The sequence below is a fragment of the Solanum stenotomum genome, chromosome 7 (genome assembly GCF_019186545.1).
Source record: "Solanum stenotomum isolate F172 chromosome 7, ASM1918654v1, whole genome shotgun sequence".
Lineage (NCBI taxonomy): Eukaryota > Viridiplantae > Streptophyta > Magnoliopsida > Solanales > Solanaceae > Solanum > Solanum stenotomum.
This window is the reverse complement of record NC_064288.1, coordinates 30,751,429-30,823,517: the sequence shown is the minus strand read 5'-3', so window position 1 is coordinate 30,823,517 and position 72,089 is coordinate 30,751,429. Positions and strand designations below refer to the sequence as shown.

The following is a 72,089-nucleotide window of genomic DNA, read 5'->3' as shown; positions in this document are numbered from 1 at the left end:
TTGTGACTCTCTTGTTTTGTGTATATATTTGGGTTTTGAGCTATAATTGTGTGTTACACTGTTTTTGTGGATGATTGAGCTTGTGGCTCCTTGTTTTTAATTGCAAATGATTTTTGGACCCTTCTGAAAAAATTGTGCCACCTTTTATTTGTGTTGAATGTGGTTGTTCTCTTGCAAATTTGAGTGTCGGTTTTGATCAATATCGATGACTTGAATAGTGCTCATAATCGAACAAAAGTGAATGTGCGGCTACGATAAGGCCAAATGAAGTTGCATAGATAATAAGTGAACTCTTTGCATCTCGTTGTGACTAGCCAAGTATCGAATTGAGTCTCTTGCGATGAACATTGCACACTAGAAAAACTATGGAGTCTTGTTTGAAATTGGTATATATGCCTTGTGTGATGAGCTTACCGTGAACCATGTGTAATGACACCTAGAATTTGCCCCTTGGTCTGATTGACTAACTAATGCACTCTTTTGATATGATCTTAGGTAACTTTAAAGAGTGTGAAACAATTTGATATTATACCTCTTTTGTGGCCTACCATGTGAGTGTGTGAACCCCGTTTGAGCACCCCTTGAGCCTTAACCTTTTCTTGGAAGAAACTTGATGAAATTGTGACCTTTCTTGATCCATTACCCATAATCCTCATGATTTGTGATTTGTTTGAATAGCCAACTTAGTCCAAAAGTATAAGTTGGGGGTGTCGTGAAAAGAGAAGGTAATTCAAGAAGTGCAAGACAGTCCCTTTGACCCATGGTTTTGAGAAAAATGGAACCTCTCCATATAAAAAAAAGAATGAAAAAGTTGTGGAATAAAGTTGTGAAAGTGCAAAGAAAATGGAGTTTCCAACTGTCCATGAAAAGTGAATGATGAGATGACTTGTGAGCACGAATGAAAATGATAAGAAAAAGGAAAGAAAGTGTTGTTGACACCACATTTCATGAGGATTACAGCCATTGAGCCTAAATGACCATACATTTGCACTCAACCCCATTACAAGCCTTGAAAAGACCTTTTTTTATCTTGAATGAGCTGAAACAAGGGTTGATTGGAAAATACGGGAAAACCTATGGGTGAAGTCATGCATTATGTTCATCTTTGTGAGTGTGAGCATTGCATTTGATTTCGGAGCTTTAAATTGTGAACCACTGTGTGTGAATATGGAATCATTCTTTGTGTGAGGGAATTTGAGTACCTTTGTTGAGCTTGAACTTGCATTTGGAGCAAGTATTGTGAGCTTGAGATTCTTTGAAAATGGTGAGTCATTCATGATTGAGTCTTGTGTAGCACTGTCTGAGACATACTTTTTGAACTGTTGAACTTGAGTTTTACTTAAGGACAAGTAAAAGTTTAAGTTAGGGGTGTTGATGGGTCCACAATTTGGACTCATTTAAGGCTTTATTTTAATAAATTTAGTGTCCTCAAATGCATATTTTGTGCCAATAACTGATGTAAATCCTTAAATTTCAGGTATTTGGATTGAGGAACAAAGCATGGACACTATTGAGTAAAAAGGAACAAGGCAGCTTAAAGAAGAAAGAAAAGAAAGCCTGAGGATCGCCTAACCCATTGGGGAAGTCGCCGAACAGCCATGGTATTGCCTAATGTTCCAGTGTGCCAAGTCCTGAAGGAGAAAATCAAGTCGACCATAGAAAGAAGCAGTCGGCGAGTCGCCGAACGGTTCCGCGATGAAGTGCCATATCGCCCAAAGTACAAAACCTGAAGATGCTGAAGGCCAAAGCAAAAAGGCAATGGATTTGACCAAAGGGCGGATTGCCGAGTGGATCTACGATCCTGACTTATTGCGCCTAATGGTCCTTCGCAGCACATTTTTGGGCAACTATAAATACATTATTAAATTCTTAGTTTAGTATGCAGTTTAGAATCTAGTTCATTATTATTGTTCAGTTTTCAAGTTTGAGAGCTAAGAACTGAGTTTAGGGACATTTTTCCTTAACTTTGAAGATTTCCATTTCTGAGAAATTGGAAGTGAGTGTTGAAGATTCTTTATCTTAGACCTTTGATAAGACTATATCAATCTTACCCGGTTGATGGAAACACAATTTGGTAACGATTTTTACCTTTTTATGATGTCTGCCTAAAACCCCAATTCTTGGGGTGTGATTATGTGGTTATGGGTTGATTTAGCTGCTGGGTATTGTTAATTGATAGTGTAAATGTTGTTTAAAAGTAATTTTGTTCAGTAATTGTGGTTGAAATTAATAGGTTGATTTAGCTACTAGGTATTGTTAATTGATAGTGTAAATATTGTTTAAAAGTGATTTCATTCAGTAATTGTGGTTGAAATTAATGGGTTGTAGTTGCAAATACAATCCTAACTTCATGTTTTTGGCTTGCTCGAGAGAGAGGTTTTAAAACCAAGATTTATGAATCGATGGTCTGTGGGTATTGGGTTGTCATGGGTTCAGCTCGAGAGAGTGAACCCTAAACACTTTTCCACACATTCAGCTCGAGAGAGTGAATGGACTAAAGCGAAGGTTGTTCTTAATTGCTGCTTATTGGTGTTCAAGAGAAACCAATTTGATTCGGGGTAAATTGTTCGAGAGAAAGTTTATCCCTACTAAAGTCTAGCTTATTCACTGATTTACAGATATTCACTATTAATTGCAATTACCCAATTGTCTACCTTAGCGCATAATCCAATCACATCCCAAAAACCCGTCTCTATATTTGTTATTTTTGTATTATTTGTTGTTTTAGTTGTTAATTGAAATCAAATCCCCCTGATAATTGACACTTGTGTCACTCCTAATTTGAACAATGCTTTTATTCGTAAATGTTTTTAGCTATGATTGACTTGAGCATATTCTTATTTGCCTATTGATTCCCATCTACGTACCACTCCCTTGGGACTCGACCCCAACTCACTTAGTTGGGTTATATTACTACATAACGATCATTGACACTTAGTATTGGATGAAGTGTCTTTGATAGCGTTATTCGATCAAAAACCTCGAAAGGCTGATCTAGGATTGGGAAGGAGAAGAAGATTTCTAGCGTAAGGATGTCGATAGCTTGTGGGTTATCGGTCAGAATCCATCGTCTGATCATTCGAAAGCTTGGATTGGAGTTATAATCTCTCTACAACTGCTTGGCGGCTAGGTAGGCTAAGTTTATTTAATTGAGTAGTTGTAAGTCCGTAATTCACTGCGTAGTATAGTGGTATTGATGGTAGAATTCATGTGTAGGCTTCGTGCACCGAAAAGGAGATGATTGTACATGTATTCCTAGGTGTTACATCAATCATATATCGTAGGAGAGAGATGTATCTCATGAACTAGGGTTTGGGGATGGTCTAATTTTCTACTTTGTGTGATGTATGTCGATTGGTTCCTATATGGTATGCATGCATATAAGCAAAGTATAAAAGGTGGTAACGAACCTAATGAATTGATTAGGAACAACACATGCCAGGAACTTGAGTACTTGACTATATGATGTGAGTACTGTACGTTATGGATGTAATTGTGCTTGTGGTTGTGATGTTTGGATCGAGTCTCACATACCAACACACTAACTTGCATTGGATTGGGAGCCACGTTTCGGCACACTAACATGCATTGGAACGGGTGCCCCGTTCCAGCACACTAACATACATTGGCTTGGGTGTCACGTACCGACACGTATACATACATTGGATCGGGTGCCACGTTTCGGCACACTAACAGTTTGGGTATGGTTCCATGAGAGGATCATTGACTTGTCATATATGCGTTTTATTGAGAATGTGGAATTGTACATTACTACTGGAACGACAACTGGATTGTGCATTATGTTTATATATGTGAGTCCGCGGTGTCGTAAGGTAATTGAATGTATTTCGTAATAAGCGGGGTGAAATGGTTAGGCCCCACTCGGAATGTGATTGGGTAGGGGGAAACCAAGGATCCTGGTGTTATCTTATGTTACTTAGAAAGGTGGTGACGGGCATTGTCGTTAATTATTAATAGTTGGGTAATACCTTGGAAGGGGATTAGTATGAAAACGGTTAACAAGCCGTTATAGACCGTACTACGGGATCAAGGGTTGAGTGGAGATGTGTAGTAAGGGTAGGTTGTGAGTGTTTGGTCGGGTTGGTAATGGTTACATCCGGAAAGCAATGATCAAGACTGGAATGATTAAGGGATTGAAAATCAAGTGTACTAGTGTATTGTTATATACCTGAAAATGGTAAGGCCAGGTAAATATAAAGGTGGAGGAATGAATAGTCTCATTGCATGTTTTGGTGGTCGATTTCTCATATAATGTGGTGGGTATCGAGTTGACCAATGATGTCTACCAGTACGTGTGTTTTGTATACTGATACTACTCTTACTATGCCTTTTTGGGCATAGTCTGGATGCAGGGTCGGTGATGTCTCATAGGTGAAGACGAAGATAATCTCCAACAGCTTTTATTGTTCCTTCCATATGGTGGGAGTTGCGTCATTTATAATTTTGGTATACTTTGTACTCTTAGTAGCTCTTACATGTTTAGACTAGATCTCTAGGGGTGTTACTTACTTTACAAGTCTTAACTTGAATTGTTTTAAACGCTTATTTTATGAAAATCTCCATGAATTTGTTTTATTTTAGTTTTCTTAATCTTCCGCATGTTTTAACTGTTTGGGGAATTGAGGGTTCTCCTACTTAGGTGTTAGAGTAGGTGCCAACACGGCCCGGTGGGTTGGGTCATGAAACATAACCACTTGGGTGTATATCTTCCAAACTAAAAACACATACTTATAAACTAAAGCAACAATCCTTGTAAAGGAAAATTGATACTCTAGCAATTCAGCATTCTAAATTCATTCACATACGTCATTACTAGAAAGCTATTGTTACATGTGTAAAATATCTTTTGTATACAACATTGTGCTTAATAAGATGCTAATCTCTACTACGTGTAAAATATACAATTAGTACATTATCAAAAATACTATTAGACATGTCAAATATGTATATCTTCAAATGTGTCTTGATTCATCGTTCAATGAGCTGGAGCTACATTCCAAGGCTTGGTAGCCATCCTTGGCTATTCTAGAAACCACATACCAAGGAGGTATTTTGAGGTACCTTCAAAAACTAGTAAAAAATTGAACTTAAAAGGATTGCAAAAATTAAATTAGAGAGCTATAAAACAAAATATACATGTGTCAGAAGTTCTTATACCATATTGTCAAAAGATTTTTATAAGTAATAAAATGAACAACTAAAACCAGTGCCTTTGGACTGCTACAATCTACTATCGATATCACTCAAAATTCAGAAATCAAAGTAACTATTGTTTTGAAAATTAAATAAGGAATAAGCTCATTAAAAAATAATTATAGAAAAATAGCTTGTAACTTACAGCCTTAGTGCCTTGTTTAAACGAAAACTTCTCTTTTATCTCTTAATTAATTTCCATCAACAATGCAACAATTAACCACTTTAGAAAATCTAAAGTAAGAACGTTTGACCCACAAATTCCTAGAAAAATGAAACTATGTAGCTAGCTTTTAACACCAAAATCTGAACACTAATATGAGAAATATATATAAATAGATAAGAAGATTAAAATAAAGTCAATCTGATAAATCATTCTTATACCATAATTTCTTCTTCATTGGGACCAACTCTTTTTCTTTATTGACATAATTTAACTATCAAGTAAAAGTTTGTTCAATAATTAACTCCTCATTCAGTAGACTAATACTCTAGTCATATTAAAATCTACAATTACACAAAATCGCACAAGTACTTCAAAAAACTATACAATGAATAAGATGTCTACCCTATTTCATTTCTCATGAATTCTTTAAGATATCATTGACCTTTAATCTCACTGTCCACTCGTCGTATCACTAAAGAGACAATGAAAATATTCTCATCTGATATGACCACATCAAATACTTAAACACACACAACTCATTTTAGAACTTTTAATTATCATTTAACAGTAATAAAAATTAAATATACATTTGTAATTTTATTAATGTCAAGTGATAGAGGCAAAAAAAATTCTACCCCACTCATTTAAATTAACACTAAATTTCATATGTGATACTAAAAGGTGGTAGGAGGGGGGGTGTTGGGTTATGAAGGTGATTAGGGCGTCATGCGGAAACTTACAATTGCAAACCAGATGACAAAAACCTATACTAAAAATCAAAAGATTATTATATTGAATTTGGCCAATTGACCCACATATTAAAAACTAATAAAAATATTAAAAGTATTGAGGGAAAATCTCCCCATAAACAAAATTCTCTAAGTGACTACATTGTGGATGTTCTTGTTTTTTTTATATGAGAAGAGGGGTCTTCAATTTATAGAGTTCCAAGTTTCTCCTCTAAGGAAGGAATAAACCAAATATGGAAGAAAAATATATTTTCCTTTCATGAAAAGTAAATATATTTATGGTAATGGTTTGTCTTTCCTTTTAGAAAAAATTAACTTCAAATAAGGTAAGAAAATCAGGACAAAACCCTCACAAATCTCCCATTTTGGCTTGAATTTTCTTGATCATCTTTCTTCATACAATCTTCATGTATCATTGCTGCTTACCATGGTTAAAAGTTCATATGGGTTAAAAATTAGAGCCCTACATTAAAAGTTATGAGCAGGGTTGAAAGTGGAGTTCATGCGTTAAAAATAATATACATGAGTTGAAAGTGGAGTCCATGCGTTAAAAGTAAGATGCATGAGTTAAAAGTGGAGCTCGTGTGTTAAAAGTAAGATGCATGAGTTAAAAGTGGATCTCGAGCATTAAAAGTTTGCTTGGGTTGAAAGCTGATTTTATTTTTAAGGATAGAGCAGCAGGATGGTTGAAAGTATATTTGAAAATTTTCTCCACATGTTGTAGCACAAAAATCTTCATTATCATCAAATTTATTGCAAATTGATTTGAAATCACTTGATCCTTTCTTCAAATCTTGTTGAACCATTGGATCATTGAACCATGTGCTCTGATACCACTTGTTGGGTTATGAAGGTGATTAGGGCGTCATGCAGAAGATTACAATTGTAAATCAGATGGTTGATAAATCAGATGAAAAAAACTTATACTAAAAATCAGAATATTATTATATGGAATTTGGTCAATTGGACTACATATTAAAAAGGCAGAACGCATAAGGGGCCCCTTGAACTTGTAAGGATTTTCTGTATAGACACTTTAACAAGGATGTATTCCTATTGAACCACTTAAAAAGTTTGCCTATCAGACACACCTGGCTGACTTGGCACTTATCATTTGAGGCATTTGTTTTAAGGTGGAACGCGTGACATTACACGTCTTCTACGTGGAGAATCTAATACTACGTGGTAATATACATCAAAAAACACACAACCCCACACCCAACCCCTCAGTCATTTCTCAAAATCCCCAAAACGTGTTCCAAAAAACCCTAGATATTTCTTTCACGATTCCCGCTCAATATGTGTTCGATTCAAGAAAGTTGATCAATAACTTCATTTTTTCTTCCTACGGCGTGGTCGATTCAAGAAAATAACTCTTGTTGCAGTGTTTTAGGGCTGATTCGAGAAAGCTAGGATATTTTGTGCTCAATCTTGTGAAGTAAGTTCATTTTTGAAACTCTATGACTATTGCTGTCAATTTTCCCTTTAAATATAGCGTTTATTTTGTATATTACTAAAATGATGATGTTTTGTACATATGTGATTAAAGTTTGATTTTTTTAGGGTTTCCTTGTCAATAATTTATCGGATTTATTTGAATTTTTTTCAGGGAATCTTATGGATATTATTATAGTAACTCGCTTTCACCATGGTGGTAAATTTGTGGAAGGCACATCTGGTGGAGGTCTCACTTACATAGAGGAAAGTGAAGTGGAATTTGTAGGTATCGATAAAGACCACTTTTCTTTAATGGAATTATTTTTTTATACTAGAGATCTAGGGTATGTTATTGTGGGAGGTTTTTATTTTAAAGACCCTACAACCAATAACTTTATCTTAGTGGATAATGATTTCAGCTTACTAAACCTTATAAAAGACCTAGGTGATGGCGACTTTTTGGACTTGTATGTTCAATATGTTGTGGATGAGGTAGAGGTTGTTAAAGATGGGGTCCCAACAAGTTATCTTTGTGGGCCAACAGTTGGTGAAAGTGTTAATGAGGATGGGGTAGAAAACTCACATAATATTAATGTGGATGAAGGGTTACAACAAAGAGCTGCCCAATCTGAGAATATTAATGTTGAAGTTGGTGTGGAAGAAGGGTTACAACAAGGAGCTACCCAATATGAGAATATTAATGTTGAAGTTGTTGTAGATGATGCATCAGATCTAGAAGGTGTTGAAACAAATTGGGATATTAGTGATGATTCACAAGAGTTTTCTATTCCAGATGATGATGACTCAGAGATTAATGAAGAGTTAAGAACTCTTAGAAATGAAAGGAGAACCAAATTGCAGAGGAAAAAACATGTTCCTAAAGAGGAAATAACTCTTGGAGTAGTTGGTGTTGATAGAGGATTTGAAGACATTGGAAAGAACAAGGCTGCTGGGTATGCAGGAAGATTGAGGGGAGATGAACAATATATTGATAGTTCAGAATGGGATAGTGATGATAGTTGGGGTGAATTAGATCGTGAAGCTGTGGAAGGTGTTGATTTACCAGCTAGAAGAAAAAGTAAAAAGGTAGACTTGATCCTAATTGTGTAGTTGTTATATTTGAGCTTGGTATGGTATTTGAAAATGCCATAAAATTTAGTAAGGATGTGGCAGAGTATGTTGTGGAATATAGAGTCAAATTAAAATTGAGGCCTAATGAAAAACATAGAGTCAGAGTTAAATGTCAGCATAAGAAATGCAAATGGTTGTTATATGCTAGTCTAGACAAAGACTCTGGTGATTTTATTGTTAAGAATTACTACCATGTTCATCAGTGGACTACCATAACCAAGAACAAGTTGTGTACATTTAACTTTATTGCAAATAAGTTTAGGGACAGAATAATTTCTCAACCTTATATAAGTTGTGGGTCAAGAGTTGGTGAGGAAGAAGACAGGATTGTATGTTGGAAGAACTCTTTGTTATAGGGCAAAATTGATGATTCTCAAGGAGTTTATGGGTGATTGAAAGATGGAGTTTGCAAGGTTGTGTAATTATGCAAACATGATAAAACAGACTAATCCTCGTAGTTTATGTTGGGTGAGGACAGACAGGGAATCTACTCCAGGTTAGAATATGTTTGTTTACTGTTATGTTTGTTTTGATGCATTAAAGAGAGGTTGGTTGGAAGGATGTAGAAAAATCATTGGTTTTGATGGATGCTTTCTGAAGGGTGCTTGCAAGGATGAATTATTAGTTGCAATTGGTAGGAATGGAAATCAACAAATGTTTCCAATTGCTTGGGTAGTTGTTGATCAAGAAACAAAGCACAGTTGGAGTTTCTTCATCAACTTCTTGATACATGATCTAAACTTAGGCACTGACATGGATTGACTGCGATGTCTGATATGTAAAAAGTTAGTTTAATGATAATTATTTAATTTTAATCTCATTGCCAACTTATTTAATTATTACTAGTCATAAATTTCAATTATTATGATATGTAGGGTCTTATAGCAACCATAATGGAGTTGCTGCCAGATTGTGAGCAAAGGATGTGTGCTAGACACATTTGGTCCAATTGACAGAAGACCTGGAGACGAGAAGAAAGAAGAAAACAATTCTGGAGATGTGCAAAATCAAGCTTTGATGTAAAATTTCAAGATGAAATGGATAAACTTAGGGCCTGTTTGGAAGGACACTTTGGTAATTGGATTTGGTGTAATTGGGTGCAATTACATTGTCTGTCCTGTTTGGTTGGACAGGTAATTACTTGGTCAGCACGTAATTGGTGTAATTGACTGAGGGTAATTACACTCTCCAATTCACAGCGATAAGTTGTGAATTGTTGGTAATTACATGGTGTAATTACCAGCTGATTACTTTTTAATTTTATTTTTTTACTTCTATTATTTTAAGTTGTTTTTTTATTTTTATTATTCTAAAAATTTCTATAAGTTTATTTTTTATTTTATATTATAATATTTTATTTTCTTCTCGTTATCAACCTTACTTTATGTGATTCTATGCAATTTCTTTATGCCATGCTTATTTTCTCATTAACATAATTCTATTAGTATTCTAATTTTTAAATTAAAATAAAATTTATTGTTAAGTAAGGTTATAGACTTACTTTTTTTTTCTTTTTTTTCAAAAAAAATAATAAATCATATTTATGTACGCTATGTTGAAATTTGCGATAAGAGTATTATGTTAAATTTTTTGTTTTGAATTTATAACTTATGTTATATTTTCAGTTTCATTTGTTTTAGTAATATTGAATTCACATTGCAAGTCATTTTTTAATTAGACATGATAGATTATCTTTTTTGTCAAACATTTTAATAATTTATGACATTTTATTTATATATTATTATCAAACATGCATTTCACAATGTTAGTAGAAACTTCATACTTTTAGTTTTTATGATCAATTCAATTGAAATATATTAATTTGAAAAAGTATAAATCAATTATTTTTTCATAATATTAGTTAAGAACATATGTTTATTTATTAATATACTTCCAAAAAGTAATATATATCTTAAATATTTTATTTAATATCATTTATATAGTTTCTTGTTTTTTTAGTATAAATTTTAAATAATTAATTTTTATTTCTAAAATTTAATATAATATTATGATTGTTATTGTGCATTCAAACAGAACATGTGTAATTACATTGTGGCATCCAAACAGGAGTAATTACATTATGGAAACCAAACAGGTCAGTGTAATTACTAGATTGTGTAATTACTAGGCTGGTAATTACTACCCTAGTAATTACACCAATTCCAATTACTACCCTAGTAATTATACCAATTCCAATTACCAGGTGGCTTTTCAAACAGACCCTTAATAAACTTAGTAATGGACTTGTTACATTATGAAAAAAAGACATAGTGTAAAGCATATTTTAAGGAGCATGCTAAGTGTGATATTGATGAGAATAATATGTGTGAGACATTTAATTATTGGATATTAGCTGCTAGACATAAATCAATTATCACCATGTTAGAGGAGATTAGACATAAGATAATGGATAGAAATGTTGAGATGAGAAAATTTGTTGACACTTGGATATCAGACATTTCTCCTATGGCAAGTTTAGTACTTGAAGAAAACAAAGATTCTGCTAGAGATTGTCAAGTTAGGTTCAATGGCCAATTTGGATATGAAATTTTAGATGGTCATTATAGGCATAATATTGATATCAGAACGAAGACGTGTACTTGTAGAACCTGGCAGTTGAGAGGCATACCAAGTCAACATGTTGTTTTGGCATATCAACATGCAGGCCAAGACCCTGAAGATCATGTTGTACATTGGTATAGAAAAGATACTTTCATAAAGGCTTATAATTACTTTATCCCGCCAATACCTAACATGAAAATGTGGCCTCACACTAGTGATATAGTGATTGAGCCTCCTGAACCAAAACAAATGTTTGGCAGACCACCAAAATACAGAAGATAGTCAAAGGATGAGCCAAGAAAGAAGTATGGAAAGTTGTCCATGAAAGGTGTAAAAATGACTTGCTCCAAGTGTCATCAACAAGGCCACAATAATAAAGCCTTCAAATATGTGGTAATACTCAAGCCAACCTTTGATTACTTCAATTAAATAGATAAAAGGCAATACAATTTTTCTTATTTACACTATTAAATCTTCTGAAATGGGTCAGCCTAGAAGCTCAACCCAACCTAGACCTGGAAGGTTAACCCAACCTGCAAGCTCAAGCCAACCTGCTAGCTCAAGCTAGCCTTAAAGCTCAAGGCAACCCATAGGTTCTAGCGAGCCACCAAGCTCAAGCGAACCAGTAGGTTCTAACTAGCCACCAAGCTTAAGCCATCCACCAAGATCAAGCCAGCCACCAACTCAAGGCAACCAACAAGCTTTAGCCAACCACCAAGCTCAGGCCAACCTGTGGGTTCTAGCCAGCCACCAACTTGGAGACTATCACAACATGTCAACTCAGACCAACAATCAACTTATATCTGTGATGATACTTCAATTGTTAGAAGAGTTCAACAAGATGGAAGAGGCATGGGAAGAGGCAGGGGAAGAGGCAGAGGAAAAGGCAGGGGGAGAGAAGGTGATGATACTTCAACTGTTACAAGAGGTCAACAAGCAGGAAGAGAAGTGACATTTACACTGATGATATAAGTGGCAAACAAACATTTAATGTAAGCGTCTAACCAACTTCAATTATTTATGATCTACTTTGATAATACTTATTTTAGTTCCTTGTATATAGCCTGGTACAGCAGGTGAAAGAGTTGTTACTCCAGATGTTTTCAAGTGTGCAACTCCAATAAACATTGATATCGGTCGGGTGTTTTTGATGTACACTTAGGGGTTCTTTTATTTTGAATATGTAATGCAAGCAGAAAATAATATTGAGACTGCTTTAATATGTTTTGTGGTGTTTTTGATGTACACTATAACAAGTGGTTTAAATGTTGATTTTCTTACAAGGAAATGTCAAAAAAAAATTGTCGATGATTCATGCTTGTTTAGAGCTTAATGTTGTTGTGTTGTTGACTTAGTATTATAATATTGGTAAACGGTTATTGGTGTTTGGAGGTGAATAATAGGAATAGAAATAAGGCAATACAATAAAGGTGAATAAACAAGAAAAATATGATAGATTCATGAACAACTTATCTTCATTACTTCATCCAAAATCAGTGCAACAGAAACACAAGACTACTAATACAATCACTCCTAAGACTACTAACATAAATATTTCCATATAGCCAAAGTCACGGGTGCAATAACGCATATGATCCTGATTTTTCTTGCCTGCTTCCTCTCTTGCTCATAGAATTTGATTCTTTTCAATAGACCCCATATGATCTTTTTTGCTTGAGGCGGTATTTCATCATCGTACCGTCGAAAATAATCACATCCACCTCTTCTCTACACAAATTATCAAAATAATTAAAATATAATTAGCGATTTGTTTAACCAGATTAGAATAATGATAAAAATCATACCTTTATGTTTTTGTAGCAAAAAAATTGATGTCCTGTATTAAGTTGTGTCCATGAGGTTTTCAATCCAACATTGACCCCACATCGACAGAACACATTTGCATCTGAAGAAGTTGAAATCGTCAAATTGGACATTTCCTTCGTTGTGAAGAAGACGAATGAAGAAATTTTTTTGATCTCACTGTGAAGAAGACGAATGGTGAGATATGGAGAAGAAAGAGAGGGAGATGAGAGAAAAAAGGGGAAGAATCTAGGGTAAAATAAATAAAAGGGGAAGAATATTACCATTAAGTGTGTTAAATTGTGTCAATCAAACACGTTAGCTTTTATTTCTCATTTCACGTGCTCAAAAGGAGTGCTTCACACGATAAGTGCAAAGTCAGCCAGGTGTGTCTGATAAGCACACTTTTTAAGTGGTTTAAGTGTTCAATAGGAAGGCATCCTTGATAAGGTGTCTATACGGAAAATCCTTACAAGTTCAAGGGGCCGCTTACGTGTTCTGCCTATTAAAAATTAATAAAAATATTAAAATAGTAGAGACAAAATCTCCCCGTAAATAAAAGTCTCTAAGCGACTACATAGTGGATGTTCTTGTTTTTTTTATATGAGAAGAGGGGTCTTCAATTTATAGAGTTCCAAGTTTCTCCTTTAAGGAAGGAATAAACTAAATATGGAAGAAACATATATTTTCATTTCATGAAAAGTAAAAACATTTATGGTAATGTTTTGTCTTTTCTTTTAGGAAAAATAAACTTCAAATAAGGTAAGAAAATCAGGGCAAAACCCTAATAGCAGGGAGGAAATCCCATCAGCCAAAGTTGATGGAAAGAATGTAGGCCTATATAACCACCAACAAACAAATCACTTTAGGCGAACAGTTAATATATTTAAAAAGATAGCCTAAATTCCTCTTAGTAAACACAGGATTGCCACAATCTTCTCTATCATACAAGGTTATATAAGTGAAGTTCTCCAAAAAAATAGAGATGAAATAACAAACTCAGAGGCTGCTACATATTCGGCTTCCATGGTAGAATCAGCAATACAGGTTTGCTTGATACTTCTCCAAACAATGGCTCCACCTCCCAAAGTAAACACATTTCCTGAGGTCGACTTTCTAGAGTCCATATTAGACTGGAAATCTGAGTCAGTGTACCATGTACCCACTAACTCATCTAACTGATGGACTAGCACGTAATCCCTAGTCCTTTTCAGGTGCTTAACTGTTGTCCAGTGTTCTTGACCAAGATTAGACTGATATCTGCTAACCATGTCTACGGCAAAATAAATATCAGGTTTAGTGCACAACATCACATACATGAGGCTTCCTACAGCTGACGCATAAGGAGCTATCTCCATGTTTTCTATTTCCTCACCTATCTTAGGACATTTATCCTTAGATAGAGAAACTCCATGTCTAAGAGGAAGAAACCCTTTCTTGGAATCATGCATGCTAAACCTAGTAAGAATTGTATCAACATAAAGAGCTTGAGATAAACTTAGCATCCTTTTCTTGCGATCACGTAGAAACTTGATCCCAAGGATGTGAGCAGCTTCTCCCAAATCCTTCATATCAAAATTAGTGGACAACCATTCTTTAATTGAATTCATCAAGCTCACATTATTTCCTATGAGCAAGATATCATCTACATATAATATCAAAAACACCACTTTATCCCCTATTCCGCTTTTTGTACACACAGGACTCATCAAGACATTGCTTAAAACCAAAAGTCTTGACTGCATTGTCAAATCAAGTATTCCATGCCCTAAAAGCTTGCTTTAATCCGTAAATATATCTTTTAAGCTTGCACAACATGTTTTCTTTGCCTTTTTCTATGGAACCATCTGGTTATCGCATAAATATGCTTTCATCAAGACTTCCGTTAAGGAAAGTTGTCTTGATGTCCATTTATAAATTTCATAATCATAATGAGTATCAATGGATAAGATAATTCTAATAGACTTAAGAATGACTACTGGCGAAAAAGTTTCCTCATAATCGATCCCATCTTTCTAAGTAATCCCTTTTGCAACAAGTCTAGCTTTGTAAGTTTGCACTTTTTTATCTACTCCTCTCTTTTTCTTATAGATCCACTTGCATCCAATGAGTCTGACTCCTTCTACATGTGTTTCTACAAGATCCCAGACGTTATTGGAGTACATGGGCTCCATTTCTGATTTCATAGCAACTATCCATTTTTCTGCATCTTTATCTTGTAGTGCTACGTCGTAATTCACAAGTTCGATATTCGACTCTTCAGGGACTCTATCAAAAGACTCTCCCAAGATTCCATACCGAAGTGATTTTCTCATCATTCTCCCACTACAACGAGAAACTATAAATGTTGGGGCAGGTTCAAAGAGATTTGCATTATTATGATCTTGTGGTGGAACCACATCATTTGTAGGATCATGAGTGTCCATGTTATCTTCAGCACCTTGCGGTGCAGAGATATCAACAACTTCTTCCTTTAATACAATCTACTCACTATTACTCCCACTACCTTGATGCAATGAATTTTCAAGAACTTGTACTTGTGGAATTATATGGTTATTAACATCTCTCCCACTAAGATAATGCAATGGTATGTTAACTCTAACATATGGGGTTTGAATTTGGTTTCCATTATTTTCAGTAGACTGATTTGTTATCACTTTGCTTAATTCCTACAAAAACTAGTTTACTTCTACGAATATGATTTGTTAAAATATCTTTTTTCAGAAACTCGGCATTGATAGTCACAATGACCTTCTTTTCTTTAGGATTATAAAGCATATCACCTTTCGTTTCTTTAGAGTATCCAATAAAAACACATACTTCTATTTTAGGTTCCAATTTTTCTGCCTTCCCTTTAAGCACATGTACTGAATATCCCCAAACTCGAACATGTTTCAAACTAGGTTTATGCCCAGTCCACAGTTCAATGGGTGTCAAAGGAACTAAGTTTAGAATGTAATTTGTAGCTTTTAATGCATATCCCTAAAATGAATAAGGCAAATCAGAGTAACTCATCATTGATCTAACCATTTCTAAAAGAGTTTTGTTTCTTCTTTCTGCTACACCATTTTGTTGTGGTGTTCTAGGTGCAGACATTTGAGATGTAATTCCGTATTCTGATAAGTAACTAATGAACTCATTAGATAGGTATTCGCCACCACGATCAGATCGTAATGACTTGATATATTTTCCATGTTATTTCTCCGTTTCAACCTTAAGCTCTTTGAATTTCTCAAAGCATTCAGACTTACGGTGCAACAAATAAATATATCCATATTTTAAGTAGTCATCAATGAAAGTCACGAAGTACTCATACCCAAATCTCGCTTGAATGTTCATCGGGCCACACAAATCAAAATGAATTAGCTCTAGTTTATCATTGACTCTGTTTCCTTTTGAGGGGAAATGTCTCTTAGTCATTTTTTCTTCTAAACAAGATTCACATGATGGTAGTGCCTCCACTTTTAATGAACCTAAAGGTCCATCTCGAACCAACCTTGAAATCCTATCTAGATTTATATGACATAGATGCAAGTGCCATAGATAAGTCTCATTAAAATCAGAAGAACGTTTTCTTTTACTTGAAAGGTTAACATTATTCAGTTCTACGGTTTGTTGTAGTTCTAAAGAGACATTAATAATAAAAAGATCATCAATCAACGTACCAGCAGAGACAAAATGTTTATTATAGCTAATAACACAACCGTTATCAAAAAAATTAACATCATAACCATCTCTCAAAACTTTAGAAACTGAAATTAAATTTCGTCTAACAACGGTGCATATAGAACGTCTTTTAAAATTAAAACTCTACCACTATCAAACTAAAAAGTAATATTTCCTAATGCTAAAACCGGAGTTGTTAAACTAGCTTGAAAAATGCTAACTTCACCTTTAATCAGCTTGCGCATTTTTTGAAACCCCTGCAAAGTAGTGCAGATATGATCAGTGGCTCCTGAGTCTACACACCATGAAGTGGTAGAAACAACCGCTAAAAATGTTTCAACGACAACTTAAAGTGAGTTTCCTTGGTTATTTTTCTTCTTGGCTAAGAAAACTGGAAAATGTGTCTTCCAATGGCCTGACATCTTGCAATGGAAACACTTGCCCTTAGGCTTTTTCACGCCCCCAGTTGGAGGTGCAATTGCATTTGCTTTGTGAGACTTTTTCTTCTTCTTTTGTCCACCTTGCGGTTTAGAAATAGAACCTTTCTCAATATTTAGTGCCATGGATGGTGTCTGTGTTTTTGAAAAGTGTCTCTGCCGCCTGCAGCTCATTCAACAATTGTGCCAAAGATAGACTCATCTTATTCATATTATAATTTAGAAAAAACTGTTGAAAACTGTTAGGCAGAAACTGCAATATCATCTCAATTTGGGAGTCATTGTCAATTTCAGCCCCCAAGACCTCTAGTTCATTCAGAAGACCTATCATCTTCAAAACATGGTCTATAACAAGAGTGCCTTCAACCATCTTAGTGTTCATGAGAGATATTATGGTAGTCTGCTTAGCTGATCGACCCTAGTCTCCAAACATTTGTTTCAGATTCTCCAGAATTTCAAAAGCAGATGACATAGCTTGATGATGATGTTGCAGTACATTTGACATTGAAGCCATAATGTAACACTGCGCTATCTCATCAACTTTGCGCCATTTTGATAAGCTACCTTATCCTCATCACTAGACTGTGCATCTGGTTTCAATGGGCATTCCTCATAGAGTACAAATTTATACTCTTCAGTAGTTAACACGATGTCAAGATTTCACCTACAATCAATATAGTTAGAACCCGCAAGTTTATTTTGACCCAAAATAGTATTAATGGGATTAAAAAGATGCATATTGAATCTGAGATTAAAGGAATAGTTACAATAAATCAATCAAACAGTCATATAAACATTGAATAGTTACATTCAAACTCACCACATACATATACATTCATGCATCTTAAATAGCTAATCAATAGGATTGGAGAACTACTCATACAATATACATATATCATGACTGATTATTTATTCCATAAACTTATACAGACCTAACTCATATGGAGAGTCTACTATTAATATAAGTCAAGTGAAAATCAAACCCTAGTTACATTGATCCAATCATTTATTACTTAGTTTAGGAGAGTTAATACATATTATCAAACTAGTGATTAAATACGTAGTGACTTGTATTAAATTCATCTGGTGTGGAGGAAGGTCTAAGCCAACACATAAACTTAATACTTAATTACTATTTAATCTTGCTTATCATGGAATACCAAAATATTTTTAGTGATAAAACAAAGACTTATAGTTTACTAAAGAACACTATCTCACATAAACAATTACATGCATATGTTCATAACTATAGTTCACTATAGCAAGGAGCAAAAATTTCAAATAATAAACATGCACCTTTGGTTCATTACTCTTAAACCAAAAAATTGTTTTAATAATAAAACGATTTTGAAACAAGTGCAAAAGTTGCTCACAACTATCATTAACCAAATAAACCACTCAACTTTAATATATTTTGCACAAAAAACAAAAGGAAAAATTCTTGTTTTGTAGCTTAGCCGCCACTCTTTTCCCCTAATTTTTTTTCTTTATCAATCAATAATACAAAATAACGAAGTAACAACTGTCAACAATATACATGTGCATGCAAAAAGAATTAAGAGCACTTCTGCACATTAGTTGCCGCGTCTGAATCTTTTATCTTTTCTTTTGTTTCATTAAACAAAATAATGAATTGTTTATAATGATTTCCATTCGGCTCAATGAATTCAAAAAAACATACACACAACTTTACATAAGCATATTTTAGATAATCTATAAAGATGCAAGTATGGCTCTGATACCAATTATTAGAAAATAGCATACACAACGGAAGCATTCCAAAATCATACATCTTACATGAATATAGACAACAATCACAAATACATATCACATACAAAGTATGCTGAAAATTAACTCAGGATTACCTCTTGAAGCGTGTGCAGATATCTTGACGTAAATCCGACTCCAGCTCTACGGTCTTCTACAGCAGTGATTCCAAATTAATAACTGAACTCTCTCAATACTTGGGTGGGCAAGTATCGCATAAAAAAGTGAATTGTCTTTCTAGATTAGAAAAATCCCTACTTATAGAGATTTCTTCTCAGTCCAAAAAAGGAGTCATTTTTCATCAAGAAAAAGAAACACACGTTTTCTTTTCCCTAGAAAATAGGATTCTGAGTTCTAGTTAAATTGGGCACTAGAGGAATCACAGAATTAATTATTGAGGCTTCCTATTATGGAAATAATTCTAAATAATTAATTTGAATTATTCTTACCATAATAAATTACAAATGATTCCACTAGAAATTCATAATTGCACTCATCTATTTATATTTCGAAATTCACCATTAAACACTTATATAATTCCCCATGTTAAGATTACAGGTTCTAATCAATAAATTAAATTACTGACAAATTTAATTCAATAATTAATTTCCTTTAGAGAAATACTTAACTTATTTCATGTGTCAGATTCATAAATCTACTAGCTGGGTTTACACATGAAAACTTATAAGTTTCTCATAAAAAAGGTGTATCATCAATATGGATTTCATCAACTAACTAATTATTTCACCAATATATATTATTATCATTCAATCTACCATGCATATTGACCCATCTCAGAATCACACCTTTTAATAAATCAAAATGATAATTAATATATACAGATCATAATCATTATATCAAGATTAAGAATATAAGTACATTTAACAATTTAGAGAATATGTTTTTATCAGTCGGTCTAAAACATTTATCTCTACTCGGTCCCGTTCAATACATACAAAATGCACTAGCACAAGAAGTTAGAACTATACCATTCTCATAATCAAGATAAATTACATTTAATCTCGTGCTACAATCTTTCTGATGGTTTGTCCAAATTTTCATCTACGATTGTGAACTATAATTTTTAACTTATAAGAATCGATAATTTAATCTTATGTGTATAAGTTTAAACTCTATACACCAAACCATCTACTATATAAGTTAAGGACACATATATGGCAAATTGATATATTAAATGTAACACTTTATTGAATTGAATAAATAAATAAACAATTGTTCAATAATAATAATATATCAAAACGCATGGTTAATAGTATATCCTTACAGCAACCGGTTCTCTAATATTCTTGATTGGCTTTGGAAATCCTTCTCAGCTGATTGGGTCTAGTTGTACTTATACACGTCCAGCATCTACTGAGTTCTCTAAGAAAAATGGCTTATATAGTATGTGTGCTTCAAAGCATATAGAGTTATCGTTAAGTTTACCCCTTCCCTAGAACTTGGATGATGTGGCACATATCTTAAGATCAAAGTGACCATTTATCTATTTTCTCATTCCAACTTTAAAATTCAGTTTTGTTTTAAAAAAAAACAAAAAAAAATTAGAGAACCTATAACTACACCTTAAATTCCTTTTATAATTCATGCATTGCCTCCTTAGACAAAAGGCTACTCTTTAATTCCTGAACAACTACCCCATAGATCCCTTTTACAACTATTTTCATCATCTGATCTTTGTGCCAACAATAGACAGTGGAATCATGCTTTTATTTATATGATTAATTAATTAATTGTGTTGCTACTATTTGACACCTGCAGTAATTTCGTCACAACCATAAGAGTTAAGTCACTTCGTCACAACCATAAATTGCTCTTCAAAATGACTATAAGGAAAAGACGACATATCTATGATCAGTAATGAATTTACTGCTCCACTCCACTTTACGCAATTGTAGTTTATTAGTGCTTTAATTTACTGTAAATTTGTAATGCCATTACCTCAAAACCTAAAGCTTATAAGAGCTATTCACCATTGGATAAACTATTCTTGAATTTGGTATAAGCACCAAAAGACAAACTCTATATCCACAAAAATTTCTGTAATTCTTCACATATGTAGCTAAAACTGTTATAATTAAACTAGACAAAATATCGAAAAACTGAAGACAACAAAGACTCATTGGTGTTCAAGATCAAAAAGGAAAATGAATATTACTGAATGATCTCCGTATGCTTAATATGGTACTTCACCCCGCGCGGGTAGTAACTAATAACACTATGAGACCCCAATGTTTCTAGCTCACATCGTAAAAGCACTGCAAAAAGATACACCTCACTTGCATTAAATAACAAAAAATACCTGCAACCATCTCTCCTCTCCCCGTCTACAATTGACAAACATTTATCAGTAGCTATGACAGAATTAAAATACAAACTCCTCTTCCCCTGCCCCATTTGGTAGTTCTCTATCCTTCACAGCTCTCAATGTCTCTGCTGTTGAATCACTTATACCTAACAGATACTGTAACCTGGACAACTTTTCTGGTGGGGGATCACTCTTCAAATATACGATGAACAGATCAGACAGTTCTTCTGGTACCTCCCAAGATAATGGGGTTGCAGGAACGGCCTTGTCACAAGCTAACAAATCATTGAGAGAATAAACCTACAAAACACAGACAGAAGTAGTAGCATTAAAACTTCAACATATATGTCATGATTCAAGCAAAACCAACAGCCGTCTTAAGATAAAATTCATACCAATGCTTTATGATTTCTCTGCCTTAAAAGTGACACGGCCTGAATAAGTGAGTTTGATAATCTGCTACGAGCTAGTTCATGAACAACTTTTTTGGCCTTCTCAACATTTATATTAAGATCTTTTGGGATATTTTCATATACCTCTTCTTCGTCAAACTCTCCAGTACCAGATGAGAAGATATCAGCCAGAGTCTTTTTGAAAAGATTCTCACGTAAACTTTCGGATATCATGGTATTTATGTCTACTGAAGACTCTTTCAATTCTCTAATCTCCTTAATGCTCAGCCTTCCCTGACCAACAGCAGTCTCGAGGGCTGCCGCCAGTTTTGTTGTTGTGATGCTCTTTATTATATTCTGAGCATACTGTGGTGGCAAGCCAACATTCTTCTGCAACTCATTCAGCTGTACCATTTTGGCCTTCGTTATCTGTCCATCAGCTAAGATCACCTCTGCTTGTTGCCTAAAAGCCTGCTCAGCTAAACCTTGGTGCACTCCAACAATCTCACTATCAGTCAACCCAAGGATGCTACCAAGTTGACTTAGAAAAACATATTCAGAGTCATCCTTCTTTGTGGTGATCTGGACCCCAAAAGGAATTTTAGTAACTTGCCCAGTTAGACAGAAGAGCAAGTATGTCTTGTAAAGTTCTGTTCTCTCTCTTTCCGGAAGATCGTCCTTGAGAGTAATCTCGGTCTGGATTTCCTTTCTCAAATTGTTCCTGCTGGGTTTTACTTTTCTTAGTGATTGCAAGGACTCCCACTCCTCATCCTCCTCTTCGTTTTGTTGAATCTGTTCTTCTCGAGTCTCTTCTGGCGGTGTATCAGATGATTCACCCTTGATGTCTGCAACTAGTTGAGACGCAACAAAACTATTAAAGGCTATCATTTTTTTCAGTTCTTTGGCTGATTCAGTGCGGCTCCCAGCTCCTCGGGCCCTCTGAATGTAAGTGATGAAAATCTTTCTGACCTGTGTTTGTGAAGCCATTGAATGTAATTAGAAATATTTGGAGGTATGTCTCGTAGTGGAATCAAAGAAATTTTACAACCCAAAAACCAGAATTAGCATCCTGATACTTACTGCTTTACTAGCAATAGTCATGGCAACCTCCCTGGTTAATCGTAAACCATATGCGGCCTTCCTCACAGCATTCTTGGTTTCAGTATCATAACCATCTATTCCACAAGCAATTGCTTCCTTAACCACCTGCCAACAATATTTGTATTGATCGAGAGGAAGGGTCAGATTAAAATCAATACCTTGTGCACCGTAAGAAGTTGAAAGAAATCAATCCACTTTAATATTGAAAACTATAACTCCCAATCTAAAATACAAAATCTCTCAAGTGGCTATTTACAATGTGATTACTGTTCAACAGTGTTTCTAAAAGCAAAAAGTGACCAGGTCCAATTGAAGTGAAAAGGAGAAGTGAAGAACACACTTCTCTGAAAACGAAGCAACAATTTACGGGAAATTAGGGAAGTGTCAAACTGCTTATTACGTGCTGATATTAATTAGAGAAATATCCAGTAATCTTTTTTCATATTTGACTTTCAGAGGTCAAACTGCACTTTGGTCAAGCCCTACTTAGATCAAGTAACATAATATTTTACAACAAAAATTAGAACATAATTATCTACATCTAAAGTAATTCCACATAAAAAGGTCAAGGATTTTCTAAAATAGAACAGATGAATACAAGAAATGCATTTGACAGAGTGCAGTTCCATATTTGAAGGTCAAAGTGAACAAAAATTATGGGGCAGAAGAAAAGCAAGGTACAAGCAAGCAGACAAGAGGGGGCTGCTCAGATGGTAAGCAACCTCCAACTTTACCAAGGGAGCAAAAATGTGGGAGATCCTATGGAGTAAAAAAAAGAAAGAAAAAAAGGTACAAGCACAGTAGTCTTTCCTCCTAACTGCTTTTTCCCAATATTTATGGCCCAATTTATTCAATTCTCACGCGCTATGAAGCACATGTGATAAGAGTATCGGGGGAATAAAATGTAACTTTGCGGATGACAGAAGCACTTGCAAATATCTCCTCAATTAAAAGCTAGCACAAAGCAGGTCTCTTTATCAACATTCTAAATAGTACTGGAATTTATTGTAATGTACCATAATGTAAAGGAGAGGTACGTATAGTAACTAAAATGGAGTTGGCAGCAAATTCCTAAAGGCAACTGCAAGCACTCAAAATATCAAACTCCACTTAGCAGTTTAACAGAAGAGAAAAGACTATCTACAAACTATTTTATTAATCCACAACATCATTTGCCTCATTTTTTTACAGCCCAATCAGCTGCATATAATAAGATGAACTCAATGACGCAATATCTATAGAGAAAGGAGTGACAATTACCTTTTCAAACAAACTGCCACAGATATCTGCATGAGCAGCTTCAACTGTTTGCTTGGGAACGCAAAGCATTACCTGCAGGCGCTCCAATGCCTTCATGTCCTCATCACTAAGTTCTCCATCAGCGACAAGCTGCTGAAGCTTTTGCCTGTAGATTTCTGAAAATGAAAGGCAAAGACAAGCTTTTCAGTACAACACAACAGATCACGATTTTTCTTTCCGCTGTCTTTAGAAGTGCATTAGGCACATAGTAAAGTTCATGTTGCCTATTTATGTGATCCGGAAAAAAAATCAGTTCATAAGATGACACATCAAGGCATTACCGAGATGGCACAAGGCATTTTCAGTGTAAAAATACCTCGACTAAACTGGAGCACAGAATCCAAGATACTACATATAAGCGGTCACTGATTTTCACATGCCACTAGGATTGACATTCAACAATTCCCTGATTTCCTCCACAGGCCTACCTGTTTGGTTGTTGCCCTTAAGTGTTCTATAACCTTACACTCACTCTTAAGGTTTTGCATCCTCACTTGCAACACTCCAAAAAAAAAACACTATTATTATTTTTGATTACTGTGGTGTCCGCACCAGTGTGCGCGCACCTCAACTAATTCTATGGATACTAGACACCTCCCACCAGCAACAGTTACCAAGTAACTCTGTCCACCAAGGCTAGAACAGATGGGAAGAAATCACCTTATGTTTTGTCTCTGCTGGCAACTGAACCTAAGACCTCAGGGAGCTCAACCCAACAGAACTAGCTTTAAGAAGTTCAATTATAAAATCAAATTACTATTAGCCGATAAGCAAACTGATGACACTGAAGGTGCTATAAACAACACTCCTATTGTCAACTCCAGCTTCACGGCAAAGCTAATCGCTGGTTTTATCAAAAGGAGGGCAACTAACAACTCTATGCAACTATGCTGAAAAGGAAAAACCTCAAATTTCAAGAACTGCTAGAGGATGAGGTTTTAGGAATACAGTAGAAAACAAAATTTGGAGTCGTTATTTTGTACTTGAAAACCTCACTTGTATTGTTCCTCTCTGAGGAACCAACTAAAACAAGCAGATAACCTCAACAAGTTCTTGTTAGCACTCCCTCATGTGCAACTGAAAACTCGACTACTTCCAAATGTCTTCTCTCTCCAGATAAGACAATTAAGCATGAAAATGTCACTCAATCTACATTAGAAGATGAGTCACATCGTTATCACGTATTACCTTGATGAATCTCAAGAGCCTTTTGTGGATCAAAATTCAATTCTTCACAAAGATTTTGAAGATAGGCTGCTTTGCTCTCGAACGCTTCTAATTCACCACTGGTAACAGCTTGAGCAAGTCGTTTACGGTATACCTTTGAGGTGACATCCAATGTGATTGTATCTGCTTCTCGTTTCCCCAAACCAAATATATTTCTCAATTGGTTCAAAGCAGCAAGCTACAAGAAGAAGAAAAGTTGAGGTTAAGAGGCATATAACTAAAGATAAACAGAATAACAAATCAAATGGCCTCGAGAAGATGCAAGAGAATGCTACAGCATCTGGATGATTCCATGGCATGTAAAATAAGTGAAACTCATTAGGAAGCAAAACAATTGAGCATATTCATTAAAAAGGAAAGGATTCAATATGATCAAATCTTACGAGTGTATTGGTCTAAAGACCAAACAGACCCACAGACCATCTCATCAATAAGAAATCTGTTCCCCGAAACAAGTATACTGTAATCCTTAATGTGATAATGAAGAACATAGACTGGTTTGCATGCAAAGAGCCTTAGAAGAACATAGACTGATCTGCTTGCAGCTATTAAACAAACTCTATTATCGCATTACCAGATATTGTTATCTGTAGTTATACCAACCTACGCCCAGAAACCAAGATTCCACAAGGTTGAATTACTCCAAATCAGTTAATTTCTTTGTTTCATTTACATATTTTACACTCTTTTTTAGTCTATATGAAAAAGAAAATTGCTTTCTATATTTCGTAAGTTCTAAATTTCAATATTACAGTTATACCCTTAATAACACTCCATTTTTAGGAATGATATGGCATGTTTAAGATCACAATAGTTCAAAGGGTGATGTGACGCATGAGGCAGGCGTGGAAGTGAGACTTGATATGCAAGCTGTCCCCAAGATTTAAGTATCTTGGGTCTCTGATCCAAGGAAATGGGGATATCAACGATTATGTCACACAATGTATTGGTACAATATAGATGCAGTGGAGGCTTTCATCCGTTGTCTTGTGCGATAAGAATGTACCACTGAAACTTAAAGGTAAGTTCTATAGAGTAGCGGTCAGACCGGCGTTAGTGTAAGGGGAAGAGTGTTGGCCAGTCGAGAATTCTCATGTACAGAAAATGCAAGTGGCGGAAATGAGCATGGTGAAATGGATGTGTGGGATGAGGAAAGGGAGGCTGAGATGGTTTAGGGCATGTGAAGAGGAGATGTGCAAGTGCCCCAGTGAGGAGATGCGAGAGGTTGGATATAGTGGGGACGAGGAAAGGCAGAGGTAGGCAGAAGAAGTATTGGGAAGAAGTGATTAGCCCGGATATGACGCATCTTCAGCTTACTTCATCTTCAGATAGGCCGGAAATTTTCAACAATAGAAAAGAAATTGATCCAATTGAGGCAAAGACTCCAGGAAGTACAGGAGGAAATGGCGGAGGTGCAGGATGAAATGGCAACAGACCTCTTCAACCAAGACTTGATCAATGAAGAGAGGAAACCAGTGCAGACACTTGAGAAATGGGAAAGTTTTAATGAAAGGGTATTAAAGCAGAAGGAATTCCAAGTACTTCTTTGTCCACCTGAAAGCTAGGCAACCAAGAAACAAAATATCCTCTATTTACACAGAACAGGGGACTAAGGGGACTAAGCTGACTGATCTAGAACAGATACAACAGGAGTTTCTCCCGTTCTTTCAAACTTTGTTGGGGCAAGATGCATCAACCATGCCTTGTATAGTCATGCACAGCTCAAGATGACCCCTGCCTTACAGTTGAACAACAGCTACTGCAACCAGTGACTATCAGGATGTAGTGAAAGCCTGGAAGGACCAGCCAGTGGACAAGAGCCCAGGTATTGATGGTTATAATGCAGAATTTTTTAAAACTTACTGGGAAATAATAAGGGAGGAAAGTTAGTAATGGAGTGTGACAGTTCTTTGAAAATGGTAAATTGTTGAAAGGTGTAAACACAACCACAGTCACACTTGTGCCTAAGGTAACTGCACCAACATATGTAGAACATGCCAATAGATTGCTGCACTACCCTGTATAAAAGCTTATAGCCAATTTACGGACTGCCAAAACTAAAAACTGTAGCGCACTATATTGTTAGTCCTTCTTAGTCAGCTTTCATCCAGGGTAGAAACATCTTAGATAATGTACTGACTGCACATGAGATGGTCAAGGGCTACTCTCAGAAAGGAGTGTCACCTAGATGTACTGTAAATGTGAACATTAGAACAGCATATGACTCAATAGATGGCCATTGCTGAGGATAGTATTACTGGAATTTGGGCCGGGGCCCCTACAATGGATCTAGTGTTGGAATGTGTTACCACAGTGCAGTATTGCTTGCTGATTAATGGTGGTCTGACTCCACAGTTCCAAGCAAAAAAAGGGTTGAGACAAGAGGACCCCATGTCCCCATATTTGTTTGTATTAGCCATGGAGTACTCCACAAAACACTTCAACAGCTGAAGCACAACCTCAGTTCAACTACCATCGAAGATGTGGTAAATTGGGTATTATTCATGTATGCTTTGCTGATGATATTCAATGAGTTGTAGGGCAGATGAGGATTCTATTAAGCTACTGTTCAATACCTTCAAACACTTCTCTGAGGTCTCAGGCCTGCATGCCAATATGGAGAAAAGTTCTTTATTTATTTTAGATGTCCCTCCTAAATTTAAGAAGAGAATTATTGTTGAGTTGAACTTATCATTAGGAGGGCTCCCACTCAAGTATTTGGGAGTCCCACTCTCAGATTCAAACAGAAAGCTCTCACTACAACAGTGTCTGCCTATAGTTGAAAAAATGATAGCAAGAATCAAATGTTGGTCCTCCAAGTTGTTGTCCTACAGTGGTAGATTACAGCAAGTGAAGAGTGTGCTGTTTCAAATGCAAACATATTGGTCCCAAATATTCCTGTTACCAAAGAAGATCATTACTATGGTTACAACAGTGAGTAGAACTTTCTTATGGAAGGGAACAATGACTTCTCAAAATAGGCCTTGGTTGCATGGGAGACAGACTGTAAGCCCAAGACAGCAGGGGGCTGAATGTGATTGATATACTTACATGGAACAATGCAGCAATATGTAAGCTCCTCTAGCCAGTAGAGCAGAAGGACAAACAATGGGTGTTGTGGGCACATACATTCTATATAAAAGCCAATGACTTGGAGACAATGAGAACTCCTAAACAGGCCTGCTGATTATTGAGGAAATTTTTCATGCCAGGAGTTGGTTATTGTAGTACCTTACATAATAAGCTACAAGTACTTATTGACTCAAAGGAGTATAGTATCAAGAAGGGGTATCTGCCTGCCACAACACCCTAAAGTCATATGGAGTAAATTGGTGTTGGTTCAAGGTCAGATCCAAGGCAGCAGTTCATACTATGGTTAGCTTTACATAGGAAACTGTCAACAGTTGATAGAGTGCAGAAATGGGGAAATAGTAGTGTCCACTGATTGTTTACTATGCAATGATCAAGTGGAGGAGACACCCGAGCACCTGTTTTTTGATTGCCCATATCTGCATTCATAAGGCCATTTCTTGTGAAATGGTTGGATCACACTAGGTCTATTGGCGACTGGAATCAGGAAGTTCAATGGCTAACTCAAAGGATCAGCAATAGCAGACCGCAAGCAGGAATGTTGGGATTCTGTCGTGCTGCTGCAGTATACCAGCTATAGGCTGAGAGAAATGGCAGGAGATTCAGAAACCAGACCACAAGGTGTACACAAAGGCTTCGAGAAATAGTAGTCCAGATGCATATAGAGGGACAAAGACACAGCAAATGGTTAGCAAAGTCAGAACAGCTTAACACTTCCCAGTATAGCTTATTGTTAACTGCTCAAAGTTAATTTTACATTGGTAAAAAATTGTTCTGCTTATAGTCATTTGTATAGAAAGAGTATAAGGGAGCCGAGCCGACTTGAGTCATATGGGTTGGCAGTTTTGTAAAGTTCGATACTTTGGGCTGGATGAAATATTTAAGGTTTTGACCAAAAAAACCTAAATGTGCTTATGCAAAAATGAATCCATCTTGTCCTCAATCTATCCCCTTTAAATGATACAATTTCCTTTAAGATTTCATCAGCTCCCATATTATGGTTTAGAGATCATGATTTTGCTTTCTGGTTAACTCCCTGACTTAGAAAAGAAGTTTTTGTTCCCAGGAGTTAACCATGACTCTCTTATGCAACTACTCTGCTCCACTTGATGCCTTGTTAACATAACATCTATCTTCATCAGAAAAGAAAAAAAAAAAAGGACATCTGGTCCATTTTCTCTTGAGACCCATTTCATTGAGCACATTAATAAAAGCATCTCAGTTGGCAATGTCAAAGCTTACTTTGAACCAGCTTGCACAGTGTACCAGGGCATCCCCTTCTGTTTCTAGTGTCCAAAACATTAAGGTCATACCAATACTCTTGATTCAACAACTTATAATTTTGGTCCAAAACCACAATATTCTGCTTGTTTTCTCCACATCGTCCATTTTTTGTTTCTAGTTCATTATAGAACAAAGAGGGATCATTACAGGAGGACAGAAGATACAAGATATGGGAGTAAAAATGGAGGGACATCCGGTCTTTCTATATCAGCATTTCAACCACAGAAAAGCTGGAAAAGAGAAAAGAATATGTGTCTACTCCTGTCCAGTTATCGACAAAAGTGGGTGGGGACAAGCCATTTTCCATTGGAAAAACAAATCTACTAGTATCCCCATTATTGTTCTACCCATACCAGAATAACATATTGAAGCAGGATAAGAGAAAAGGAGTATGTGCCTTTAACTTCCAGTCCATTCATATATATGTTTAACATAACTTAGTTTGACAAATGCATGAGAGAAATTCAAATTTTCCTGCCATTTTGGCAGACAAGTAGAAAATAATAATTCCAAAAAACCTACAAAAGCAGAAGGAATGAAGGAGAGAGAAATTAAAGCCACCTACCTTGTCTTCTTCCATCCGACCACTTGACAAAGAATCTGTAACATATGCTCTGTAGAGAAGTTTTAGGTCATCCATCTTCCTATCACCATCATACTCCCCTCCTGAAGCAGCAGGAAGAAAAAGAACAAAGAAAAGGGAAAATTAACTTCAGCTAACAAAATGAGATACAAACAACAAACAGCTGAAAGAAAAGAGCTCCATGAAAGGATTTCACTTAAGACTTGATAGAAACCCACGACTTCTAACAAGTTCTATAAAAAGAGTCAGACAAGATCATCGACGTACATACCTACTAAGGAAACTGGCCCAGTGCCAGGAGCAAAACGACTAGCATCAGCATGGTTCTTCAGTGAGATTAACAAATTATTATATGACAATACCTTATCAAGTTCCTCAATGACACGTGTGGGTTCCCTGCTAAACGACCCCAATCAGTTTGCATTAAACAAATGATACAAGCAAAGAATAGGGTAGATTCTGTCTTGCTAGAAATTATAGGAGCAATCCGATTTCTATTACCTAGAATTGCTTAAAAATTTTAAAATGGAAGTTCCCTTTTTAAGAGGTTAAATATACTTAAAGACCTTACGTTGCTCTTGTCCTTGACTTCAATATGCCAACAGCAGTTGATATGATTTCCTCAACAAGATTTCTTGCATGCTCCTTAAACATCTCATGTGCAAGCTGCAAACAGAAAGAAATGGTCATGATTGTGCATATATTTGATGACAGAATACATGGACAAAGTAAATTCAATCATGAATATTGTGCAACAAATTCACAGCAATCTTATCTCCTTTTTCTATAAGAAAAATATATTTCTACAGGGATATGAAGTAGAATTATGATCATTTTTTTAGGCACCTCGTCGGACAATCGATATGCAAGCTGTGCTTCTCTCAAACTGATCAGCTGGTTCACATCAATATCTGGAACAGGTCAAGTAATTAAATCAACCATGCAAAACATCTGAAGTGCAGTGCAGGAATTGATTATGAAAAAAACAAGTGATATCACCCTGACACCACCATAACATAGAATTTCAAGGTAGATGCTACTAAAAGTGGAGTTCGTGAAGATAATGAAAGAATTAGCATTTTCCATATAAGATTGGTGGAATCATACAAAGACTCCCTCTACTCTAAGCAACAACGAGATGTCCAGATTCAAGAGCTATCGTCAGAAGGCTCTCAAAACCACCCATAAACCAACAGGATATATCACTAAACGCAGTGAAATTTGAAGTGAGAGAAAGACTTCAAAAAAATCTCTTCTCAGTGCATGAATAGAACATACTAAACCCATGCCACATATGCGGAGACTCATGGTATGATTCATCTTTGTTCAGGATTAAGCACCACATACCACAAAAAAGCCAAATTTAAGCACATATACTGATCTATTAAAATCAGTTCAATAGAGAATGAAAATTTTTAGAAAACAAACCCAAGAATATCGACAAGTAGTTTGGAAGTTTATGGAAGAGCATTAGTTTTATTAGGGATGCAAAAGAAAACTAGTAAAATGGTTTTCTATGAATAGATTACATTAGAAGTAAAAGTGCCTTCAAAGGCATCAATAGAGAAAATTTACCTCGCCCAACAGACTTAAGCTTGGAGGCATACAACCGTTGTGCATTGTCCCTGACAGCAACATCAACCTAATGGCAAAAATGTTAAAACGGGTAAAAGGACACAGGGAGTCACACTATATAGAAATCTAAAATTACATAAATGAAGGGGACAGGGAAAGAGACAAATGACAGAAACCTCAATCAAAATACAGAAATGTTAAAACCACACAAGCAGAGCATGCCACTGCACAATCTGAATATTCCACGAAGAAGGGAGAGAGAGATAAAATAATCCGCTACCTGGGCATCAGTAACCTTGAAAACACGTTTCCAAGGTAAAAGGAAAGCAGATGCTTCTCCAAATACAAGAGTTGAGACATATATCAACTTTTGAAATGCCTGGAGAAGTCAAAAATGATCAAGTTCCATTTGTTGTTATTCGATAACTAAAGGCAGTAGTCTTTGGAAACTGAAGTTATTTGAAGAGATGACCCACCCGACGTTGCTCCATATCTCCATCACGATCTCCCATTTCAAGTCTTTGTCTGAAGATTCGCCTACCAATCTGAGAGATCAGCATGTAAGACTTTCTTAACACTTGGTAAATTATTTAATAACATAACATTCTAACTTTGAGCCAACCACAGCTAGAAGTTTTATAATTCTGAGTTACAGAATCAGATGAATACTTCAAGTTACCTCCATATGCATATCTGCTGCATCTGGATCATCAATTCCCAATGCATTCTTAAATTTGATTATTGTATCAACTTCATCACCTCTAAGTTCTTCAGTACTGGCAGGAAGGACAGCAGATACATACCTGAACACAAACAAAATTGGATGCATAAGCAACAGTAGATAAACTAATAAGTTCATCATTCCTTGTCATCGGTAGATAAAATAGTCAAAAACATTAAAATTCAAGATAAACACTATAAATGAATCAGAAAAACACTATGCTTGATTCCTTTTAGGTGTCCAAGAGAAGTATCACAACAGGTTGGACAGTTTTGCATTCAAATGTAACTTGGTCAATATGCCAAGACAAGTTTAGCAAATTTGACACTTTCTGGGTCATAAAGAACAGAAATACTATAGAAAAGTATGTGGAAGAAGTTGTAATTCCAGAAAGGTGACAATATCTTCCTTCTTCTTTTGATTTGCAAAAGTTGACACCCTTTGGGCCACATCTTGGGAAAGGAAGAACGATAAATATGCTTGAACGTAGCAAGACAAAAGCCATACTTTATCCTACAAGCTTCAAAGGGTAAAAAAAAAAAAAAAAATATTCCAAGCAAGCAATTCATAAAAATAAAAATTTGTCATTCAAGAGTTGGGGAAAAGAAACAGAAGAAACCAAAAATGAAAAAAGAGAGATTATCATATTACATTGAAAAATTGTAATAAATGCAGCTTTCGTGTCAGCCATAAAGTTGTTAACAAATCAGTACTTGATTTTGCACTCACCGGCAATATATATCTCGTAGCTCCGCATTGAATGCCTCATTCTGTTTGCTGACACCATACCTAAAAGAAAAAAAGCAGTAAATTGGTAAGAAAAGATGTACAAAAAATAGGTAGATGAAACTAGAAAAGGTAGAGAAGTATGAGAAAGTTGGGTGTGAAAGCTCATAATGTAGCCAAATGGAATTAAAGCAAATGGTCCAAGACTCTGCAGTAGAGCTTTCTCTTTAAGAATTGCAGTATTGAAGAAATACGTGAGGAGAAGAACTTACTCACACTCACACTTGGTATTTGCACCAAACTAATTTAATTAGTCACAAATTCAAGTGATTACACATATTAAACGAAAAAAAGTCAAATGTGCAGAGTGGACAAACTTATTGGCAATTGCTTCAATATCTTCCTTGTTCAAGGCAGCAGGGTTCTCAAAATCAGCCACATAGTTATGCAAATTAATAGCAGCAACTTCAGGAGCGCAAGAATTCAATGCATAAGCAGCACCGGCACCAGCAGCACCAAAAGCAATAGCACCACCGACCCCAGCATTCCGGGAGCCACCAAAACGGAGACCAAGTCCGTATCCAGCAGCAATAGCACCAGCAAATATCAAAGCGGAGCTGGCTATTCTTATGGGGGGTGACATGGCATCAACAAGGGATTGAATAGAAGAAAGCTCCTTTTTACCTCCAAAGACATCTGGGTTGACGGAAGTAGGTTTGTCCTGAACAGAAGAAGATGAAAGGACGGTGGATTGAATGCGGCGTTTTAGGTAGAATTTAGGGGTAAGACGGAGAGGTGTAGGATTGAGAAATTGAGAGCGGAAAGTGGTGACAGGAGGAGGTTGATTGATAGGGAGGAGAAGTGATGTTGGGTTCATATCTACTACCTCTTCTTCTTCTACTAACTACACTAGTTGGAGAATTCAGACGACAAGATGATGTTCAAATAGGGTTTAACCAAGTCGTAGAGAGTTTGGAAGAAGAAGAGGATAGGGGTCTGAAGGGTCGATTGGTACAACATGAATAATATAGGTATTACTAATGCATTATTTATTTTATGTAATTGGGTCAAGATCGATAATTGCACCATAATATTATTTTTTGCCGCATTTTAACTAGCTAGGACAAGAACAATGAGTCCTCATGTTTGCTATTTTTTCACTTGAGGGTAATGAATTGTTATCTTAGTAAATTGATCACTCACAAAACATCAATTTTCAATTAAAAAAAATTGACCCTCTACTATTAAAACCAAAAAGACAATAAATGATATTAAAATTAAATAAACCATATACGTTTACTCATAAAAATTGAAAGTTGTAATTTTAATATGTATGCAGTTTTATAAATTGTTCAACATAATAATAAGAAAATCATATATATATCAACAAATAATACATACAATTAAGATCGCAACTGTAATGTGATGATATATTTGTCTTTTAATTCGTAAATGTTAAATAACTCACATTTTCAAAAATTGCATTGATTTGTATTGGATTTATTTGACAACAAACAACTCTCTCTAAATAATAAAATTTATAAGCTAATTTATTAAATAATTTTACGAGTACAAATATAAAAGAAAAATCAAGAAAATAAATAAAATTATTGTCACAACACAAAGTATCCCTATGTACGACATGGCAAATAAGACTCCAAAAGGCCTTAAACAAACCACTTGACCTAAGTATGACATAATAAAAGACAATCCAAGAGATATAATCAATATAAGTCGTGAATCTGCTAATTACATAAAAGATATCAAACATAGTACATAAGGGAATACGCGAAACGTTGTCTATGTCTGACAAGTCCTCTACTAATCATAATGTGACTAAAACATTGAACCCCTACGTCACTAATAATATCTGAAAACTGAAAAAGATTAGAAATGATAAAGCTAGTGATGTTCTCGCTCTCGAACTATGAAGAGTCACCAATCAATAGTAGCAGATTGATAACGCTCAAATCACTATCCAAAACCAATTAAAAGAGCGAGTGATCGTAGTCAGTAAAACTCAACGAAGAGTCGGGGTCGAATCCCACATGGAATAATATATCGTAGAGAATTCCTTATCAAGAAATTTGAAGATTAATTTAGTTCATTTGTAATAGTAAGAACAATTGGGTGGATGACAACCAACTTAATATAAATCTTAGGTTATCAATTATCGTAATTGCTCTAAAATAGATGAATTCAAGAGTTAACAAGCAATCTAGGGATGCAGGGATTGGAAATCGATGTCACATAGGGGTGATTGTGTTGCTCTATAGTGATGAAAATTCATGAATAGGCTAAGTCATCTTCATTGACGCTAATTATCTTCGATCTCAAAGCATCTATGCATAGAAACTCCTTTTGGTCTCATCTAAATGTCAATCTAAACAACTCAAAACGGAACTCTCTAAAATATGTATTCTTTGGGCTATTTATACTTTTTCAAAATACCAAAAATTCACTTTGTGACTGACTTGGCGACATTAGTCGAGCTCTCCTAGTTTGCTCGGCAAATCGCCCTTCTATCTTCAGCTAGCCTTGTGATGCTCCAGGCTTTAGGTGTTTGAACCTCAGTTGGTGAACTCGATTGAGTCGCCCTTTCATGTTCGGCGAATCACTGAATACCACCTTGGTTCGCCCACAAAGTGAACCAAATAAAAGAAAGCCAAAATTATTTACTAGAACACCATTGCAATTTCCAACAAAAATAAAGCGAATATGTAATAGGTATGAAATGATTTACCTTCTTGCCCACAAAGCCAAACTCTTGTACACAACTTCGACTCCGCATTTGCAGGTAAAACAAAACTCGTAAATTTTTCAATAGTACGACCTCCAATGCTAAAGGAAGATTCAGACACTAGTATGGTAATATGTATGCTCAAGACGTCTCTTGCCATCAATGAGAGTTCGGGATACCTTAGTCTATTTTTCTTTTTAATAGGCAATCTAAATCTGAGTTTACTTTATGGTCAAGATTAGGATCCTCCAAGTATAAATCTAGTTGTGTTTTATTTTTACCACACCCTGATTGATTATCAAACATATCAAACTCCTCAAGTTCATCCCTCATTTCATTACTAGTGTCCCCCAACAAAGAAATTGAGGTTGAAGGTACATAATATTCTTTGAATAACAAATGTAAATGATCTCTAATGACTTTTATCTTTACTTAAATAATCTCAAGATCAATTTTAGAGAACATAAATTTCACAAATTTAAGCTTACAGTGAGGGTCGAAAACAATGGCTAGTAATCAGATCTAAGACTTTCAATTTTTTTTTAACTTCGTTAACATTGATGTAGCCATCTCACTCATAACTAGATAATAAATATTTTTTTCTTCCTCTAATAACTTCTGAATTTCCCACACGTTATGTAGATACAAATTAGCAATTTGATATTTGCTTCCAGAGAACAATGTAGTAATGTTATAAAATGGCTTCAAAAATTGAGCAATCATCTCTACCCTTTTCCATTCCACCTAAAAAAGATTGTGCTTAAAATCAGTATCAATCAATTCATATTGAATATAATCTTGTTGGTAGAGAATCGCACTTTCAAGAATCAATTAACTGGAATTCCATCGAATTGCCATGTCTTGGCGAAACTTTATTGCACACGGCAATTCAAGATTTTTGATACATTCCACAAACTTTTAAATTCTTCCTTCCGAATTTTTAATATGCTTAACATCTTCTCTGATCTTTACAATAGCCTCATTGGCTCTCTCTAAATCCACCTTTACAATTAAATTCAAGATATGATTTCCCCAACAAAACATGAAAGAACTTTCCATCACAAACTAGTTCATACATCAAAGATAAGTGGTCTTTTAAATTAGTTACCAGTTATCCAAAGTAAGAGTGAACTTCTTTTCAATACCCCATTACTTAATGAACTCAATTATTAAAGGACCCAAAACTGCACCAGAATGCGGAGGGGGCACATGGCGAAAAATCAACACTCTTTTTTGAAGAATCCAATTTGACGCTAAAGAAGTCCACATGTCTGAAGTCAAACATACTCTACTAGGAATCACTGCAAGCTCATTCTTTAGATATTATACATCTTTAAAATAACAAACTTGGCAGTATTTCTTGAAACAGGTTTCACAGTTGGATTTAAATACAAAAGGATATCTGTATTTCCTTGATGTTCGGCAAAGCCGAAAGGATAATTATAAGGATAATTATGCTTCAAAGTAGCCACATATACTTTTTCAAGATAAATTGCTTGATCACTTGGCGCAACCCTTTTCTCTTGTGTTTTATCTAAGTGTAAACTAATATGGCATTTCAAATTTGAAGTTCCAGAAATAGAGTCTGCTAGAAAAATCTTCTTATAGACATTACATTGAGCTTTTAACATTTCATTACTTGTTGCACGAGGCAATTTCTTAAACTTTTCCAAACATCAAAAGTATTCTTTTTTACTCGTTTTGTAGGGACCGACGATCTAATCTCACAAGATTCATCATAGACGTCCTCATTAACCTCTGTAGACATCTTTTCCTAAAATAGAAAATAATTTTTTTATGTATAAAAGACAAACCATAAAAAGGAGCCAAAAACATGAAATCTAAGATTCTATAAAAATCCAAACTGTATGTAACATATATTTACATTGTTATAAAGAAGGATTCCTCTACCACAAAAAAAATTCTGAAATCAGGAAAAAGAATTCCTCTACCACAAAAAATTCTTGAAATCAGGAAAAAGATTTTAGAGGAGTTAATAAAAAACCTTAGCTCTAAAATTTCAAACAAAGAAAAAAGGGAAGATGAGGAAGAAGGTTTCAAGCGGAAAGTTGAGACTTACCCGCAAGTCTTCGTGGTCGTGGTTCATGGAAGAAACTATGAAGTTTGATGCTGAAAAATGCTTCTAAGAGCTTGGGAGAAAAGTTCGTTAGTTTTCACTATAACCCAAACTTATATTTTATTCATAATTTACCCATTAAATTACCCATATTTTAATGGGTTAAATATGGGCATAAGCCCAAATATTACCCATATTTAAAAATCACTCTTTCTACCCATATTTAATGTGCGGGTTTGCAAAAATTGGGGCTGAATTGCCGGCACTAATTACCACCATGACTTGAAGAACTGTCTGAAGAAGAGTTATAACAAGGTAAAGGAACAGAACGGACCCGATCCGGCTAACATCATCTAGTAAGAGGTTAAGTACCTCTTGTAATGTTTTCCCTGGAAGATCAGATGCACTTTTCTCCCCACCTATCTGCAGAATCCCCAGGGTAAGTTGCCAAGGCACATTAACTGTTGCAATAGTAGTGGGTGAACGTAATAGTGATCTTTTGTGGTTACTAGGTACAACTTTCCTTTGTTGTGAATTGTGAAGTTTCCTTGGTGTGTGACGGTGAAGATGAAGCTTATGTTTTGTTGTATCGATGGGGATGAAACTAGGTTTGGTCTTGTAGTGGTTGAGATCAAGTCTTTTGCGAGATGAAACAACATTACTTGCATCTTTTTGTTCGGCTGTAATTGTCCCCTTTTCTATTTACAATCCAAAACTTAAGAAAATGCATAGTACGTAGTACTAAATAACATGGTGGAAATGAAAGTCTGCCACTGAATGAATCAGTCAACAATATCACTATTACATATTCTAACATGGTTTACTTCTTAACATGCTAGCTCATTATATTTTGATGAATGACAGTTAAAAAAAATAAACCAGGTGACTGATTAATCACATTAGACATAAATAGGTGAGTCTGTCAAGTCTATTATTTCAGGACAACTAGCCGAAAGTCTTCTTCTTTTGTGGTCTGCACGCACTTTGGAGCATGGAGGAGTAAAAACATCAATAACCTCAATGTCACTAGGCAAACCAGCATTCTTGGTTGCCAATGAATCATCCGTTTTTGTTGAACACATCTTGTTGGCCTGCTTCTCACCAAATTCATCATCCAATTCATGTCTCTCTTTCTTGTCTGCTATATGAAAGAAATCACCTAAAATTGAAGATGACCTTTCTACTGGCGAGTCGATGATAATATATGAGTGCTCTCTACCGCAAGTGCTATTTTCTCCAGCACGTTCGTCAAGCTCTTTCCAATCAGTGTGTTCATCGTCATTTTCATCGGTGCTGTCTTTGTCTTGATTACTAAAAGAACTGTTAGAATTTGTGGAGCCGGCAGATATTTCGTCTGTTAATTCTTCACTATTTTCCCATTCGTTGGTTGAATACTCATCCCTGTCAATTCCTGTATAACAGGGAAGTTCATCCAGTGCACAAATATGGACTCTCATGTGCTCTGGAAGACTAGGACAACCAGCTGAATGCATCTTGTATTTTGTGGAGAAGAAATTTACTGTGAGATTTAGGCTGAACATAGAAGACAAAACTTAATGAGACTCCAGGAGAACAAAATTCAATCAGACTCGTCAGTTCACCTCAGACAAAACAAATTATATACCTTTGCCACTCAGGGAGAGTAAGCATTGTATATGCCAATTTAATCTTGTTAGCAACTCCTCCAAGAGTTTTGAATGATGCTGCTGCCTGTCTAACTGCACGGGATTCTACTGGATGCTGCCAGGCCCATTCAAACTGCAATAAAGAGAAGAAAAAATTGATATCTTAAAATAGTGAAGCAAATTCAGGTTTCAGATTAGCAAACATCAACTGGCACAAACGAAGTGAATATGCATAATTGTGAAATAAAGTGGAAATTTGACATGAAAATTAAGGCAACAATTAGCAGTGCATTAAGAGACTCTTGAGTCTATTCAGCGTCAGTGACCAGAGGTAACCCAACCAAAATTTATGGTAACAAAAACAGTTTATGGCATTTGGATTGGTTTCTCGAGAACAACGTGCACGCTTGGATTTCAATCAGGAGAATTGGTTTAAAGGGAATGTTTGGATTTAGGTTTGGTTGAAAAATACAAATACCCTCTGCTTTGAGTTTATTTGGAAATTGTATTTAGTAGATTTTGTAAAAGAAGATAAATGTAGATTACCTGGAGGGCTGATACATTGGTAGGGAAGCCATATATGCATAAAATCATCTCCCAGGGACGCTTCCTCTTGGTCCTCAATGCACCCATCCTTACCTCTCCATTGTGCTGTCGAATTCTACGGCGAGGATTCACTGTAAATCTGCCCAAACAATTAATTGATTACCGAAGCCAAAACCAATACATATATTATTTTGTCTGTTTCAATCACAATAACTGGATCCGTTCAATTCGAGAGGAAAAGGAAAAACAATGAGTAGAAATTATACTAATAAAAAAAGTGGCAGGGGAAAGAAATCTAACTAGCTTCAGTTACCTCTATCTATTAAGGAAAAACAAATAGAAAGAAAAGTTCCCCCATCGGAACCCTAAATTGGAGAGGAAACGAACCCGATGTAAGTGTGGCCTTTGAATCTGGGGCACATAGATGTAAGCAAGTAGCAGGCAAAGAACCTGTTTCCTTCTACTTCTTTACTCTCATCTCCTCCTTCTGAACAAACTTTCTTCTGCTCCCTCCTCTCCTTCCGTTTCCCCATCTCTCTCTCTCTCTCTCCCTTTCTCTCTCTCCTCTTTCTATCCAGCGAAGCATTTGGGGATAAATTCGACCGTTGCGATGCCAGGGTTTCAATTTCCCCTTTTTAACGGCCTTGTGGCCTTTCTCGATTCTATCCGCCACCCTATTTTGGTCAGCTGCTGTTCCTGTTTGAGGCCATGATAAAATGTCTGAAATATTCTTTATAGACTTCATTAAATTTATATTTATACTTTAAATTAAAATGAGATAAATATTTGAAACACATCTAAGCAATTTCATTTTTTTTAGTTTCATACCTAAACTATTGAGAGTATAAGTTTTATACCTAAACTATCATTTTTTTAGTTCAGTGGTGCATGTAAAACACTCTCTATTATTTGAAAAAAACTTGACACATGACATTTCACATGGATAAAATATTTCACCTTGACAAAAATTAAATAACAAACTATTAGTATTAATTAAAAATTAAAGTTTAAAGTATTAGCACCCAAATAATAATAATTTTTTAAAATATAAAATTAAAATTATTTTTCTTACCCCACCCCCTCATTGGACAATCCCCGTCCTTTATTTTTTAAAATTTCTTTTATAAAATATTTTTAAAAAATTCATACTTCACCCCTCCCTCCCNCCCCCCCCCCCCCCCCCCCCCCCAAACCACCAACTCATTCCCAAAAAAATTGATATTATTTTATTTTTAAAAAAAAATAATTTTACCCCACCTTATCTAATCCTCCGCTCCTAATTTATTTTTAATTTTTTATATTTTTCTAGTTTTGCGTTAGATATGTACATAGATTTTTAAGAATTTTTTTCTACTTGTGTAACGGATATAACATAAATAAAAAAATTATTTAAAAAAAAGTCTTACGGGGAACAAATAATTATTTTCCTAAAAAGGTATTTATATATCTAACACAAAAAGAGAAAATAAATTGGAAACAGAGGGATAGATGGAGTGGGGTAGAATTATTCTTTTTAAGAAAATAAATAATATCTAAATTATTATTTGAAGAGGGGNGGGGGGGGGATGAAGTAAAAAAAATTAAATACTTTTAAAAAGAAATTTAAACAAAAAAACTAAAAAATAGGGTGAGGTAGATGGCAGGCACAATTCTTACTAGTTCTCCGCATCTATCGGTTGAGTAGCCCAAGCTTCTTAAAGCGTATTGTCCCCTCTCCTGTGAAAGAAAGAGGTTGCGGTGAAGAGGAAATGATGGAGTGAGGTAAGAATTTACATTTTATTTTAAAAAAAAATATTTTTTGGGATAATAATTCTTTATTTTTTAATTTTAATTAATAATAATAATATATTTAATTTTGTGAAGGTGGAATGTTTTGTCCATGTGGAGTGTGATTGACAATTATTTTTTTTTAGGGAAAATACATAAAAAAAAAACCTGAACTTGGTCGGATAACTTACTTTAGTACTTAAACTACACGGGCATTTAAATACCCCCCTTAAGATCTTTGAAGTGATTTTTTTTCCACCTTGAGACTATAACACCACTCTCACCCACCACATCATAGCCACGTAAGTGTCACATCATAACCATGTAGGCACCATGTCATTAATCTTTATTTCTTTTTTACTTATTCACTATTTTTGCTTAAACACTTTTTAAAATTAATTTATAAATGCATACCCCCACCTCCTCTCTTTCTTCTTCCTTGTTGTTCACCATTATTCCAACCTTCAATACTTTCTTTTCTTCTTCTTCTTCGCTATTCAACATTTTTTTAAGTCACTTTAAAGAAGAAATTCACATTATCTTCTTCGAACCCTCCCAACGAATTTACCCTCTTGGAGAATGGATTTTTTTGAAAGCCAATTTTTTCTTGACAAATTAAATAAGAAATGAAGATTGCATAAGAAAGTTGATCCAAAAAAAATATAAATTTTATGAGAAATGTTTGAATGATCTAGAAATCAAAATGGGTCGCTCAAAATTTAAGAAAGTTTACATTTGCCAAATCGATATAAATAATAGAGTGAAATCGACGTCAATAAAATGACATTGCTATTGAATTTTACGGATTAGTAAAAGATTAGTGAAATGAAAATAGTGTATAGAGGTGGGGAAGAAGATGGAGGAAGAGATGTTTCAATGGAGAAAAATGTATATTGAAGAAGACAACAAAATAAAAATAAAAAAATTTAAAGAAAATAAAAAGGGGACCCACTAATTTCAAGAAAATTTACATATTTTAAAGATTTAATATATATAAAAAAAAACTAGTTAAATAATTTGTTATATATTGGCCAATAAAAAAAGGCCATTTGTAGGGCTTTAAAAATTCAGTTTTTTTCTCTTTTTTCACGCACTTTCAGGAGAGTGCACTCACTCTCTCCGCCACATCATCCCTTAGGGAGTGTTTTAATCACTTAAAAGATGTTAAGGAGGGTATATAAACACTCGTGTAGTTTAAGTACTAAAGTAAGTTTCCGTGCCAAGTTCAGGGGGGATTTTATGTCTTTTTCCTTTTTTTTTTTAAGTAAAAGAGATAGTGTAGTACACACACCATGAAGAAAGTGTAATAAAAGAGAGAGGTGTGTTTCTCAAACTAATAAGTGATAGTTTATGAATGAAACTCATACTCTCAATAGTTTAGGTATGAAACTAAAAAAAAAAGATAGTTTAGATGTATTTTTGACATTTATCTCAATTAAAATAAAAGGTAAGGATGTATGTGTCTCCATTGAAAACAACTTCTTTCAATTATTAATAACCTTAAAAGATACTTTCTATTTTACTAACAAAACTTAAATACACCCTCAATCTATCACATGGCATAACAATGCTCTCAATTTTTTGTAAAAGTGTGGGACTTTCACAACCCAGGGGTGCCCCTAGATGTAACATGGCGTACAAGACCTCGAAAGGCCCCATACAAGCCACTTAGCATTCATAACATAAGAAATAAAACATAAGAAGTAAAACAACATTTCAAGTCCAAAAGTTTTTATAAAAGAAAGTGGAAGTCTAAAACACTTGTCTCATTAGCCATCTAATACAATAAAATGAAATTAGGCTTAGCCCATACATCATGTCAAAAACTGAAATACAAGAAAGGAACTAAATAATAAAAGTCCGTCCTCGAAGCATGAGGACTCACCAAGCTAGAAAATATCGAAATCAACCACTAGCCACTAAACTGAGAAACCTGACTATCGGACCCTACATTTGGGGAAATGTAGGCAAGATTATGTGTTAGTACAAAACAATGTACCAAGTATGATAGTTATGCAAACATTTCATGACATGCAATTGACCAAGCTAAAACATGATATAAGAAGGTTAGAAAACATAAGTCATAAAACAATGGTCAATGCAAGATAACATCTTTAGAATATATCTTTGAACACATATGAGATACTTCTTGAAGTAACCTTAGTTCATTATTACTGTGGGAATTAGACTTAACCGACATAGAGACCATGTGAGCTATAACATGATCCCCGATGTCTCCCATACTGAAAAAGGTTGTCATACTTGTCAAGGTAAGGACCATGAATTTTAGCTTAAGTGGACCACTAGCTAATGTCTATCTAGACAATCATCCTATGTGGGCACATAGGTAAGGGATAATGAGATTGCTTCTAGAAACCTGACCTCTACTAACGGGAGAGCCTCCATCTCAATATCCTCTCGATGCTAAGCATAAATCCCACGGAATAGTCATTTCTTACTTGTTTTTATTATCCATGGAAGGGCACGTCATCTTGCCAATCCAAGCTAAGTCATAAGACATCCATGGAAAGGTACAATGAAGTATCCAATTCAAGCTAGGCTTCATTAGGATAACTCCTTATCTTTGATTCAATTAGGTGAGAAAACATTTCAACCTTAGAATCCATACTTTATGTGAGAAAACCTATCACGATCATACTTTCATGTGTTTATGAGAAAATCCTTTCAATAACACATCATTAACATTATCATTGATATTTTACTCTCAAAGCATCCTTAAAACATTTTCATATATTTCATAAGAACATGCATAATTCCATAATTCACCTTTCAAAGCTCAATACCCACTTTCAATCATCAACATTTAGAAAAAAACATGGGTTAGATATGAATTTCATCATAAAATCATGTAAATCTATCAATACATGCTTAATTTCATAAAACTCTTTCTTCATAATCAAAATACCACATCATATGATCATAACTTGAAAAACATGGGGATTACATGGGTTCACGAGAAAATCATCATAAAATCATTCTATTTTAGCAATTCATGCATAAGAGATCATAATTCAATCATTTAAATCAATAATCAAGAGAACCCATGACAGTTGAAGAAAATCCTAACTCAATTGAGGAATTCTAACTTTGAAAATAGGACAATTTAGGGACTCCGTGAATGGAAGGAATCCATGGAGGAAAACTATCATACCTTGAAGCCAATTGCTAATCTTCAATGAAGGAATTGAGACTTGACTTGAAACCCTAGGTTGAATCCTTCTTCTTCTTCAAGTTATAGAGAGAAAAATATTTGAGACAGTTCTTCTTTTTGGTGAATTGAGGGAATGATTTCTATTGGGAAATTGGCTGGTAAAAAGACTTATATATGGGTCTTAGACATAGGCAAAACGATATAATATTAGGTTAGATTAATTAGAAAAAGACTCAATTACCCTTAAAAATAATTGTCAACCTACCATTCACGGACCACTGACGACGGACCGTTGCCAGGATGACGGGTCGTCCTGCACGACCGTCGTTCGTGGTCAGGAACATGTTTTTAGGCCACTGAACCATGGCCACCAACCACGGATTGTGGTCTGACCAACGGTTCGTTAGTCAGGTCGTGGTTTCATGGCTTCTGAAGGTTTTGGGGTGCCTAGTCCACATACCACACCCATGGTCCGTGGTTGGCCTTCGTGGCTGGCATTTGCAACTTCTTGAAATTATCCATGCTACCCTCTTTTGGGTCCGGGATGTTACAATATCTCCCCCTTGGGATCATTCGTTCTCGAATGAGATTCTACGCATCACTTAGAGGAAATGACTCTAAATTAGCAACCCATCATGCATGTAACTTCATCAAAATGCACACAACCAAGGAAGAATATCGACTCCAAACTAAAACATACTTTAAACATCATAAGGAGGATGGAAATTAGAAGCCCAACATGAATGCAAATCTCATAATGCACATACCCGAGGAGGAAAAATATCAACTCCAAGCTAACATTCGAGGAGGAAACATCCATTCCAAGCTAACATGCTCATATCATCATATCAAGTAGTCTACATGCAATTCATGCTCAAATGCATGTATACGAGGAGGAAATATCAACTCCAAGCCAAACATGTTCAACATATCATCTCATGAAGTCTATAGGTAACTCATACTCAATGCACATCAACATGAGGAAAATCAATTTTGTAACGCATTTTCTTTCAAAACATAAGATTTTTCATGAACATGCATAAATAAGGAAATCATGGAAGACACATGACTCCAAAATAAAGAACAAACCATGAGAAGCTCATTACCTCAAGCTAGAATAGGAGTAGAAGGAACAATATGAGGATATCGTGACATCATATCGGCCTCGGTCTCCCAAGTAGCACCCTTAACTAATTGATTCCTCCACAACAATTTCACGGAAGCAACATCTTTATTACTTAACTTCTTAACTTGCCGGTCTAAAATCTCAATCAAAACTTCTTCATATGAGAGGTTCTCCTTAACTCCCAACTCAAATAATGATAATCAAAGAAGTCAAAAATAATTTATGTGTGAAAAATATTAAGATATACCTTGAACTTTGCTAGAAAGATCATATCTACCTCTACATGAATTTTTTAAAATTAAAAATAAAAATTTCACTTCCGTTATATGAAGGGTATATGTGAGCCACTTTTGTAATAATAACGGAATATGTCACGACTCAAATACACCCTAGACATGACATGGTGTATAAGACCCCGAGAGGTCCTACACATGCCACTTGACATGCATTCAAAACAACATAATAGAAAATACGAGAAATAAGGGTAAATAATCCCATATAAATAAAAGATTTTTGACATAATACGGAAGTCCAATCATAGTCCTGACAAGACATCTATTACATCAAAATAATTGGTCGGGACGTAACCCGTACACCACATACAATATCTAAAAAGTAAAGACATATGAAAGCAATAAATGTGACATGGTCCTCGAAATGTGGGGACTCACCAAATCTTCAATTCCTTAAAGCTATCAACTCGTCACGAGCGGAAGGAGAGGAAGCATCACACCCTACATTAGTGAAACAATGTAGACACAAATATGCATTAGTACATAGAATGTACTAAGTATGAGAGATATGCATGAAAACATGAAACATGATCATTAAGGGGACATAATCAAAAATATGGTATGCATAACAAAGCTAAGCCTAGTAAATCCTTTACAGAGACATCATAAATCATGAAACATGTTTAATGCATCTGAAAATCATATGAAAACCTTTATAAAATCATGAAGGACAAATTCGTTCATTTTGTGGGATATTAGCTTTGACTGACAATAGAAGATGCAAACTATAACATGAAATTCGATTTAACTCCCACATCGAGAAGAGAGAGTCTACTTGAAAAGATAGAACTCCGTATCTTATCATATGCTATATGTGGATCCACTAGCTAGATCAGTTAAGACAAACCTATAGGGACACGTAGTTTTGAACTAAAGATTGCTACTAGAGACTACCCTATTTGAGCCTCCACCTCAAAGTTCTCTAAGTGCTAAGTTAAATCCCAACGAAATAGTTATTTTCATAAACTTATCATCATACATGAAAAAGTACAATTCAAATTTTAATCCAAGATTAAACATCATAGAGTAGCTCATTAAATCTTGAATCAAGCATATGCGAGAAAATTTTTCACCAAGCCATGATTCCTTAATATATGAGAAAATATTTCATTAATGCTCATATTAAAGCAACCTAGGTCATAAAATATTCCTTTTCATAAATCATGTATAACTTCATGAAAACATCATTTGTAGATTCATAGTTTCTTCATAAATTCATGTCTTTTAGGATTCATGGTCAAAATCATGATCAATGCACGGGTTCATGTGAAAATAATTGAAAAGTAGGTAATTTAGTCAAGAAAATTATAATAAAATCAAAATTGAACAATTGAATCAACACAATTGAACAATGGAGAATGGAATAAAACCTAATCAATTTGATTGAAATTTGACTTAGAAAATTGAGAAAATTTGGGAATCACTGGGTGAATGAAACACATTGATGAAACCATATATACCTTGAGGATCAAAGCCCATAAGCAATGGTGAAAATGAGAGTTGATTTGAAAACCCTATCTTCTTCTTCCTTGACCTTGAGAGATAATTGAAGGGGATAAATGTAGATGAAATTTGGGGATTTGAGTGAATGGGGGTGTTAGGGAAGTTTAAAGGGTGAAAGGGTAGTTATAGGACTTAAAATAATGATCAAAACAACATAGTATAAGTATTAGATTCATAGGAAAAAACCTAAATACCCTTAAGAATTTACTGGTGAACAATCATACGGTTGGGACCTACGACTCATAAGAATCCCTACGGCCCGTCCTGGTCAACCATAGAACAACCTTCAGACATCCAAAAATTCAATCATTTCACGAGACACTTCTACGATCCCTTGAATTTTCTACGGTCTGTAGACCCTATCTGTAGAACAAAAGTTTAGCTCTAAAATTTCACCAAGTCTAGATCAATTCTACGAGACCATCCTCTGACCCGTAAAACACACAACGACCTGTAAATCCTTTCTCGTAGACTGATGTCTCAATCAATTTCTCTAAATCAACCCTATAGATCTAACAACCCGTCAAACTTCATATGGTTTGTCATGTCAAGTCGTAAGTCAAATTTCAAAAACTTAATTTTCCAAAACTCAACTTTGGGTCCTATGATTCACTTCCTATGGTCCCTAGGTAGGACTCGTAGAATCACTAGCTCAATAGTTTTTCTGCAACTTTTCTTTTCAACTTCCGAGATGTTACAATATCTGTGAACTATTTGTATAACAGTAAGTATATATGAGCCACTTTTATAACAAGTGAAATATAAACTCTAAAGGCCCTTCTGACCATGTGAAATGAAATCATGAGATGAAGTTGAAGTTTTGTAATTTGAACTTTTATATCGTATGTTTTCTTATAAACATAAAAAACCCCATAAGTTATAAAACTATTAAAATTGTCTCAATTCTTTATAGAATCTTACCAAATAAACAAAAGCTTATGAAGTCTCATAATACACCATCACAAAGATATTCTTAAAAAATACAATATTTATTGATCAAACTTTAATTCAATATATATTTTTTAACATATATAAATTGTGGTGTTCTAGTCTTTAATATAGTCATCCCACATTGTACATGCAATTTTCTCACATTCAACTTGCATTTCTTGGTCATATACTAAGAAGACGAACCAACATTGTTACTTTAAGCCATTTGTTGGTAAGTAAATTTGATAAAAAAAATAATGAATTTGGTGAATATAAATGGTAAAGTAGAAATTGATTTGAAGTATTAATAAATTCTATGTAAGTGAGAATAATCATTATATGAGATGTAAATGGTTTAAAAATGAGAGAAGGGTCGAAAATGCCCTTAACGTATTAGAAATGGTTCAAAAATTCCCTTTTTTCATCTATTGGATAAAAAATGCCCTCCATCCACCTATTTGGATAAACAATGTCCTTAAGGTTAAATTTAAGTCTAAAGTTACCCTTCCTTTTAACAGAAGTTAATGTGGCATAAATAAATTATATAATTAAATATGTGACATTATTTTTATTGGTCCATCTATAATTAATTATATCTAATTTCATTCACAATCATATCATTAACCCAATCCATTTATAAAAGACAGCCTTCTTCATATTTAGAAATACCACTGGTCAGAGAGAGTGGAAAACTCATCCCTAATACCCACAATTTCCCCTTCTTCATCATCATAATGGTCTTCTCCATTTTCATCTTCAGGATTTTCATGATCATTTAACTCATCACCAAACTATAAAAAAATAGAAGCTAACTTGGAAATCTCTAAAGCAAATTTGTTTGAAGAAAATAAAGATAGACCCGATTTAAAGTTATCTCCAATAAATCGCTTTTAGTTTCACAAAAAAAATCAGATGATAATTCTTGCTCTGACTGAGCTGGTGATGTCAGAGCAAGAAAGGAGGCGATGTCAGGAGCAAGAAAAGTGACGACACCATGGAAATGGCTGAGAATATTCCTTAATGCTGGATGAATTGGAAAGGAAGATGAAGAAGTGTTGGGCCTTTGAGATAGGTTTGGGTTAGTGGATAATGATTTATGGTCTAATTAATTACCTGTGGACCAATAAAAATAATGTTATATATTTAATTACAAAATTAATTTATGCCACATCAGCTTCTCTTAAAAGAAAGGGTAATTTTAAGCTTAAATAGGGCATTTATTTTAATCAAATAGGTGGAGGATGACATTTTTGAGCCATTTTCAATATGTTAAAAGACAGTTTTGACCCTTTTCCGGTTTAAAAACTAATGATATGAATTATAAATTTTATTTTACATAAGAAATAAATGGTAAGTATTTATAAATGTGGAGTTATTTTTTTCACAAAATATAAATTTGTGAATCAATTTTTATATTTGAAAAAGCCAAAATCATGATTTTTGGAGAATAACATGTACAAACGGTGATTTCATATAGCATGTCCAAATGCTTAGCAAATAACAAAATTGAAGTGCCTCTTATTCCCAATTTTTGAAGTGGATATTGATGTTGACTGGTCAAACTTGTTACTACAATATTTAATTTTGAGAATTAATGGTACCTCTAGTTGATTTTGTGTAGAAGGGGATCTCCTACTACATTTCCGGCTTGCGGTGTGTATAGATCTTTTGTTGCTGTTTGAGGTAAAACTTTGCATTCTTTAGTTGCTCATTTCAGTCGATCTGCAATATACACTTGTATTGGTTTCTCCTTTTCCTTTGATTAGTTATGGCTTTGCCCTAGTAGTGTTGCAAAAACCTAAAATTGATCTCCAGGTTAGGGCAGTCGGCCAAGCCCCCAATTTATTCAAGGATGAACTCGTCAGATTAGCTTTTCTAGTAGTAGCTTTCAACATGGAATTTTCCTATATCTATTCTCCTCAACAAGAAATACTACATTTTTCTTTTGATTGCTAGCAGTAGAGGTTTGGTTTTAGTCATAGACTTTCAGACATACTACACATGTGTTGGTGGTCATGTGATAACAAGTTATATGATTGTGGATAAATTGCTAAATCCTCCAATTACCTATTTACACTTTAACCTTGCATTGACCATATTTTTCATATCAAAACTCGTATCTTTATTAGTGAATAGTGCAGGAATAATGGACAGTACTCATGTTGGTTCTGATGGAAATAAGGAAGAAAGTTTGTCTCACTACTCCATTGTTAAGAAATTGAAGGGATGTGGTGATCAGTCTCCAAGAGCAGAATTGCCATCTGATCCTCTAGGTCCAATCACACCTGATTCCACCCAAGAAGGTGGCGACCACGTAGATGGGTGTTGTTCACCAGTTTGGTCTTCTCTTCACAGGACTCGTTATTGCTTTAATTCTCAACTTTTTGGTGACATGGTTTATACAAATGAAGGAAGTCGACAGACTCCCAAGGGGTTTGGGTTTGATCCATTTGCTCCTGGACCAGATGAACTAATGCTTGCCCCACAATGTAAAAAGTATTTTACAGATTCACGAGCCAAAGTGACACGTCAGCTTAACTTTGAGGAGACTTTGAATTTCAATGAAAATGTTGATCACTTGGACAATGTGGGAACGGTGTCTGAGGATGAGATGTTATTTGAAATGTTGTACAATTCTCTCCTACAAGTTATTACCTCAGAACAGAATGAGGATCATCATTCGAAAGCCTCAACTCCACTTTCAGATTCTGATGGATACAAGACACCTACCTATGCACCTCACCTTAGTGGAGTTTCTGATACTTGCCCTGGTGCTCCTATGAAGCCTGCAAGTCGTTATAAAAGAATTGACAAAGGATTATGCAAAAAGCTTATATTTTGATTATATTTATGTTGCAACTATGTGAAGAAATCTGGGTTCTCTGCCGGAGATTGATTCTAGTACATGACAACCTCACTCATTTTCAGTGTGGTGGCTAACCTCGAACTTGGATGTCATAGAGCATTAACATAGTGTTTAGGTTGTTGAAATCATGACTGTTACTTTTAATTCTAGGAGTTTTATGTACTAATTATGTAGAATTTAATCAGTATTGAGTGACTGTACTCTTGTATCAGTATAATGTATAGGCTTTTGTTGCAACTTCTGATGTGGACAAAAGTCTCTATTTATTTTGATAGTTGATTGGTGGCCATTTTGGTACTTCCATGAACTTTATGTCTAATGATGATCAATGATTGTTAGTGGAGAAATGTTTCATAAACTGACTTTGCTCAAGCTGGTCTTTACATAAATTTCAGTCCAGTTGGCATCTCATCACTTCCTTGATAATGCACGATATCAGACTATTTAGCTTAAGAATCTCAGGCTTCACAAACGGTGTCTACCCCAATGAATTTAAGAACCAGTACTACATAGCCTTGCAGAAAATTGCATCCCAAACACACATAAATACCTCAAAACTTGTTAGGTGTGGAGCGTGCAGTCGTCTTTTGCCTGCCATATGCCTGAAGCTGGCTTTACTTGGGTTTTCAAGCTGAATCTTAAGGTCCAAGGTAATGTTCAGTTTTATTTGTAGAGCAGACCAGTAGATACGTATGGAAAATACTTGGATGCCATTTTAATGCGAGGTAACTTAATCCTGAATATGGTCAATGCCAATATTAACAGAGTATGAAGAAGATGGCAAGAAAGACGACAGCAGACACAACACAGTCCACCAGCTTCTATTCTTGTGTCTATCCCCAATGAAATTTAGGTTGATCTCCTGCCATTTCGATGTGGTCTGTCTAATAGTACCAAATGAGAACAGTAGAAGCCAGATTCAGAATAGATCTGGAAGCTGATAAGTTCACTCAATTGGAACTTGTTCTCTTGGTCTTTAATTAACAGGTTAAGAAAAGTTCCAATTTTATGTTAGGAAATTAAGTGCGTTAAGAGCGTAAGGTTGTCCTGAGCTGTTAGCAAGGAAGGAGATGGGAGTCAGATAAATTGACTGCTGGGATTCAAAGGGTCCTCCAATGTAACACACACTGTACCAGCAGCAACACTCCAATTCCAATGGCCTAAAAAGTGCTTTGAAAATGAAAGGAACAAAAAAGATACTATCAGATAACATGCATATTGGTGTATTTGTCCAAATTCAAACCTCATATCTATGTTGACTTCTGCGCCTTTTCATTTTCTTGCTTCTGGTGCTGTGTAGCTTTCAACCAAATGGGCAAAAATATGGCTTTTCTTTCTGATTGGTGCCAATGAAGAAAAATGGAATGGACAAAAACTTTCTTTTAGGGCTGAAAGGGAACCAAAACAAAGGAAAAAGACCACCATATCGTACTTCTGTAAAATAAAAATAAAATAATTGATGAGGATATAGTAAAATCTTTACTTATAAGGACCCAACTATTTGACATTTGACTATAGTAATAATCCTGGGTAAAATGGAGGATTATTTTATCTTGCGTTTGGTTGGAGCTATTAGGCATTCTTGATCTATCTATCTCATCATTTTTACCTTAATGATGAGATAAGTTATTTCATATACATGGTGGGATAATTTATCTCGGGATAACCAATCCCGAAATAACCTGTTCCCAGCCAAACGAACAAGCGACAAGCGACAAGCACACCCTTTGGTAGTTGGAAACTTGGAATTGAAATATCAATCTGTTCTACATTCTGCTACACGTTAATGGCTCGACGGACCAATCAGTGGTGGTCTCTATGGTGGCAAGAGGATTTGTGATACAAAGCATGATATTGCTATTATATCAGGCTCGTGGGCTCATGGCTGATGAAAGGGCATCGTCAAATTTACCTAAATAATCAGAAACACCTGTATTCATAAACTTTGATGTGTTTTGCTTTTTAGCTTGCTCTTAATTGACAACAGAGGAACTGCAAGAATTAAAAGTACTCGAATACAAACATCTAAGAAGCTGCCTTGTCTTCCCACGACTTGTTTGTTCATATGTTTCAGTCCATTGTCACATGGTTGAGATAAGTTGTGTCTAACATGATAACTCAGGAACATAAAGCAATTCGATTTGTTTAATAATAGGAGATCGAAATCACGTTACACTTGAAAGAAATAACTCCATCTATAGAGTGTACACTTTCCATGATTGTTTCTGTCAGATTTTGCTTTGCAGCTCCCAGTTTATTTCATGGCAGACACATATGCCGCGAGTTCACTCCCTGGTTTCTGAGTTAAAAATGTTACAGCTCATTCAAAGAAGCATCTCCATTTCATTTTTCATAGCAGATACACTTCACTTCAACTTGAAACTAACATCCAATCCTTTTGTAAAATGAAGCTCAACAAGTTTTATTGTACTCTCTGCTGTATATGACAGTGAAAGACAAAACTGATGAAATTGCATCAAGTTAATAGCAAAGCTTCCCAATATGCCTGTTAAACCAGGTCCTGTCCTTGATAAGAAGCACTTGATCTATTCTCATTGTAATTCTTGGTCATCAAAGGGGCTCAGGGTTGAGTATGACAACCACTTTTAGGAGTAGCTAAACTTCAACAGATTTTATTATGGTGGTACAAACAAGGATCTCTAATTTCCAACAAAAACATTTCAAGTACAAAATTCGCAGAAGAACCATTTTACTTAATAAAAGATTCTGAGTTGCAGTACGACAAAATGAATGAATGAGAATTACATGTTGTCACTAACTCCATTATTGTCTACTTTGGTTCAAGACCAGATGAAACAAAGAGCAACTGTACTGCAAACTTAATTTCCTCACCTGTATTACACTAGCTAGATAACACTTGCCTTTTTGTGTGTAACCTATCCCAATAGTTCTTCCTGAGAAAAACATGATTTTTTAAAAATCTACGACAAAATTGTATTTGATAAACACAAATGTAGTAGAGAGAAAGTGTAGAAAGCAAATAGAGAGGACAAGATATTTGTATATATATTAAGTGGGATCTAATAAAAATGATAGTAGTAGTATTCTGAAATCGAAATCGAATCGAATCTAAGTGTGGGACAAGGATACTTACATACAGAAGAAGAGAAAATAAATAAAACAAATCACAGCTTCGTCTTATAATGACAAGTCTGATTAAGGAGCCTCCTGTTAAGAACATCGATGAACAAATCGCAGGTAGAGGAAGTCTTGACACGAATCTTGAATAGAAGATGGACAACCCCAGACAATTTGACGTAAGTAGTGAGATGTAACGCACCGGCCATAACATCGGAATACAAACTGGAGTCGGAAAGTAATCGATCGGCCATGACGGTGAGGGAAATATTCATTGGATGCGTTTGACGGGAGCCAATTTTGCTGGCCAAAAGAGGGGCATCTCCGATAACTTGTCCCTTGTACTGGAGTAGAGCAGATGTGGTGTCGTATTTGAAGCTGACCCGGTTGGGATTTTGGACAGAGAGATCGGCTTTAACGGTGACATTGAGGTGAACTTGGAGTCGAGCGATGTCAAATGAAACATCCAAATCATCTAGGGAAACGGCATCTACTGTCGTGACAGGCTTTTTGGTTTTGAAAACTGTTAAGCCCAAGATGAGTAAGAGAAGCCCTAGAAGGAGAAGGAGAGCGAGGCAGATGAAGCAGCAATTTCTTGCTCTTTTCTTGTTGGAGGATCTGTTAGACATAGAAGTAGGGGATTTGTGGTCTTCCACGTCCATTCTTGTTTGGGGGGGATGAAAATTGAATCAAATCAAATCAAAACAGAGAGAGGGTATGAAGAAAGTAAAAGTAGAATTAAATGCAGGATGGCGGGCAATTTCCCTTTTAATGCCAACTACTAACTGTATGGCCCCCTTGCGATGGAGTGGGACGCATGCACATATGAATTAGTTGACTCCGATTTGGGGGAGAACAATATCGTGTCCTCCTTAATGTGCACGGAAACTATATACTTAAATACTTTTTTTCTCAATAAAGTGTTTTCTACTTTCTAATATTAATAATTTACAATCATAATAAATCACTTTATGTATCCATTTCTTGATTCTCTCTGATTTTTTTCTTTCTTAAAAAAAAGCCCCACTTTAAAGTGTCAAGAGCAGGGTATAATTAAAAAAAAGGAAAATCATATCTGTTTAAAATATGATTTGATAACCAGATCACCATTTCCTTTCGCTTTCAATATTTCATCCCCTTTGCCTACCTAATCTACTGTTTTCTACCTACTTAAGTATTTTTCAGACCCAGTATTATTACTAGTATATTGTTTTGTCACGTCTACACAAGATTATGTTTCGTCAATTAAAAGTGCCCCTTGAATGTTTTGTTTTTATAAAAGGGGTTTAGTATCAAAAGGCTCATAAAGATGAAATCTTGAAGAGAATCAATAATCAATAACAAGAAGAAATATATTTTTTTGGCGATTAACAAACTTTATTAATTATCAAGAGAGAGAAAATGACATAAATAGTTCTTTAATTATAGGAGTAGGTCTAAAATGATTTCTTAACTATACAATTAACATATTTAGTCCTTTAAGGTCCCTTAACTATCCACTTACTGGTTTTAGTCCCTCAACTATAAACTTACCGATTTTAGTCCTTAAAGTATTCAAAAACTTATCATATTTGGTCTTTGTCCAATTTTTTTAATACAAATAACTTAGGTTTATATTAATGGTAATTTTTGGGAAATTATATCTTTAACTCATTTTTTAAGTTGTTTCTCTATCCCCGTCCTTTTTTCTTCAAAATACTCTCATGAAAAGAACAATAATGTCAACGATTCAAAATAAAATTAATGAAAAAAGAGGATATAAATCTTAATTTTATTCAATTGAGGATAAAATTAAGCATATAATTATTGCTAATGACTTGAATCCGCACTTGAATATGCTAATCAGTGCGAATTTTATTTAATTTACTCAAATTTCTTTACGCAGAATAAAATGAATAGAATAATAAAATTGATCTATTTAAAAAAATTTAAAAAATTACAAATCTACCATTTTATAAATTTCAATTTCTGAAAAATTAAACAAATTTTGTTCAATGAAGTCATTGGAGTACAAATTTTGAATTTAACGGGTAATAATTTTTTCTTTTTATAATAAAGTTTAGCATATTCAAGTCATTAGTAGCAATAATATGCTTCATTTTATCCTCTGTTGAATAAAATTATGATTTATATTAAGAAAAGTCATATAATAATCCTAATCTACCCTTCCCAGCAGACTAAAACACAAAAGTACCAATCACTAAACTGTATCTATACACTTTATCAGTCTAACATATATTTGAATTCTTGCTTCACACATTGACATTGCCATTAAGCCTCCAAATTCAATATTAATCTATTCTAGTGATGTCAATCAAGTATTAGTAGTTTTTGCTGCATTAGAACATAATACATAAGTAGTTGTAATAGGCATTCCACATTTGATGAGCACATCTTTAGTCCTCAATCTACCATATAGTTAGATTCATAGAATAAAATTTGTCTAAATTCATCCATGTTATGCCATATTAGTTGTTTTCATGCCACATTAGGCACATCCCCTTTTTTTGTCTCTTATAAACTATAGGAATATGAAATTTCTCTGTGTATCAGTATGGATTTATCACCTTGTGGCATCCGGTACTTTCACATGTATATGATTCCTAACCATCTAATATGTTTGTGTAGGAAAGAAAAAAAATACAAGAACAAAGTAGAAAGAAGAAGAAAAATAGAAAAGAGACGAGAAAGAAGAGAAAAATAAAAGGAGTAAAATCCTTAGATAGTCATTCATGTTTGAGAATTTGTCCTATAATATCACTTTTGTTTTTTTTAGGAACACAATATCATCCAACTATTCCTATTTTCCTCAAAATACACTCCTCTCTCCTAATGAGATACCATGTCATATTTCTATTATGTATTCAATTGAGGCATTTACTCCACTCTTGAATTTTATAAAAGCTAATCAGATTTTAAATTATAAGCAAGTTTTCTCCAAATTGGTATACCTAGTCTATCTCGCGATTTCAATATAGTTAGTTAACTAATATTTATTATTAATTTGTCAACATTTTTAAAAATTAATTATCTTATTTATTTGAGTACACTAAATTTATATTATTAGTACACAATTCACTTGCCAAATGAGAGGGGCAACCTTGTTGACCATCGCGGAAAGTGACAGTGCAAGGAGAAAAATCGAAGGCTCAAAAGGCCAGCTAAGGTGGTACTCGATGATACACTGAATGTGAAAGGAAGACTCGAACGAGCTCGCCGATTGAGGTTCAAACGCTTGAAGCCTAAATCAAGAGAAGGCGAGCTGAAACATGATTGGGGATTCGCTGAACGAGCTCGGCGAGGGTGACTAACGTCACCCAAAGGTTAGCATGTCGAGTTTTGGGCTAAATTCTGGGAAACTACAAATAGCCCTAAAGAGAGTTCAAAAATTAGTAAGAAAATTCTGAATATTTTAAAGAGAAAAAACACTTTACCTTGTGAAGAACACTTTCTAGTTTTTCAGAATTTTCAACTTTGTTCTTGAAATTGAACCCAAAATGAGTTTTCTTGTAATTGCTTAATTTCATGTTACCCATGGTTGATTTCATGAAAGGTATAATTTACTTGCTTTTTGTGATAGGTGGCTAAAACCCCAGGATCGAGGGCTGCAATTATGTGGTTGAGTGTTGATTTAATGTAGTGGTATTATGTTATGCTCTGTTTTGTTGTTGTTCATACGTGAATTTTGAAAAATTAGCATGGAGTTAAATTATGGGTTAAGGTTGCAAACTTAATTTCTACTTCCGATCTCCGGTCAATGCTTCAAAGAGGTTGATTATTGGACTGGGTAATTAGTCTGATACTAGCAATTTATGTTTGATGTCTGTAACTTGCATGAAAATAAAGGTTATGGGTCATATCTATTTTTCCTACTTCTGCATCAAAAGAGAGACTAGAGTAAGGCATTGGGTTGTTTAGATTGACATATAGACGAGACTGAAAGGAGATTCTATGCAAGGATGCTATGAGATTGAAAGAAGATTAGCGTCATTGAAGATGACTTAGCCTATTCATGAATGTTCATCACCATATAGTAGAACAATTACCCCTATGTGACATTGATTTCCTATCCTTGCACCCCTATATTACTTGTTACTTCTTGAATTTTCCAGAATTTTAGTTTAATTGTGAAAATTGATAAACAAATTCTTATAAAAAATTTGGTGGAATCATCCACCCACTTATTTTTACTACTCCAAATGAATAATTTTATAATCAAAATTTCTTGATAAAATTATCTACGATATACTATTTTTGGTGGGATTCGACCCCGACTCTTAGTTGGATATTTTTATTGACTACGATCGGTGTCGCTTTTAATTGATTTTAAAGAGTACATTTGAGCATTATCACGGGTCTATAGAATGTCTTGAGGAGTTTATATAGTCGTTGGCAAAGAGATTCTAGGATTTTTTACTTTTATGCATTGGCCGCATATGCATTGCATCAACTCACATTATATGTGATTTACCTATGGTTAGTGTGACCTATCTCTTGTTGTCGTTATCTTCAGTATTGTACAAATATATGTATGATTCTAGTTTGTTGATTAATTTATCGAGTTAGCACAATCGTGCCACTTATATTTTTATAGTGTCTACAGGAGCTGTGTCGACCTATGATGCCTACTATGTGACTGTGTTTTGGTACTTATAAAGTACTTCTGCATCATTTTCTAATGCAATGCCTAGTATGAGCCACCCTTATTGATTCCAGATCTCCCAAGGCTTCACTATTGGATCGTGGTGTGCTCTTAACATTGGAAGACTTTTTGATATCCCTCTTTTGCATAGTGCTTTATTTTATGTATTTAGTTTTTTTGATTAGATAGATCTATTGTGTATAGTACTTTCTGTACTTAGACTTTCTTGCATTTGTGACACCAGGTTCGGGATTTGGTTCAACATCTATTAATCATTTCTTGTCACTTTTGGGCCTTTATTGTATATTTTGTACCATTATGCACACATATGTTTTGTGGCCTTATGTTATGTCTTTATTGTTTCCACTTTAGTTACTTCTAGTTTAATTTATCGCATGTTGTTTTTGTTTTGGATTGTTTACTAGGGGTTTATCGTAAAAGTCATCATGGTATGATTTTAGGTCATGATAGTTGGATTGAACGACATGAAGTACACCTTGTTATATTGTTTCAGGATCTTGTTGCCCCTTTGAGATATTATTGGAATGTATTCATTGCATTTAGCTACTATTTTTTGTTGTTATTGGCCACATTTTATGCTTTGGACTTGGCTGGTCATGTGTATGTCATTAACGCCTTATCAATTAGTTATGGCTCGTTCATGCAACCTTGTTCATCTCACATATTTTGCATTACCTTTGGTTGGTCAAGCTTTATAGAGATACCTTTAGGGCTTTGGTTGAAAGATATGCAAAGGCTTTAATTGTGCTTTTGGTTTGATCCTGATGGCTTGTGCATAAATTATTGCATGTATATTGTTGTTATTTTACTTATAACCTTACCCTATTGAGTTGTCTACTACAACATGATATGGTGTTTGTCAATAGTACTCTCCTCCAGGCATAGCAATCTAGAAAGCATGCTATGATAATGTTTAGGTGACCGCTGATTTTTTCTTATTTTTGTGATGTTTTTATCGTCTAGGTGCCTCTTGTGAGCTTGTTCGGGTTTTAACATACAATAAAATTGTAGGATTTTGGAGACTACATGTTGATTGATATACTAAGCCAATAGGCTAGGTAGACCAAACTTACGAGCCCAATAGATTGTGCCTACAGTCCACAAAGACCATAATATAAAATGGGTATATATATATATATATATATATATGGGGAAAACACTATATTCACCATGGACCCTAAGAGTTGTATTGATTCAACGTGCCTAATAATTATAAAATTCATGTCAAATGATTACTTGGGTCGAAGTAAGGGGGCTGTGAGGGGTATTTTGCAACTATTTATGATATTTAGGATTTATGGTGTTCATTTTCTTTTTGTACCTATTAGGCTTATATGGGCTAGGTTAGATATTTTTTTTGATGAGCTTATCTTTTGTCTTGCTGAAGAAAGGCAAGATGTTGTACTTCATGAGTGATGACTGGACAGACGCTCTAGGTAGCACAATCGAGTTTTCAGAGAATTGGTTGACTTCTTTCCTTTTGGAGTTTCTAGAGTCACATAAGGTTTACTTGTTTTTGTTGTTTATACCTTTAAGGTTTATCAGTGCCTGAACCGATCAAGTATTATTTTCATAGAGGTTTGTAGAGTGGCGTGTTGGGTTGTATAACCACGCTATTGGCTATGTTGGCCTTATTTGTTTGTTGGTTCATGTTGGATAGTTGTTTTAACTTATTGATTAAATTACTCATATTTTTCGGCATATTGTCCTCAGTCATAGTGTATGTACCTATTTTAAGTTTTTGTATACAGATCATGGTGGCCTTGACAACTCTTATAACAATTATGCTTTCCAAGATATCAAGTTGCCTCGACTTCCCAAACAACACTTGTTTTCTAGCTAGTTACTTTATATAAATTATTGGGAGTAAGTATTTTCTTTATAGAGCTATCAACTAAGCCCTTGTAGGTCTATGGTTTCTTTTGAAGCCAAGATATACTTGTTTTTTTTTTTACTGTGTGTGACTTCTATGCACCATCAGGAAATAGTTTGCCAGGGTTGACTCACATCTAAATTCTGGCATTTGGTGCTAGTTGCGCCTCTTCAGTTTGGGGTGAGACAAACCTAGTATCAGAGCAATTTAATATCCTAGAGAGTCTTCAAGTTGTATCTAGTAGAGTCTTGTTTATAAATGTGTTGTGCACCATATTCTATAAGGTGGAAGCTACATATATTATTTAAGAAGGTTACCATTCCTTCTGTAGAGATCATGCTATAAAACTAAGTCAAGTTATTTCTTTCTTCTGACCTTCCATTAAGGAGTTTATTGAGGGAGAACTCATATTAGGCCAAGAGGCCTAGTGATGGTATTTCCATAGGAGTAGTTTATAAATTTTTAGTTGTACGAGTGAATTCTGTAGATTATGTGCCTTACATATCATTGATTCAATAGTAAGCTAGGTGGGTTCCTCTATAACAAGCTCAAAGGTAAGTTTTTTTGAAAGTGTTGTATGAAAATTATCATGTGTAGGATTGCCTTATTGTGTGGGTTGTTAAAGATATATGAAATTATTATTTAACCTAAGTTGTAATTAATGAAAATTGATGGGCTAGACATAGTTACAGTATATGGAGATGCCCAAAATAGCTATGGATATGGTATCATATAATTATTCCATGTAAGTTATTGTTATATTCTGAAGTTATCAAGGTATTTATGTAAAAGTGAATCATTCAGTTAGGCCATAATTTATAATAGGGATAGAAAAACAACGGCATAAGTTATAGGGGCACCAGTTGGTTGCCAAATAAGTCAATATTAGTTTATTTGCAATATGTGTTTTGTTGACAACTAGAAGTGTGATACATTCCTATATAGCTGTTCATTTGTTTGCGTATTGTTTACTATATAGTTGAACCTATATATATTACTTGATTCATGAATTTTAGTTGTGTGCTATTCATTTATTTTTTCAAAAAGGATCATTTATCTTCGTACAATATGGATATTATATGTAATATGGTTTTGGAGAGCATGATACATCAGGTTAATTAAATGCGTGTTGGATATTTATTTGCAAAATTTCTTATATTCTACATGATGAATTCATGCCAGGCACATTGCAAATTACAAGTTGTGACTAGATGGGGTCATGAAATAGTTTTTAGTTGTAGGGGAAATAGAGCCCCAACATACTAAGTTAATAAAAATTTCGAAAGTATGTGTTATTACTTATCTACTTCTCTTAAAGCATTTGTACAACATATCTTATTTTTAAAGTGTTTATGTGTTGCATGTTTTTATCATCATGTTAGGTCACTTGTATTGTACTCTTAGTGGATGACCAATTAATTCCATTTTGTTGCACCATCGTCCCCTAGTTGTAGGGTATGTGCCACATAATTCAGTAGTTACTTGCCAGTATGTTATAAAGTGTAGGCATTGTTGTTAATAAGCCTTTCTTTTCTAAGTATTCTACTCTTTCCTTTCTGAGCTTAAGGCCGTGTTGACTTAAGCTCTTATTCTGACTCATCATGTTGAGGGACATAGATTTACAATCTATTGTGATGATTCTGGTATTAGTTTGGGTTGTGTGTTGATGCATTAGGGTAGAGTTATTGCATATGCTTCCAGGCAGTGGAAGGCTCACGAGAGGAACCACCCCACTATTGACTTGAAGTTGGTGGCAGTAGTCTTCATGTGGAAGATTTAGAGGTGCTACTTGTATGAGGTTCATTGTGAGGTCTTAATCTATCATCATAGTCTTCAGTACATTTTCATTTAGAAGGACCCTAATCTGAGGCAGTGTAGGTGGTTGGATTTACTGAAGGACTATAATGTTATGATTGTTTATCACCCAAGAAAGGAAAATATGGTAACAGATCCCTTGAGCTGGAAGGTGGTGAGTATTGAGAGTTCAACTTTCCTACCAATAAATGAGCAACCTTTGGCTTCAAAATTAAGTCCTTAGCAAATCAGATGGTTCGACTTGATATTTCTGAGCTTGGTAGAGTTCTTGCTTGTGTGGAGCCTAGGTATTCATTGATGGAGCATATTAAGGCAAGTAGTTTGAGGATGCGAGACTGGGGGTGATTCAAGATAATTTGCGCAGTGGCGAGGCTAGGAAGGAGTACTTAGATTCAGAGGGTGTTTTGAGGAAAGAGGGTCACATATGTGTTCCTAGAGTTGGAGACCTAATTTGGTTGATTCTGGATGAGTCCTATTATTCTTGATAAGTCCTATTATTCTAGATACTCTATTCATCCTGGTGCAGCGGAGATGTATTGTGATATGAGGTAGCACTACCGGTGGTATGGAATGAAAAGAGATATTGTGGAGTTTGTGGCTAGGTTCTTGAACTGTGTGTAGGTGAAGTATTAGCACCAGAGGTCAGGTGGTCTGACCCAATGGCTACTCACTCGAGAGTGAAAGTAGGAGCGAATAGATATAGGCTTCGTGGTAGGCATACCAAATACTTTACGGAGATTTGATATTATTTTTGTCATCATGTATCGATTGACCAAGAATGCTCAGTGATGAGTGGTAGAGTTACATTCATTGAGGATTTTTTAGTTCAACAGTTAGTGTCCTCGATGCCAATTATGTCTTATTCTGATGATATTTTGATGATTTGCAGCTATGAAGGCTAAGGGACAAAGCAAGGAGGAATACTTGAAAGAATGGCCAAAAACAGGGAAAGAAGTGTAAACTTCACACTAGCACTCGCCTATCCAGCAGGGAGGATCTCCCAAATGTCCTGACCTCACCTAAAGTGATAGTGCTTATAATTAAATATGTTCAAGGGAGTGCGGCGAACTAATGAGCAAAATAGTGACTCGCCGAAAGAGATAGGAGAACTGAATGACCATCGCCGAAGGTGACAAAATTTGGATGAAATATGAAGGCTTAAAAGGCAAACAAAGGTGGTACTCGGTGATCCACCTAATGTGAAAGGCAGACTCAAACGAGCTCACTGACTAAGGTTCAAACATTTGAAGCTTGAAGCAAGAGAAAGGTGAGTTAAGGAGTAAACAACGATCTACCGATTGTCTTGGCGAGCCCGACTTACGTCGCTAAATTGATCACACAGTGATTTTTTTGCCAAATATTGGGAAACCATAATAACTCAATGGAGAGAGAAAATGTATGATGATTTGGAGAATAAAATTTTAGTTCCTAACTTTGTATGAGTTTTAGACAGAAAAACTTTTGAGCTCTTAGAAAAATATTTTTAGTTTTAGGGTTTTAACTTTTACTCTTAGATTTGAAAATTTGAAGTTGAAATCAAATTGGGTGTTGATTATAATTGCTTAATTTCATCACATCAATGGTTTCTTTCATAATAGGTATAATTTCTTTACTCTTTGTGTGTGTGTGGTTAAAACTCCTATTATGGGTGCAATTATGTGATTGAGTGTTGATTTGATATAGTGGATATTGCGTTTTGCTCTGTTTTATTGTTTATCTATGGATTTGGACTAATTAGCATGGAGTTAATTCATGGGTTAAGGTTGAAAACTTAATCCTAGTTTTGATTTTTGGCTGATGCTCCAAAAAGATCAATTGGAGTAGGTAATGTCTGTGTCTTGCTTGAAAGAGAAATCATGGTCGGATCTATTTTCTCAAATCTCCTTGAAAGAGAGATTCCATAAGGCAATGGATTGATTTGTAATTTACATAGATGAGACCGAAAGACGATTCTATGAATTGGTACTATGAGATCGAAAGAATATTAGTGTCATTGAAGATGACCCAACCTATCCATGATTGTTTAGTACTATTTAGCAACACAATTATCCTATGTGGTGATGAGTGATATATTTGCACTCATTTAAGGTCTATTTAGCTAAATAATTGGTGTTATCAATGCCTAAATTTATCCTTTTCTAATAAAATATTGATGATTAGCAGCTATGAAGGCAATTGGACAAGGCATGGACTAAAGGTTGAAAGAATGGCAAAAAATGCATGAAGTGCAAAATGAACATTGTTTATTACCTAGCATGAAGGGCGGATCACCGACTGAGCTAGACTCCACTCAATCTAATAGTGCATAACACTTTTGTTTACAAAAGAAGGTCGGTGAACTCCAGTAGAAAAATGTGATATGCCAAATGAGAAAGGCAGATCTAAAGCACATCGCCCAAAGTGACAGCGTGCAAAGCAAAATTTTAATTCTCGAATGGTGAACTAGGGTGGTATTCTGTGATACGCCGAATGTGAAAGGTTGACTTAATCAAGTTTGCCAACTGAGTAAGACCCAGCTGGCCTTCTTGAGCTTATGCATGGCCTTGGCTACTAACCCATTCGACGGGCTTGTCTTAGTCCGCTGAACTCATTTGAGGAATCTCCAAATGGGAGAGGATATTTCCCTTGACCCTTGATGCCTGTGTCTTTCCCTTTTGCACTATCAGTTTCAGCGAACTTATCTAAGCCTGGAAAAACCAACTCGGTGAATCGCCAAGTTGCATTGACTCCTCCTTGTGTGATTGATACCTTGTATTTGTGCTACTGTCTAAGTAGGTGATCTCACCGGAGCTCGCTGATCCTTTTGGGTGATACACCTTCCCATTAGGAGATCCTCGAGACTATTTTTAAGCTTTATTCAAAGTTCTTCCTATTTCAACTAACCTTTACAAATATCTTGCTTTAACATGTTGCTTTCAGGAAATGGCGAGAACAAAGGGTAAAAATGTGGTCTACTTCGATACAAAGTCATACATGGATTCTCCTCTTTCTCCTTTTAAGAGGCACCGGTGCATCTCCATTAATGAACCATTTGAAGCTCAGAATCACGGACAAACTTCCACTCCACAACCATCTACTTAAGACAAGGTACAACCAAGGGTGGTGAGGAAGAAAACATACATTAGATCAAAATTGGTTCAACCTTCATCTGCACAGGCACGACCTCCAGAGTTTTCCCGATTGTAGCTCCAAGAACCTTGAATAGGCAGAGGTAGCAAGAGAACGAACCATCCTTAAGGAGAGATGACTCTCCATCGAAGGAATGATGAGTGATTACCTAACCATCTGGGATACAATTCAGTTCCATCGGTTTGAGGGTTTTACTATAGCCAGAAGCCCTTACACCCCTTCTTAGATGAGGTAGTTATATGTGGCGTATTCTCAGGCCCTTTCAAAAAAGTGAAGGGGTACAATTTGGATGTAACTTGAAGAAGTGGAGGTGTGAGGGAAGAAAGTCCGGTGCGAAGCAAGAGCTATTAATACTACCCTAAATATGTTAGCATTTGCAGATGAGTTATCTACACTTCGAATGCGCCACGGCCTAGATTCTCTAAAGGGTTAGTTAGCACCCTTGATCTCTGATTCTTCTCCTTCTTGGATGGTGGATGGTGCTAAGTAAGAGAAGAAAGACTTAAATGTAGTGCCCAGCTATTGGTTTGGCTTCATCAGTAACAACTTGATGCCATCCTAAAATAAGTTTATCCTTTGCCATGACAAGGCGATTTTGGTGGGCACCATCATAGATCGAGAGCACATATATGTCGTTGCCATTGTTGTTGTAGAGATACTGATGAGGGTTAAGAAAGAGCAGACATTGCTCCCGTTTCCAGTGTTAATCACACAAGTATGTGAAAGGGCAAGATTTCATTTCAGAGCTGCTACATATATTAGGGTCACACCAGCCTCATCTAGTGATATCCGGAGGATCGAGGCAGAGTGTTTAAGAGATGATGTGGTTCGGAGGAAGCCGCCACCACCATACTCTACTCCATCGGTTAATCTTGCTACATCGACTCATGGGACTAGCACACATACTCCTTCTGTGGAGAAGAAATGTATTCATACTCCTTCTTTTGCTGCTGGTATTTGTGGTTCCCCCCACTACATATGAACTTTCTGTTTTTGTGACTGTAGCTAGTGCGAGGCCTCCCCATTCTCTTGTTGCCCGTCCTCCCTTGACCCAGACACTTATATACCAAATGGGCGTCTTGCCTGGTCAGTGGATGTTAATGTTATTAGGGTTGAGAAAGAGTTTCCCCAACTTATTGACTAGGCTATTCAGAATGCCTTGGATCCTCTGAGCGGGTGGTCTAGTGTGAGGAGATGATTGAGGGAAACATTCTAAGGTTAGATGATTTGATAGTGAGGATATCACTTTTGGAGAAAACTGAGGGTAGTTCTAGTGCCTTGGACACTCTTAGGGCTGAGGTCGCCTCATTGAGGGTTGAAGTGGTCTAGATTCAGTCCATGGATATCTTGACACTATGGGGCGATGTTCCCATTTTGGATGTTACTACCCTCAAGATGCCTAGTGTCGCACCTTCCTCTTATGTACTTGAGTTTGCTATAGATGGGAATACTGATGATGAGAAGCTAGCTGAGGAGACCGATGAGGAGGGATTGGGAGAGGATGAGCATGGGATTGCTGAGACCCTGACGGAGTTGCACGAGACCGAGGAGGTCATTATTCAGGCTACCTTAAAGAGGTTTCTCCGAGAGACTTCAGTCATTGGGTCAAGTGGAGTCACTCCAGACCCCCATACTTCCTACTGTTGAGCCGGGCACCGATGCCCATATCGATCCTTCTTTGTCGCCTCCTATGATCCTATTACCACGAATAGATGTCCTACTCGAGGTTTCTCCACCAGAGACACCAGATGAGAGTACTCCATAGGTGTAGCCTGTCAGGGGGAATCTATATCTCAGCCTCCTTGCATTCCTTTTACTTAGCATTAAGGACATTGTTTATTATTTTTTGGTGGGGTGAAGGTCTTCCTGCCAATATTTCCCTTTTGATTGTATTTTTCTTATTTCGTATTTTGAACATTTGTAGTTGATGTTTTGTTTATATTAGAGTGCTTCTCTTTTGGGAAAGTGTGTCTCTTTACTTCATTATTAGTTCTCTCTTGATAAATGCAATCCCTATAAGTTATAAAAAACTGTGAAATGCTTAAGGTTTTCATTGATATAATTTGAGAATCAATTCTATGCAATATCAATATCTTAAATAGTATGAATCTTTTGTTGACTAGTTGTGTTTGGATGTGAGCCTTGCAATGAACATCACATGTTTTGATCTTTTCGGAAAGTGCTAGATGATTGTATTTCGAAGTTCCATGAGTGGTGAAGTTTATTTAAAAAATGCATGTGGAATCTTGTAATTTGCTTGGTTAGTCCAATTGTGTTAATCTTTGTGAATGTAGGACATGATCTTGGGCGAAAATTCAATGAGGGAGCCAAATCTTTTATAAAAACTATTCTGACTACCTTGTGATGGTGTGAATCCATGTTGCAACCAATTGAGCCTAACCTATTTGTAGACACCCCAAAAGAAGCATCTTGAACCAAATTGTCCCTACCTTCTCACCTAAAATCCTCTTTGAAGCATTATGATTCTTGAATATACAACCTATACCAAAAGCCTATGTTGGGGTGTGTGTATAGGATGAATGAACGAGAGCCAAGTGAAGGACAAAGAAAGAAGAAATCAGAACCAAAATCTAAAAATTTTATAAATAAAAGGAACCATTCCGTATAAAAAAATGTATGTGCAATTGTCATCAATTTGATGGAAAATGAAAAATAGAAGTGAATGAAATAAAGGGGAGTTCCATATAGTTTGATTGAGAAGTCGAGATTTGAGTTCTCAAATGAAAAAGAAGAAAAAGAACTTGATAAGAGATGATGATGATTGCAACAATGCTTTGAAAAGGTAAAGTCACCAATCAAAATTGACTGTGCCTTTACCCTCAACCCCATTATAAGCCTAAAATACCCTTGAGATCTTGCATGCACTAGGTTGTGTAATGATTGGAAAATATGGGCAAATCTATGGGACAAAGCTTGCATGTATTTCTCTTTTGAGAGAATGAGCGTTTCATTGATTCCTATTAATTTTGTTGATTTTCGTTGTGAGAGCATGAAAGCACTCTTGATGTGATACACTTGAATGCATTTGTTGAAACATGTCCTTGCATTATACAAGGAGCTAAAGTGAGTTTGAGCATGTGTTGAGACTAGCTAGTCATCAATTGAAGCTTTTTGATCATGATTTAGGGTAACATACTATTGAGAGTAGTCTTGCCATGGCGCTTGCCTGTTAACTCTCTTTGAGTACTGTTGTAAACACCTTTATTGAGCTTATTGTGTTCTTGATTTACTTGAGGACAAGAAAAAGTTTAAGTTGGGGGTGTTGATGAGTGGTATATTTGCACATATTTAAGGTCCATTTAGCTCAATAATTGGTGTCCTCAATGCCTAACTTTGTCCTTTTCTATTCAAATATTGATGATTTGCAGCTATTAAGACAATTGGACAAGGCATGGACTAAAGCTTGAAAGAATCACCAAAAATGCAAGAGAAGTGCAAAATGAACATTGTTAATATTCGGTTGATGCTCGAAAGAGATTAATTAGAGTGGATAATTAGTATAATACTAGAAATTTAGGTTTTATATCCTTAACTTGCTCGAAAGAGAGGTTATGATTCGAATCTATTTTGCCTATTCTTAAAAGAGGGAATTAAGTAAGGTATTGGATTGTTAATTATTGGCATTAAATCAGACCGAAATGAGATTCTATGCATAAAGACTTTGAGATCAAAAGATTATTAGCATCAGTGAAGATGACTTAGCCTATTCATGTATGCACATCATGGTAGAGCATCACATTATGTTGGTGGTACCATCCACCCAATTGTTGTTACTACTCCAAATGAGCTGATTTAAAAGTTCAAATGTCTCAGTAAAAAACTCTCCACAATATACCGCTCCTTGTGGGATTCGACCCCAACTCTTTGTTGGGTTTTTATTGACTACGATCGTTCACCTTTTTAATTGGTTTTGAAGGGTGATTTGAGTGTTATCATATGGCGTCATTCCAATCCCTGCACCCCTAGATTATTTCCTAATTGTTTGAATTTCTAAAGTTTTAGTTTAATTGTGACTCTTGATATCAAAATCCTTTTTTGTAAATTTGGTGGAATCATCCACCCATTGTTCTTAACTATTGCAAATGAATTGATTTACAATCTAAATTTCTTGATAGAATTCCTTGCACTATATTCCTCCTTGTGAGATTCGACCTCGACTCTTAGTTGGGTATTTTTATTGACGACGACCACTTATTCTCTTAATGATTTTAAGGATAATTTGATTGTTATGACTCACTTTCTACCAGTTCAGGCTTCCTACAATTTAGAGAGGTAAGCTCATATCTACATTCAAGAAATACTCTGTTTTCAAGAGGTATTGGTGTCTATCATTTTAGATCATGGTACTCAGTGTACTTCATATTTCTTGTGGTCTATTTAGAGAGAGCTAATTACTAGAGTTGATCTTAGCATGCCTTTTTGTCCACAGACTAACGATTAGTATGAGAGCACTATTCAAATTTTAGAGAAAATGCTTCGAGCCTGTGTCATTGATTCTAGAGGCAGTGACACCAGTTCTTGGATTTGATTGAGTTTGCACATAATAATAGCTACCATTCAAGTATTCATATAGCTCCATTCAAGGGTTCGTATGATAGGAGTTGTTGGTCCCCGGTGGGCTTGTTTGATGCTTTTGAGGTTAAGTTATTGTGCATCGGTTTGTTGTGTGATTTTATGGATAATATTAGTGTGACCCAGGAGTGGCTCTATAGTGCCCATAGTAGGAAAAAGAGTCATGATGATCAGAGGGTGTAGGTCTTAGAGTACATGATTGGCAACTGTGTGTTTCTACAAGTGTCACCCATGAAGGGCATGATAAGATTTGGGAGGAAGGACAAGCTTAGGTCTAGATTCATTGGACCTTTTTTATATTTTGAGGCGAATTTATTGAGGTGGCTTATAAGTTAGCCTACCTCTAGCCCTTTCAACTGATTGTTGGTGCCACTGGCATTGCTCATCGCATTCAGATGCTTAGAGTCATGTTCGCAAAGATTAGTGAAACGGTTTGTGTGATCATGAAGACTTACTTCTTTGGTCAATGCATGTGTGAAGATTAACCATTGTGTTTGCGATTAAGGGTTAATGGACCCAATCAATGTTTATGAATCGCGATCGTGACTCTATTGATCTCATGATCGCAATGAATAACCGTGTAATTGTTATATCCGTTCCTTATATTTTCAAGATTCATATTCTTAGAGTGAACTTCCATTGTGGAAATTTGGAGATCAAATTGAAGGAGAAATAAGCGAGGAATCGGTGAATCATGTTTAGGATAGCTAGGGGGAATGCATTGTGGGCAATAAATCTTTCATAACTTTGTAAGTTATGTCAATTCCATGTCTTAAATTTTCATTTTTGATTATTCTTGAGCTCACTTTTTGTGGGACTTTTTAGGCTCGATCGATGCTCGAATTTCACCCATTTCAGGGCATAAATTCCTTGATATGGTTCAGACCTTGTGATAGAGTCAATTTTGTAATTTTACATACAGGTCCCACAATCTTATTTTGACCTAATTTGTTGGTCAAAATATTTTTATAGCTAATTGGATATCATTTCACTTGTATTGACGTCTTCATCACTGA

At 35.3% G+C, this 72,089-nt stretch overlaps 4 protein-coding genes across 7 annotated transcripts; 1 reads left to right on the top strand and 3 right to left on the bottom strand.

The window, feature by feature from the left end:
* Positions 1-21,114: 21,114 nt before the first annotated feature.
* On the bottom strand, positions 21,115-34,263 carry LOC125870240 (protein TIC110, chloroplastic). Of its 2 annotated transcripts, none has more exons than XM_049550619.1 (15): positions 33,634-34,263; positions 33,260-33,319; positions 32,489-32,612; positions 32,286-32,354; positions 32,090-32,188; positions 31,810-31,876; positions 31,081-31,145; positions 30,806-30,900; positions 30,506-30,633; positions 30,217-30,317; positions 25,239-25,455; positions 24,012-24,166; positions 22,731-22,856; positions 21,654-22,619; positions 21,115-21,558 (listed from the first exon to the last, which is right to left on the bottom strand). In XM_049550619.1, exons 1-15 carry the CDS (start codon positions 34,131-34,133, stop codon positions 21,316-21,318), a joined length of 3,015 nt encoding a protein of 1,004 aa, XP_049406576.1. In that variant the 5' UTR covers positions 34,134-34,263; the 3' UTR covers positions 21,115-21,315. The 2 variants fall into 2 exon arrangements, with proteins under 2 accessions (XP_049406576.1, XP_049406577.1); XM_049550620.1 differs by having other exon boundaries at positions 30,506-30,630; positions 33,634-34,262.
* A 4,533-nt stretch (positions 34,264-38,796) lies between these two features.
* LOC125870881 (structure-specific endonuclease subunit SLX1) lies at positions 38,797-40,901 on the bottom strand. Its single transcript, XM_049551430.1, has 4 exons — positions 40,632-40,901; positions 40,245-40,383; positions 39,698-39,831; positions 38,797-39,606 (listed from the first exon to the last, which is right to left on the bottom strand). Exons 1-4 carry the CDS (start codon positions 40,775-40,777, stop codon positions 38,973-38,975), a joined length of 1,053 nt encoding a protein of 350 aa, XP_049407387.1. The 5' UTR covers positions 40,778-40,901; the 3' UTR covers positions 38,797-38,972.
* Positions 40,902-50,583: 9,682 nt separating this feature from the next.
* On the top strand, positions 50,584-52,245 carry LOC125871007 (uncharacterized). 3 transcript variants are annotated; one of them, XM_049551581.1, is made up of 2 exons: positions 50,584-50,718; positions 51,177-52,244. In XM_049551581.1, the coding sequence occupies exon 2, from the start codon at positions 51,182-51,184 to the stop codon at positions 51,875-51,877; it is 696 nt and encodes a 231-aa protein (XP_049407538.1). In that variant the 5' UTR covers positions 50,584-50,718; positions 51,177-51,181; the 3' UTR covers positions 51,878-52,244. The 3 variants fall into 3 exon arrangements, with proteins under 3 accessions (XP_049407538.1, XP_049407539.1, XP_049407540.1); XM_049551582.1 differs by having other exon boundaries at positions 50,591-50,718; positions 51,172-52,245; XM_049551583.1 differs by having other exon boundaries at positions 50,632-50,718; positions 51,165-52,245.
* Positions 52,246-54,844: 2,599 nt separating this feature from the next.
* Positions 54,845-55,864, bottom strand: LOC125870841 (uncharacterized). Its single transcript, XM_049551384.1, has one exon. It carries the CDS (start codon positions 55,660-55,662, stop codon positions 55,048-55,050), a length of 615 nt encoding a protein of 204 aa, XP_049407341.1. The 5' UTR covers positions 55,663-55,864; the 3' UTR covers positions 54,845-55,047.
* Between the last annotated feature and the right edge of the window lie 16,225 nt (positions 55,865-72,089).

What these genes read in the sequence shown, in the direction of transcription:
- LOC125870240 (XM_049550619.1), bottom strand. Translation starts at nt 34,133, where the DNA reads ATGAACCCAACATCACTTCTCCTCCCTATCAATCAACCTCCTCCTGTC. An exon ending in TCAAGGTTACTGATGCCCAG is followed by an intron (nt 31,877 to 32,089) that starts GTAGCGGATTAT and finishes TTTTGCCATTAG; the next exon opens with GTTGATGTTGCTGTCAGGGA. An exon ending in GTCGGATGGAAGAAGACAAG is followed by an intron (nt 25,456 to 30,216) that starts GTAGGTGGCTTT and finishes TTCTTCTTGTAG; the next exon opens with CTTGCTGCTTTGAACCAATT.
- LOC125870881 (XM_049551430.1), bottom strand. Translation starts at nt 40,777, where the DNA reads ATGGGGAAACGGAAGGAGAGGAGGGAGCAGAAGAAAGTTTGTTCAGAA. An exon ending in AAAGGCCACACTTACATCGG is followed by an intron (nt 40,384 to 40,631) that starts GTTCGTTTCCTC and finishes TTGTTTGGGCAG; the next exon opens with ATTTACAGTGAATCCTCGCC. An exon ending in ACTCTCCCTGAGTGGCAAAG is followed by an intron (nt 39,607 to 39,697) that starts GTATATAATTTG and finishes TTCTATGTTCAG; the next exon opens with CCTAAATCTCACAGTAAATT.
- LOC125870841 (XM_049551384.1), bottom strand. Translation starts at nt 55,662, where the DNA reads ATGGACGTGGAAGACCACAAATCCCCTACTTCTATGTCTAACAGATCC.
- LOC125871007 (XM_049551582.1), top strand. Translation starts at nt 51,182, where the DNA reads ATGGACAGTACTCATGTTGGTTCTGATGGAAATAAGGAAGAAAGTTTG.